Source organism: Tachypleus tridentatus, chromosome 13 (genome assembly GCF_004210375.1).
Source record: "Tachypleus tridentatus isolate NWPU-2018 chromosome 13, ASM421037v1, whole genome shotgun sequence".
NCBI lineage: Eukaryota > Metazoa > Arthropoda > Merostomata > Xiphosura > Limulidae > Tachypleus > Tachypleus tridentatus.
In genome coordinates, this window is record NC_134837.1 from 84,206,790 (window position 1) to 84,278,878 (window position 72,089).

Below are 72,089 nucleotides of genomic sequence, written 5' to 3' on the forward strand. Positions count from 1 at the left end.
TGTCGTGTTTCAATTACACAGTCTCCTTTGTGGATCAATATTAAAACTTAAAGAACTTACAACACTTAAATCTGTGGTTCGCTTCTCTGCGCTAGATAGAATGCAAATAGTATATTGTAAATCTTTGCACAAAGAAAACAGTAACATTTAACAAGGACTTGTTTTTTTTTGTTTTGGAATTTCGCACAAAGCTTCTCGAGGGCTATCTGTGCTAGCCGTCCCTAATTTAGCAGTGTAAGAGTAGAGGGAAGGCAGCTAGTCATTACCACCCACCGCCAACTCTTGGGCTACTCTTTTACCACCGAATAGTGGGATTGACCGTAACATTATAACGCCCCCAAGGCTGGGAGAGCGAGCATGTTTGGCGCGACGCGGGCGCGAACCCGCGACCCTCAGATTACGAGTCGCACGCCTTACGCGTTTGGCCATGCCAGGCCAGGACTACTGAAGGAAATTCCTAAACACAATGACTCTTAAGCACAGTAGGACGTGGTTGAACTTCAATATAGCAAAAGTGCAGCATCGCCTTTTCCAACTTTCCTCTAGATTAACTCAGTTTCACACAGTAAAAGGAAAAAGGAAGATAAACACCACGTGTTCGTTGCTGTTATCTTGCTCTACCTCGTGTAACATTCAGCAGATAGTGTAAACAAGAGACGTGCGAGAGTTAAGTAAGTTATGAATTATGTTACAAGTAAATATATAAATGTGTATATAGCTATTTATAATAACATCTATTTATAACGTATTATATACGTATACACACACATATTTATTTCGAATACAAAACATGTTTCCCTGTCTTCAAAAGACTAGTTATACAAATATTCAGTGACCAATATTTTTTACATTCATCTTTCTAGTTAACTAATCAGAGGCCATTGAATACAGGTAATAAAATAAAAACTTTATCATTTATCGCCAGAGGTTACTAGTTACCTTTTTACTTTCACACTTGAAATGTAGCCAATTCCATTACATTCTTAAAATACAGGAAATAAAGATGTTCATAGAGGCAACAAATATTGTAGAATATTTCGGTATTATGCATACACCTAAATGTGAATTTTATTTTAACAATCTCTCTACTTAAGATTCTTAATGATTTTGTGTTGTTTGTTTTATTTGTCATTGCTAATAATTTTGTGCACAGTGCTTGAGCCTCATCATAGACGGAAACTGCTTTTCTTTAGATAAACGAATAATTTGTAAAAGTTTAAAAGATCAAATCCTTTTATTTTTATAAATGGTTTGTGTGTTATGACGAACGTTAATACTTTGGATGAATAGATAGTTCTCAGCGCGTGAGTTACTACACGACAGTCCGCCATATTGTGTGTTAAGTTGTGCTGTAGTTGAAACAAGGAAATATATTTACAGTTTGGATAATGTATCTGGAGAAAGGTATACAATAAAGCTCGAAATAAGATATGGCAAGGATCTTTTCAAGATTCCACGGAAAACTGTAGTACTAACGTGAATAACTTACCGGATATATATATCTTGCCTGTGAACCATCTATTGAGTACCTAAACTCGTACACATTGCAGAATTTAAAAGCTAATAAATCTCTAAAAGCATACATTTATTACGTCTGTAGATGGATGAGACATTTTTCCATCCGGTTGGTAACAATCACAGTTTATTTTGAATTTGGCGCAAAGCTACTCGAAGACTATTTGCTCTAGTCGTTCCTAACTTAGCATTGATAGACGAGAGGGAAGAAAGCTAGTAAACAACACTCACCGCTAACTCTTGGACCACTCCTTTATCAACGAAGAGTGAAATTCACCATCACTTTATAACACCCGCACCACTGAAACTGCGAGCATGTTCAGTGACGGTGATTCGAAACTGCAGCCCGCAGATTGCGAGTCGAGCGCTATAAACACCAGAGTTTATAGTGTGGTGACTTGTGTGGTGTGATTATATTAAAAACACAAAATACTGTATATTTAATGGTATAATTTAAAAACACGCATATGTCGTGTAGATTTCTCCAGTGTGTTAATTACGTAGCTAGTTTGAAAAATTATGTAATTTTTGTTTCATTTAGACAACACATTTGACATTTTTCGAGCTTAATTTATCTACTTGTTTTTACACATTTTGCTATATGATCTTAAATCTCCTAGTTGTTAGCAACTAATAAGGCAAACAATTTTAAGTATAAGGTTTTTAAATCTTTTTTCACTTTATTTGTAATATCATTTTCAGAATTTTTATTCTTTAGATTAGTATTACGAATGGCCTACTTATTTCGAATAAAAAGTTCTACTCGTGTAATTCTGCAATATATTTTTCAAGTTAATTCCCAGAGGGCTAATTAAACTCCATTGAAGCTCTGGTTGAAACAAAATATACAAGAGTGTTGAATAGACCGTAACTGTAATGGAGGTTTAAGGTGTGTAATCATGTGGAAGAGTTTTTCGTTTCTTTCTTATAATGTATAAAAACCAGGAACTCTGAAACTATGACACAAGATAAGATATACTTGTTTCTATTCAAGAACTTGCACGGGATAGTGAAAAAAAAAAACATTTCAAAAGTGTTTACTAGTAGCTGAACAGCTCATGTGACATGATGGTTGAAATGCTACCACCTACGTCCGTTGAGTTGACTTCATTGTTTAATATTAAATAAACGTCCAAGTGTGTGGATTGAATTACAGATGAAAGCTGCTTTGAAATGTGCCAGAATAAACTGATTTAACACCGTGAAGAAATAGCGAGAAGTTTTGAAGTAACCAGAAAATATTTTAAAGGCCAACACGGCTCAACAGAAAGTAAAGAATATATCACGGATTTAGAACAGGACGGACCCGGCATGGCCAAGCGCGTTAAGGCGTGTGACTCGTAATCTGAGGGTCGCAGGTTCGCATCCCCGTCGCGCCAAACATGCTCGCCCTTTCAGCCGTGGGGCGTTATAATGTGACGGTCAATCCCACTATTCGTTGGTAAAAGCGTAGCCCAAGAGTTGGCGGTGGGTGGTGATGACTAGCTGCCTTCCCTCTAGTCTTACACTGCTAGGTTAGGGACGGCTAGCACAGATAGCCCTCGAGTAGCTTTGTGCGAAATTCAAAAACAAACAGAACAGGACGTGTGATAGATGTCCGCTTGAAACGTATCTGAAAAACTACACTGGATCATTCATTACAGAGTGTGATCAGAACATTTGCCACATTTGAACAAAGGAAAGATACCTGTAAAATGTCACAGTGTCATGAGAATTTTGAAATAAATACAAATGTGCTAACTGTAAATCTAGACTTTCCATTTGCAGGCTATAATCTGATGATGCCAAACATTGTGACTATTGTGGTGATGGAGACTTAGAAATAAGAACTTTATCGTAAGAGATATGAGAAAGTAAATGTAACTTGAGATCATATTTGAAAAGAGCTGGTGACAAAGTGCAGCTAAAAAAATTTCATGAATATTAGTTATTGGATACAGTGTGAGATATTTGTGTGTAAAACAAAAAGTTTTATAATTTTTTGCGAGCATTAAGAGTTGTTCAATGTTGTATCGGTTCTGTTAAAAAACAGTTGAAAAGTCTGGGTCTGGTCATGGTAACAGTCTTATATCAATACGTATTGTGTGACTGTAATATTGTTTGTCCGTGGAAAATTCTTCCCACAGTTTTGAAGCTCGTCGAACCAAACTTGGAGTTGGATTTGGGATAGTTCGGATAGTGTACTCATACGAACACTCGTATATTAAGGACCAAGATGTATCTGAAAGATCGTCCAGACATGATGGAGATCGAGAAGCTGATTATTATCTTTTCTGAATATTTGGCATCGTATACTGTGTTTCTGGCTCCCCATTGTGAGCCCAATGACGCCATTTTAAAATTATTCGTACACTTTAGCTCAAAAGGCATCAGGATCAAACTTTTTATAGATGCTTGGATTATTTTTTTTAGGTACAAACCCTCACCTCCATCTCTAGAGCTATCATAAAAGTGACTAGATAGTAGAATACTTTTATCACGTGGGAGCTTTTGAATCCGTGTCGTATCCTCAGTTAATTGATTTCCACGAAATTATCGGAGAGAATCGAGTAGAAATTTTACAAAATATTCTGAATCGGAAAACTGAACTTAGTTTTAAGTTATGTGAGAAACAACAAGATTGAACATGTTTGATGTTAAGTGAAAACAATCTTTAGTAGAAACACAACAATAACAAAAGGTGAGCGCACCTACTGGAAAATGGCTAGATTTTCAGCTTTTATATTCTTGAGATAAACCTCTGCGGTCTTGATGAAAGTCAAGTAGAATTCAAAGAAACCTAGGCTTCGTACTAACACGAGTAACTTCGGTTTGTTTTGTAATTGTATCACCATGTACAAGTCATTTGTCAACTGGGAGTTATGGGCATCACCTAATTGACAAACATAAAAACTGGATTTTTAACGTTGTAAACTTGCCATTGAGAGGGACGGAAAGCAACATGTAGAGAGGATAACATTTGATTCTTTTTATCAAATTTTGGTGTTGTGTTTGTTATTTAAGAGCAAAGCAACTTTGGGATATCTGCTGTGCCTATTGCAAGGAATCGAACCCCTGATTTTAGCAGGTTTACTACTGTCCCACCGGGAGACTATCAGATTTGGAATCTGCATATTATATATTTCAAAGTAACCTGTCTGTTCATATTTGTCACATATAAAGATTGCTTAAACACAAAGAACATACAACATTATAATGAAAGGAAACTACATAGTTCTGAGTTTGTTCATGTTTGTTGGTACTGTAACAGTTTTGTCCATAGCTGGTGTTAAATTACTGTCGTTTATCAAATGGTCAATTATCACAATATCCTGAACAATTGTGTATTTGATTCTTCTAAGTCAAATTCCTCTCTCTGCGGCCTGGCATGGCCAGGTTGGTTAAGGCATTCGACTCGTAATGTGAGGGTCGCGAGTTCGAATCTTTGTCGCACCAAACATGCTGGCCCTTTCAGCTGTAGGGGCGTTATATTGTGACGGTCAATCCCATTATTCGTTGGTAAAAGAGTAGCCCAAGAGTTGAAGGTGGGTGGTGATGACTAGCTGCCCTCCCTCTAGTCTTACACTGCTAAATTAGGGACGACCAGTGCAGATAGCCCTCGAGTAGCTTTACGCGAAATTCAAAAAAACAAACAGTCCTCTCTCTACATGAAACATATCCATTGGAAATTCAGTACTTGTTTGTTTTTGTCAGAGTCAAGCCACATTAGGCTATCTGGAGAACTGAACTACGGATTTTACTATGTAAGCGTATCATTGTCCAGTTAAGGGGTAAGTTATTTAATACAATTCAGTTTTCACTCACACATTCATCATTTACTCTTTCTTCCCAAGCCTTTCACAGTATTATGGTGATTATATTATGACTGAGGGGTTGAATGGTCTTCCAATAAAAAAATTAAACTCGATCAATTATTAAAACCACTCTTAGTCTGAAACTTTGTCTAAACACTAGTGACATTGCTCTGTGTAGCTACTCTTACTGTCAGATATAATGTATTTGCTAGTTTGTGTATAACATAATAACTGTATCACAACTGATCAGTAAACAGTTGTATTTGAAATGTAAAATCCGTTGGTCAGATTCTGGTTCGGGGTATTAGGCCTCAACCTCATTACAGAAATAGAAATTTATTAAAACTAGAAATGCCGCTGTCCAGTTTGTGCAATGAAAACTTAACATTAACGTTATATTACTTTTGCAGTTTTAAAATGCATACTTAATTAACTATACTGATTACCAAGTTGATTTAAGCTTCGCTCTTAATACACAGTTTGGTCTGATCGGAAGTTAATATTTAAAGCCACGTGGTTTTGTCATATGTGTAACCCTTTGGTCATTGCTTTTAAAGGTTTCTGGGGAAATTATTTTATAACTTGGGTCTTTGGGTATTCACTTTAATACATTACTCATTCAAGTTCCAATTTTTTCTCTCTCTTTCTTTTCAAAGGACTAAATATCCAGTCACTCTAGTGTATATTAAGTGGACATGTTTGACAGCAGTAATATCGCGTTAGATAACTTTAAATGTATCGTTTCATTTACTCATTTAATATCACTCGAGTAAAGAAAATATTCAAATAGTTTTCATAACAAAATGTCCCGCCGTAAGATTGTCATGTCTAAAGCACACCACTCTTTTTCGCTGCTTTCCACAAATCCATAAAGTGTATGTGGACTCCTATTTTCCGCTCTCATTTCAACTGTTTGATCGCGCAGAAGTCTACAGCCGATCCACCTGGCGATTCGATCGGTACGTCTTGGCATGGAATAGTATGAATACTAGTCACATCCGTCAGCTATTGAAATGGGTAGAAAGGGGATCTTACTGTGTTGGTTTCGTTTGCAGTGTTTTTATGTAATGCAAAAACCCCCAAAGATCACCTTCATCTTTGTACCCCTAACTTGCCACTGGCGTGGTGCCTAACGATAATCATGAATCCATTCGAAAAAGATTTACGGCATGTTCTGTACCACCTTTGATTTTTTTTCCGTACATTGATTGGTAAAAAATGTTACAAGGTTTGCTACAGTTATAAAGGTACATGTATACTTGCTCCCTAATGGTACAGCGGTATGCCTGCGGACTCACACAATAGAAACAGGATTTCGATACCGGTGGTGGGCAGAGTACAAATAGTCCATTGTGTAGCTTTGTATTTAATCCTAAACAAACATATATACTTTATCGAGATTCACCTCGTACTTTCGTTTTCCCTGGTTAGGCACCTTTCATACAATTGGTCTCCCCATCCCCCTCCGTGGATTATCGTGTCCTGGACATGTTATGTACATGTGACTTGTGTGATTTTTTCAGGTGGAGATTATTTTTGATTATGTTGCGTACTGTTGTGTAGGGACGGATTTTGTTTGTTTGTTTTTGAATTTCGCACAAAGCTACTCGAGGGTTATCTGGGATAGCCGTCCCTAATTTAGCAGTGTAAGGCTAGAGGGAAGGCATCTAGTCATCACCACCCACCACCAACTCTTGGGCTACTCTTTTACCAACGAATAGTGGAATTGACCATAACATTGTATCGCTCCCACGGCTGAAAGGGTGAACATGTTTAGTGCGACCGTGATTCGAACCCGCGACCCCCAGATTACGAGTCGAACGCCTTAACCCACCTGGCCATGCCGGGACCGGGACGGCTTTTACTATTTGTTACAAGAATCACATTTGGCTTATCATAGCTAAGGTATGGCTTGTTGCAAGTCTCTTTTTGGATGGTCTTGGTATCCCAAGTTTATCTACACCCATGTGTTTTTCCGATGTCGTCAAATATAGCAAATGTCGTTAAATTCATATCTTGGAAATTGTAAATCTTCGATCTGAACACATCTTTATGCTTTGAGCGCATAGATACTTTATATTGAAAAGAACTGTTACTTACCCTTTCCCAAATTAACCGTTTTCGGTGACGCCACAAAATCTAAGAACACAAAAAAGAAAAATTTAGTTATGACACATTACATTTCACCGCGACTTAAAATTGGGTGTGATCATCACATGAATGGTTGACTTACATATTCAACATCTCGTTAATATAAAATAATCAACTCACTATATCTTTTGAAAGTTTAGATAAAAGAGGAAACAAAACTTAGTACTTGCGGTGAAGAAAAGTCGAATCTGTTCAGGGAAAACTAAAAATACAAAAGTGTTGCTTTGAACTAACAACATTTGGTTTTTATGCTTTTACAAAAATTGTAAAGTTTGAACTCGCGTATTTTTTGTTGAATGCAGTTTTAAACTGTTTAAACATTAAATTCATGAAACTTTACATTATAATTTAAGAAACCTGAAAGATATACATTTTTAAAATACATTTTCGTTTATATAGCGGAGATACATGTACGCTACTTCACAAGTAAAATAGATTTTGTGTAGATATAGAGTGAAGCCCCATCCTTAAAGGAAAGTGGTTTCAGCTAAAGGCTCCTTTTTCTTTAATGGATTGTAAGTTGTGTGGCACATGAAAGGATGCGAAATAGATGCAAATTTAAGAGAGAAAGGACCACTCAAAACTACTGTTAATCATAGGCTTGGCGTCTTCCTTGCTTTGTGGCAGCTGTGATTTCGATCCAGGCATACATTGATTTTTGCAATATATTGAAAGTGCTATGGGATATAGAACCACCACGTGTAACGTGTGGTGAAAACTATAATACAGGGTACCCATTAAAAATTTCTGTTACATCACGCAAGTCCTTAAATCCACGTGACGACACATCTAGTTTTATGTTTCCATTTCCTTGGGAGTTGAATAGTGAGAAGCCAGTGTTTTCTAATTCAGGTATTAAAAAGTCGAAAATGATATTTGTCACTTATTTATTTGTTGATTGAAGTTTCACACTCTTATGTAAAATAAAGATGATTAAGAAATATACATCACTAGACATTGGCATTTGCCAATCTATTTAAAACTCGCTGGCTAACATAGAAAGACAGAAACGATTCTATATTGAATTGGGCAAATGAACCTTTATCTGAATCAAGGCTCCGTTGTCGCTGAAATAGCTATCACTTTCATCTTTACATAATTAGTGCAAGATACATTTTTATAGAGGTGTATTTAACATTCTAAATTTCGATTTGGTTGTGCGTATAATCAAGACATGTTAACTGGATGTCAAATGGTCGTAAACATACAGTAATATTTTTTACAGCGATAGATGTTAAATGCTGCAATTTAAGTCTCAGTCTACAGTGTACATCCTTTTGTACAAACGTTCAGTTCATTTGTTGAAACAGGCAATACAAAATATGAGTAAACTGGCTTAAGATAGTTAGAAATGGCTGCAGACTATTAGTGGAAGTATATACCCTAATAAGTTGTGGGACACGACATTAATCCTTCTGTTCTGTTACAAAAGAGGGATATACAACTCTGAGTCTTCTGTTTTGTTATGAAAGAGGGATACATCATTAATTCCATATTTCTATTATAAAAGAGGGATACAACGCAGCCTTCTGTTATAATATAAAAGATGAATACATTACTAAGCCTCCTGTTCTGTTATGAAAGAGGGATACAACACTGAGTCTTCTGTCCTATTATAAAAGGGGGATACAATACTGAGTTGTCCTATTATAAAAGAGGGATACAATACTGAGTTGTCCTATTATAAAAGAAAGATACAACATTGAGTCTTCTGCTCTGTTATAAAAGAGGAATACAACACTGAGTCTTCTTTCCTATTATAAAAGAGGGATACAACGCAGCCTTCTGTTATAATATAAAGATGAATACATTACTAAGCCTCCTGTTCTGTTATGAAAGAGGGATACAACACTGAGTCTTCTGTCCTATTATAAAAGGGGGATACAATACTGAGTTGTCCTATTATAAAAGAGGGATACAATACTGAGTTGTCCTATTATAAAAGAAAGATACAACATTGAGTCTTCTGCTCTGTTATAAAAGAGAAATACAACACTGAGTCTTCTTTCCTATTATAAAAGAGGGATACAACATTGAGTTGTCCTATTATAAAAGAGGGATACAATACTGAGTTGTCCTATTATAAAAGAAAGATACAACATTGAGTCTTCTGCTCTGTTATAAAAGAGGAATACAACACTGAGTCTTCTTTCCTATTATAAAAGAGGGATACAACATTGAGTTGTCTTATTATAAAAGAGAAATACAACACCGAGTCTTCTGCCCTATTATAAAAGAGAAATACAAGACTTAGCCTTCTTCCCTGTTATAAAAGAGAGATACAAGACTGGGTCTTCTTTCCTACTATAAAGAATAAATACAAGACTTGGTCTTCTTTCCTGTTATAAAAAAGTGATATTCACGTATTTTTGGTCTTGACTTGTTTCATGATTACTTTAGTCTTTCTCTGACGCAGATATTTGCGTATCCTTATTCAGACCCGGCAGCAAGCGAAGTCAGAATGAAAACCCTTAATTTGGCCAGTTTGATAAATACATAAATATAAGTGTGTATAAGACTGTGTTTATTTCTTCATTTGTATTGTATTTCTTTTCAATTTTATGCCAAAAGTTCAATTTATTCTCTGCTTAACGTTTCCAGAATTTAAGTTTTGAGAAAACTTTAAACCTATTTTCTGAATATCAGTGTGAATAAAACCACAGCTTAATTATTCTGTCCAATGTAAACGTACTTTCTATGCTGTTAGTTAAACTTAATTCTACAGGGTTGAATGACACGCAAAGCAACAAGGGGACTATAGGCGCTAGACATCTCTAATTTAGCAGTGCAAGACTAGAGGGAAGGCAGCTATCATCACCACCCATTGCCAATTCTTGGGCTACTCTTTTACCAACGAATAGTGGAATTGACCATAACATTGTATCGCTCCCACGGCTGAAAGGGTGAGCATGTTTGGTGTGACGGAGATTTGAACCCGCGACCCTCGGAGTCGAGTGTCTTAACCACCTGGCCATGCAGGGCTAATGTGGTTCGTACTTGGTTGTACATGTTTATCGGTGGGTTGGTTGTTATTGTAATAAAATGAAATATATTCAGAAGTTTATTTCACAGTATGACAAAAGGTGGAGTTGGACAGTGTCGACTTAGTGTGGTCTAACGATTAGTAAATAACAACGAATACTTTTTCAGTATATTTGTGTGTCTTGTTATTATCTTATTAATGGCGGAGTTTGGAGTTTTTGTTTTACTTATGTCCATTTCAATTACATGATTCGTGATAATTTAAAATATCCTCAAATCCAGATATGGATCAACTAATGTGCAATCGGTGCACTTGCACATGACTCCCAACTCAGAGGGAAAAGCCCTCCTGTGAGACACAGGTGTGTCTTCGGACTCACACTTCTGGAAACCGGGTTTCAATATCCGTGATGAACAGAGCATGGATAGCCCATTGTGTAGCTTGGTGTTTAATTCCAAACAAACATATGCTTTAAAACGATTAATTCTTTATCAGCATATCTATTAGTTCAATGAGGCAGAGTAAAATGAATTGCTTAAATAATTATACTTAATAATAAACTACTAGTGTAAGAATTTCTTTTGCATTGTCAGTGACGCTTGTATGTTTCTTGTTGAGAATTTTTTTTGAATTTCACGCAAAGGTACTCGACGGCTATCTGCGGTAGCCGTCCCTAATTTAGCAGTGTAAGACTAAAGGGAAGGCAGCTAGTCATCACCACCCACCGCCAACTCTTGGGCTACTCTTTTACTAACAAATAGTGGGATTGACTGGAACTTTATAACGCCCCATACGGCTGAAAGGGCGAGCATTTTTGGTGTGACGGGGATTCGAACCCATGATCCTCAAATTACGAGTCGAGCGCCTTAACACCTGACCATGCTGGTCCCTATTTATAGGAGGGACAACATTTCATAAGGATGGCCTAAGGCTTCTTATTTGCACTTTAATAATATTTTTTGAGTTCAACCAGACATGACTAACATGAATTTCACTTACAAGCTACTGTAACTTACGACTTAGTTATTTTTTAAATAGTAAACAGATTAATTCAATAAGATAATAATTAATAATACTTAGTGTTGAAATAAATAAATAACATAGTATTAATTCTTTTTTTTACCGTAATTCAGAATTGTTGTGACATCAATAAAATTGATGAAAAAGTACATTTCATCTACTTAATTTAGTTCATTCTTTAACAGTTAGGTGTCAAACGGTTTACTAATATCCGAGCTAACTCGAAGAGTGCTGATAATGAGCGAAAAACCTTGTCGACACTGGATATGGCAGATGTACTTGTAGTTTATACATTAATATACCATCTTCTTTACTTTTTCTCTGAGGTTCTTATTAATAAATGTAAAATAATTTAGCTTAAAGACAAATATTTCTAACGGAACAGATGATACACTCGAACTTATATAATCATTCTTTTGGTTGAATTTAATCTTCAACTAATTAAATTTGTACTCAACAGTAGCCTAGAGCTTTGAGAATAATGTCTCTATTCTAAAGCTACCAATGATGAAACGCCCTGTTCAATGTCGTAGAAATACTTTTTGCCCTCTAATTGCCAGCTAGTAAACACAAGAACCATTCCTTAACTTGCATTGCCTGAGGATATTGCTGAGTTCCTGATGCCACTTAACAATGTAATCACTTGAGCACGTCTAATTACTGTCTCTCATATATCAACCTTGTAGCTTTCTGTAGATGGCCAAAAAGAAGATCTATCCACGATTAAAGAAACATACTTTTCTTTGGCCATGTTGAAGGCAGGAACTAGCCAAATTTTCAATTAGCAAAGACAAAAATCAGAAATTACAAAATCAAAATGACAGCTTTTAACAATGGTTACGTGATACGTGCTTAAGGAAAATGAGTTACACTTTGTCATAACTTTTGATTAAATTCAAAGTAATAATTGCATTACCCTGTCTAGGTTCAGTGTTATATAAAATATTTAGAAGAAGGTATAGTTAGAACTAGCTAACCAAAACCATATTATGTTTAAAATCAATTATATTCAAAAAATTAATGAATCCCTAGTTTTACAGTGTAGAGATCTTTGAGTAAACAGTCATTGCAAATGTAATTTCTATCTTACAAATAGAAATTGTAGTAGAGATCGTGATGAAACAAAATTGCGACCATAAAAATTGTCCATTTAAAATCACCTTTGAAAAATCTGAATATTAACAATGTTTCACAATACTGGCTGAGTGAAACTAAATTTTACTGTACTTATGAAGCCTGGGCCCGGCATGGCCTGCTGGGTTAAGACGTTCGACTCGTAATCTGAGGGTTGCAGGTTCGAATCCCCGTCGCACCAAACATGCTCGCCCTTTCAGCCGTAAGAGCGTTATAATGTGACGGTTAATCCCATTATTCGTTGGTGAAAGGGTAGCCCAAGCGTTGGCGGTGGGTGGTAATGACTACCTGCCTTCCCTCTAGTCTCACACTGTTAAATTAGGGACAGCTAGCGCAGATAGTCCTCGAGTAGCTTTGCACGAAATTTAAAAAAACAAACAAACAAACTTGTGAAGCCGCCTAAATCACTATATTTGTGTTTACAGAGTGAATCAAAATTTCACTTTTTCAACGAATTTTCATCTAAATAAGTAAGTGACTTTTAGAAACAAGTGTACAGAAAAAAAGACGAACCTTATCTTTCTCATTCTTTCACAGAACTCTTCGGTCTGGGATCCTAATAATTCTCTTTCTGTATCAAATAGGATACTAGTATGTATATATATATAAAATGGACGATGCACTATTTTGGACACATAATTAGATTTGAGAGTAGTTTGGCAAAGATCTTGAAATAAAATCGAATCGGGTATGCGCACGCCCCACTCTTGGTATTGCTAGCGCACAAGAATATAGGTAATAAAAACGAAAGAAACAAGTATAATAAAAAAATTAACATTTTACAGAGACAAGTAGGCATTGATATATATATAACCCAACTAGCTATTGTAAGTCGGGATACTTTAATGCAATAAAAATTATTGAAACAAGAAAGTAAAAACTATTGATACAAAAGCTGAATTACGTAAAATTGAAAAACAAATTATTTCTGCTTTGGCACATCACTGTAATCATGTTAGTTTGGGACAAATTAGGAATGAAAAATGTTTAAAAGACAAGTTTTGTCTTTCTTCGTTCAATGCTTTGTGTAGCATTAACAATATTCTGTATTATCATAGGTAACTAGATTGCTTATATATCGATCTCTACTAGTCTCTATAAAATAAAACAAAAAACTTGTTAATTGTAATCAGTATTAATATCATACTATTCTATAGTAGTTGTGAGCGTAGAAACGTGGTCAGCATGTGACCGGATTGTGAATCTGATGATTTTTAATTCGTGAATCGTCACTTCCAAAACTTTTTTCCTAATTTTTTGGAACCAAGGGTGCGCTATAAGAATGATGATCAAATTATACTATTCGGTCAAGCAAGAGTGGCTCAAAAGGTGTCGGTGGGTGCTGTTAATTGTTTATTTGGTTTGTTTTCAATTTCGCGCAAAGCTACTCGAGGGGTATCTGCGCTAGCCGTCTCTAATTTAGAAGTGTAAGACTAAGAGGGAAGGCAGCAAATCGTCACCAACCACCTCTAACTCTTGAGCTACTCTTTTACCACCAAATAGTGGATTTACCTTCCCTTTATAACGCCCCCACGGCTAAAAGGACCAGCATGTGTGATGGAGATTGAAACCCATGACCCTCAGATTACGAGTCGAGTGCCCTAACCGCCTTACCATACCGGGACACATTTGTCTGAACATACGATGAAATAGCTTATCAGTATTGGTGGTGGAGAGCCCCTCGTGTATTCTGTGTATTTTTCATATATTTCGTAACTTAAACAAGATTTACAGAAGAGAAAACATTGAGACTGCTATTGATAAGTAAATCAAACATTATTTTGAAAACATCAGAGTTAATCCATTCACACAGTTTTATTAACTGATCTAATTTCCTCTTTTAACAATTATAGAAATCCAATTCATTGTAACAAACTGTAACTTATTTATAAGAGAGCAATTAATAAAAACGGTTCTGTTTACTCTGTTGTCTATGAGATAACACTACTTATACCATTAAAACTCTCTGTATTCATTGACACATAGTTAATTTTCTATCGTCAGACATCCATAAATCAACGCAACTCAATTAGACAAACATCTTTAGTAAAATGCCTGACTTGAATACTTCTTACTTTTCAGTCTATGCTTGTAATTACAAATATCAAAGAAAATTATTGCTAAGCTTATATGTAATTAAATTACAAGACACGCAATATGTTATAGTTCCGTATTGCATTTTCGAAGTGACTTGAGAACCAAGACTGATCACGCCGATAGTGCTCAAGCCGTGCACGATGTCGTTCCTATCAGACTGTGCAAAAGCTTTGTCGAAAAATCACTGTAGTACTTTTATGAAAATAAAATATTTTAAATTTTGTAGCCAGTCACATTGGTTCTTGTTTGAAAATTTCACGCAAAGTTATAAATACGTACCGTACATAACCGTCTCTAATTTTGCACTGATAGACTTGTACACTACGACAAATTAACAGCACCTCGCCCGGCATGGCCAGGCGGTTAGGGCACTCGACTCGTAATCTGAGGGTCATGGGTTTGAATCTCCATCAACCGAACATGCTGGTTCTTTCAGCCGTGGGGGCGTTATAAAGGGAAGGTCAATCCACTATTTGTTGGTAAAAGAGTAACCCAAGAGTTAGAGGTAGGTGGTGATGACTAGATGCCTTTCCTCCAGTTTATTGCTGCTAAATTAGTGATGGATAGCGCAGATAGCCCTCTTGTAGCTTTGCGCGAAATTCAAAACAAACCAAGTAAACCAAGAGTTAGAGGTAGGTGGTGATGACTAGATGCCTTTCCTCCAGTTTATCGCTGCTAAATTAGTGATGGATAGCGCAGACAGCCCTCTTGTAGCTTTGCGCGAAATTCAAAACAAACCAAGTAAACCAGACATATGCGAATTAAACAAAAATTATAGTTCTTATCAAAAAACCGATTGTTATAAACACGATCTTCTAAACTAAAAGAAGACCTGGCATGGCCATGTTTTTAGGGCGCTTGACTAATAATCTTAGGGTCGCGGGTTCGAATCACCGTCTCCCCAAACATGTTCACGTTGATAAAAGAGTAGTCTAGTTCCTTGCTAAATAAGGGACGGCTAGCACAGGCATCTCTGGTGAAGTTTTGTGCGAAATTCAAATTGAAATAAAGGATCTAATACTCCAAGGAAGAGCTTGATAATAAAAACATTAACGGAAATGTATTTTAAAACACATCGTCTTTACACTTTTGCAGAAACGTTAAGTTTCCATTGTTAATAATAAAACAAATTATTGAACTTAGATACTTGTGAACGTAGATTCGTTGGTTTCTAAGATTTTAACAACTCGATGTGTTACAAATGATGTATAAATTTTATGTTGTTTAACAAGTTAATAGGTTATGATACCCACTAAACCGTTAACAATGTTTATAGAACGCACAGCGATATTTTACAGAGACTGAAAATGAAAAGTGTGTTCAGTTATAACGGGTAAAGTAAACAAAATATTATTGCAATATAATAGGATTAGATGTTAGCCACGTATGATAAAAGTAAGTTTGAATTCATCTGAGCTTGAAAAACTGTATGCTATCACATATGAAGCACTTTGTATTATATAAAACATAAAGTAAACAAACCAAACTTTGTATTATATAAAACATAAAGTAAACAAACCAAACTTTGTATTATATAAAACATAATGTAAACAAATAAAAGTTTGATGAGCACGCATAAAAGGTATGTGAATATTCAAATATACACACATAGAAATATAGGTTAATGTGGCGGCGTTTGGTAAATTTGAGTATTATAAATAGGTAATAAGTGCAAAAATAAATTTTATTTGTAAGCATTTGTCATCACTATGTCAAGAATGAAGTTAGCAACAAAGTATTAATGGAGTAATAGCGGACTAGATTTTAAACAGGGTTTCTAAGCTTGTAATGAACATAAGACTGAAGTAACTTGTATTACATGGACAATAGACTTGGCGATAGATAAAATAAAGGTTGTAAAGAAACGTTATAACGAATTAGGTGAAATATTGTTCCTAAAATACCGATTCCTTGCCTTTCTAGGAATTGGATCTGCAATCACTTCCAGTCAACCTAATATCTTTTTAACCAATAATTCAATCCTCACTGTTTAGACCAACTATGAAGTTGGATCAACCGCTCGACATACTTACAGAATTTATATTATATTAGTTTTAAGCAGGCATGAAATTCTGAACGATTCATCGCAAACTCAGTGTTGGGTGTGTCTGAAATTTGAAATGGAATAGCGATTTTTTATTTGCAAATCGATACCGAGTTTCTTTTATTTTTAATATCTTGCTAGTTCGGTTTCAATAGTGAATGAAGATATACTGTTAACTTGCAAAAACCTGATACTCCATTCGTAGAAAAAATATAGAAGTATGATTTATTCAGAAGTTAATTGTAGCTTTTTGTTATTAAATTGATAATGCATAGAAGACAAGATGAATAGCAAAATTCTAATTACTTTCATACGCAATACGAGAGGCACTAGATTGAAGTTACTAAAGTACCAGTATTACATTATAAGTTTAGGTCAAGTTAACCAGGTCTTCTACAACAGTATCTCATATGTCAAATTTTCTAACGCACTAATAGTTCTAGTAATCAAATACCAATTCCAAGAAAGAAGCTCATGGATTTTACTCACTGAAATAATATATATATATATTTATATGTAGTGTTAATGTAATAATGAAACGTACCAGTTTGTTTGCACAAATACTCGCTTAAAAAAAAAGTATAGTTCATAAATTCATGAGGGTTCAATCCAGGGATAATTCGTAAGTTTTGTGATACAAAATTTATCGTTTGTATTGTAAAACATAAAACTATATTAAATGTTCAAGTTAGGGCTTATTTTCAGATTTAATTTATATACCCTTTTTCGCTCTGAAGAGTTATGAGCTATTCCCAACCACCAATAAAAGAAAATGTATTTTTAACCATTGATTTTAGCACTGACATGTCTTACAGCCTTACATATAAATAGAAACAGTATAACTATTTTAATTTAATCATGCGCCATCTTCTGGTTTAGTTTGATCAGTGTTTGTAGTACTAGTGGATTACATAAATTATTAAACCCTCTTCTTTGAGCTCCAGTTACTTCGTACTACAATCAATATGAAAAAACAACAACACATACATACTTGCGTCAGTATCTGTCGTTTGTAATCGAGGCAGACGTTCTTTAGTAGGTACTGTATTCGATCTGTAAGCTCGAGGATTAATGATTCGTGTCCCGTTGTCTCAAAAAATACGCGCCGCATTTAGGGATATTAAATGCGCTATAAGAGTGCTGGTCAACTCCTGCTATTTGATCAGAAAAGAGTAGCCCGAAAGTAGGCTAGGGGTGTTGCGTGCCTTTAATCTGCTGTCTACTATCTAAGATACTGACTGCTATGTGTAAAGATATCTTGTGTTGTTTGCGTGAAAATTAAAAACAAACTGAAATCATCTCTAACTGAGCTACTGAAATGATCACATGTGCACGGTAAAATGAGACTCCCGATAGGATAATTGTAAATCGGCAAGTTTACAACGCTATAATCAGGGATCGATTCCCCTGGGTAAACACAGTGGCTAGTTTGATGTGGCTTTGCTATAAAACACACACGCAGTAAACTAAAAAGTCCAGTTTAACTATATGTTATGTCTAAACACTACACTTGAGGTACAAACCTTTTTCAAAGTAGAAAATATTCCTAGATGATCGTATTTTCTAACTTAAATCTGTTATGTACGTAGTTGTTTAACAAAAGAATAACCACAGCAGACAGAGTTTAAGTAGTGTATGTATTTGTTTAACAAACGATTAACCATAGCAGGTTGAGTTTGAGTAGTGTATATAGTTGTTAAACACACGACTAACCACAACATGTTGAGTTTGAGTAGTGTTTATAGTTGTTAAACACACGAATAACCACAGCAGGTTGAGTTTGAGTAGTGTATATAGTTGTTGTATATCATAGCGATGGGCGCAGCTTTCTACGAGTAGTAGAGGTAGTAACTTACTATATATAGTCTGTATTTAATCTTTGAATGCATAGTTAGTTTGCTGTGTATAATACGCAATGAAAATCCACATGACTTATTTTTCTATTGATTTAGAATATTATGTACTGCAAGTTTTGCTTTGTTATATGTAAGTGTTAACCAATAATAAGGCACAATATTGTGAACTTCCTGTTTAGATGCATACTCACGCAACATTCTAACCGTAGAACAAATTACTTCGCTGACTCCTTTTGGAACGTACCTGAGAAGACAAATATGAATGTCAAATTGGATTTTCAAGAAGTTAAAACAGTCTATAATACTGTGTGAACGGCTCATTTTATAGCTATTTTTAGACTGGTTAGTTATCCTGATGAAAGAACACAAACGGACTATTAACTCGTCAATAATTTGTTGTTAATACGATGAGCTCACACTTTATGATTTCACTTTAAAGCTTTAAATATTTTTACAGCTGGCTTTTATATCATAACATTTCATGGAATTGTATAGCTGCTTTCAGCGTCGGAACACGCCTAAGTGTGTTCATCCTTCACTTTTTGAAAACATTTAACATCCAATCACCACACCATATATAAAGTACATAAGTGAATATATACTTAACCCAAGTGTTAATATAAAAAACAAATATAAATATACACATATATTATTAATAGATAAATACTTTATGAACTTTATGTTGCACGAGAATGTCAAATGCTTCCCTTTCGACTTTATAAATATTCAAATAGAGAATTAGTCCAGTATTTATGGAAACTGTTCTGGGAGTTTGAATTCAACAAAATGAATTAAATGCGTACATATTCATAAAACGATCAGATTTATATATATATTTATACATATTTTCCTCATTGAATGATGTTCTAAAAATAATATTTTTTTATTTGTTCATCTTTCTGAATAATTGAAACTTTCAACCTAAATTGTGAATATCGAGAACTAATTATGATAAAAATGTATTTTTTTTATGGAAATATAGATAATACACTCTGTAACCTTTTATAATTTCATTCGTTATCTGCAAGCAGTGTAATACTTTAAGAGTTATTCGATTGTCCAGACAATTTTTAGCTGTATCAGCAATTGTAAACTACTAGTAGGATTTATCTTTTTAAAACTATAAATTTATATCTCTTTATTCAAGTATTTCTATGTAAATGTTTCTTTTTTTTTACGCACTCTGCAGTTTGTTTTGATCAGGATAGGAATAGGCCTAAACTTTCAGTAATAGTCGTTCGAAAACGAGCTTAGATACCACAGTGGCCATTCCATTGAGCTTATACGTGATTGTCCAAGTTTCTGTGTTCACACTCCACTTGACTGTTTGCCACGCTTAACTGGACGTGATGTGTAAAGGTTAATATGAGCTGGAAGTTAAATTTAATCTATTCGTGAGTATGCAAATGATGTAATCAAGTTATAACTGTAGGTCTGACATAACAGCATGGTAGACTCACAATCTTGAAATCCCTTGTCCAGAGTTCTGTATTCTCAAGACGGCTGGTATGGATATTAGCATAACAAAGTTGTACAGAACAACGTTTCGACTTCTTAGGTCATCTTCAGGTTAACAAAGAGAGAGTTTGTGACTGACTGTTGCTGGGCATAGCTGCAAACTTTCTCTTTGTTAACCTGAAGATGACCTAAGAAGGTCGAAACATTATTTTGCACTTTATTTTAATTAAAGTGCTTATATGGGTTTCTCGTCATCATGAATGTCCAGAGTTTAATAACTACAACATGGAAGATGACTCAGTATGATGGTAGAGACCATAGCATAGCTTTGGTTTGGATGGTTTTAGTGTAAGGAACAAAATATATTTACTCAAGTATTTAAATTTCCACTTGACTGTACATGCTCATTTTATTACTTAGAAAGCAGTAAATATGGATATCACAATACGTGGTACACATTTTGGAGAAATACTTTGCAATACAGTATTTTAAAGGTACAATTTTACATGAATATGTCGGATATTTGTAGTTTCGAACAACTTTAACAAGTTATGGAAACAATAAATAACTAAAAACATATTTAATTAAGTTGTCTCTTTTGTTAACTTTAATAGCTCTTTTTTATTGAACTTTATATTATGTTTCTTTTCTAATGACTTTGTAAACAAACAACGAAACTGGTAATACAATTCTTGACTTAAGCATCTTAATCTAACTAATGCCATATTGAAGTCTTGGGCTCTGTACCCGATGGACACTTTGTCTTCTTCATTAAAACGAACAAAGCATGTGGCGTACAGCCTGTAAATATCAAAATGTCTCCATATATAATTATTAATAAGTTAATGCCAGTTAGTTAAGAAAGACACTCGACTCGTAATCTGAGGGTTGGGTTTGAATCCCTGCCACACCAAATATACTCGCTCTTTTATCCATGGAGCGTTATAATGTGACGGTCAATATCACTATTCGTTGGTAAAAGAGTAGCTCAAGAGTTGGCAGTGGGTGGGGATGACTAGTTGCCTTCCCTCTGGTCTCACACTGCTAAATTAGTGACGGCTAGCGCAGATAGCCCTCGTGTAGTTTTGCGCGAAATTAAAAAACAAACAAACAAATTAATTTAATAATCAGATTGAGAAGTAAATCTTTCACAGCGGAAACCCACAAACACTGTGAAAATATTTTGTATGTTTTTTTTTACCATAATATAATAAAATTAAATGTAATTAAATAAAAAAATTACCCCCGGTTGAAGTATTTTTTTAGCTTTTGGAAGCATCACAACGTAAGTAGCGTGTGTGTGTAAGTAGTTTGATAAATGTTCTGGTATGAAAAATCGTATACCAAAGTTATTTTAGGTGGAAAAATTCATCAGCCCTGAAGAATTGATGTTAGTCGTGAATTTGATATGATAAAAGTCACTTCTCTTAATTTGAAGGTAATGATGAAATGTGGGTGTGGCAACTGATCGATTGAAACCCTGATTGTGTTACATCAACTTTTACAGATGGAATGTTATAAAATATTATGCGGGATTAAAAAGACGTTTCTGACTCAAACTGGGATTAAGGAAGAGAACACAGAAAATTCAATGAAATCTTCATTGAAAGCCGTATAGAAGACAAGTGCACAAGACAACACTTTTCTACAAAAAAAGATAGTTTTAAAAATCAAAAGTTTTGAAGGAAGCTCTGTCTTAAACTGAGAGATCTCAGCTCTATTAGTTGTACGAAAAGAGAATAGAGGTTGAAGTTGTTACGTTAAAACGATTTTGGTCATGTTCTTGATAATAACCTTACAACGTAATGTATTTGTAAGAGGTTCCATTTTAAGGCTATTATATTGAAATTAAACAACGCCTTATTGTTGTTTTCAGTAATCCATCTAATGTATTAGTAAGACGGTTTCCTAATTTTCATTTCAACAGTCTGATTACACATAAAATCAAAGGCTCTGAGTTCGGAGACTTAGTCGTTAATCCTGTAAGGAATAGCATAAATATTCATTTCATTTTCAAGTTGCCATAGCTACACAACGGCTTAGGATCCAAGGATCAGTGAGAAAAGAAAGCTGTCCGTTTGCCACAGACTACAGTATGCAGCAATGTCTATAGGAATCTTCATCTGGTTTATGTGTTCGGGAATTCTCATTTGTTACAAGACCACACACTTATTTTACTGTGACTAGAATGTTTGTTGCAGGTCTCTTTCTGTGGAGACCCAAGTTAATTTGTTCCTTTGATTTCCAATTCTATTAAGTTAAACTGATATCATCGTCTTGGAAATGCCAAGTTCCTAATTTTAACACATTCTTATGATATGAGTGTATCTATATTTCGCATCAGGTAGAGCTGTTTTATACCCTTCTCAAAAGCGATCAGTCTTTAGTGGCATCACACTACCGACAAAAATGTCAGTCAAAAGGTATTTCTGATACATTCCATTATACCGTGATGTTATATCAGGTGTTATTGTTGTGTGACTTATTAATTAGCACATTCAAATTATTTTAATATAACGTACTCGAACCACTGTAGTTGTTGATAATTTTATGAAGATTATAAGCTAAACTTTACAGTCGCCTACTAGCACGCAGAATCCAGTTTTTCCTAGTATTGTCATATTTTTTGTTATTATCCGCTATTTTACTTAAGTAGCGTTCTTACATTTTAGCTTTATTTAGTGTTTATAAATAACTTACGGAAGAAGTACATCAGATATTTATTTAGATATTATATATTTTGTGGGACATTTTGTTTATTCTGTGTTCTGTTTTCTTCATTTTGGTACATTTGATTGTTCAAAGTTAACGTTGCTTCTCTCTTTAATAGGGTTAAAATCTTGTTTGTTTTTAATAATAAAATCTGAGCAGCAGGCAAAAGCTTTCTATGCTTTACCTTCATTGTAATGTTGTTTTTGGTTTTTAGTGCACAAGGGTTTATTTGGACTTCCACCACGGAAAATCTAATCCCGGATTTTTGCATTGTAAGTCCATAAATCGCTTATTCGCATGGAAGTATATTATAATGGTTGAAATTATCGCTGTGACATAGTTTGGTAGTGTAATTCATATATTTATAGCCTGTTCTGAGTTGAAATAATGTAACAATAATGTGGCTTGGACCTCAAGTTTCCACCAACGAATGTTAGAAAAAATTACAGCAGTGATTAACTGTAAAACTGGGGAAAAAAATTAACATGGTACTTTTAGGACCGACATTTTAGATACAGAATTTATCTTTTTTTTTTTGTCTGAATATCTAGCTCTGTTAAATCTGATAAAAAGATGTTTTAACAAGTATACTTGAAAAAACAAACAGCACCAGCTCGGCACCAGTGTATAATTATTGTAAAGATATTTGTCTGTCAAATTTAATAGGTGGAGAACATTCTTACATAAGAATTTGTAGTTTGAATTATAAACGCATACACTAACAATAATAGTCTAAGATTACATTATTGACAACTACTTATTAAGCAGGCAAATACGGTCTAGACAGAATAGATCTCTAGATTTTTTTATCTAATATAAAAACATCTGATCTAAATTATTCATTGCCACTTAACAGCATCGAAACTCGATGTTTAGCGTGTGAACCATCAAATGTACCTCTGAACTACTAGAGAGCATAGCAGGAATGGTGGTTGTCAAAACTTCAGGATCCGGTATGGCCAGATGGTTAAGGCACTTGACTCGTAATCTCTGAGGGTCGCGGGTTCGATTCCTCGTCATACCAAACATGCTCTCCCTTTCAGCCGTGGGAGCGTCATGAAGTGACGGTCAATTCTATCCCGCTATTCGTTGGTAAAAGAGTAGCCCAACAGTTGGCGGTGGGTGGTCCTACACTCTATATGTTTATACTAAAATTTATTTTGTTCCAACCTTGTATACTCTGTATATATTTCGTGTGCTGTACAGTTAGTATATTTTTGCCATTACCTTAAATTGTACTTTATCTAACTCTTTGGATTTCCAAATAACTACGTTGTTACACATATTTCATCTTGACATTGCAGTCTATGTCATGACATTTATTTGTGTAAATATACATGATGTTCTTAACGTTATTTCAACCTCATTTCGTAATTGGATAACAACAACGTAAAGAAAATTGCAACGATTATTCACTATGGAAGGAACTCCACATAGCTAAAAGTGGTACGCTATAACATAAGGTATGATTATTTTACTTGATATAGATCTTAGAATGCTAAGGCGACTGTGTCTTTTTGATAAATAACGTTCAGCTGTACATAATATTATCTAAGCAAAGTAACGCACGCCAGTAAAATACGCTCATTTTGCTAAAGGCCTCTTTGGTATCAAAGATTGAGTGTGGAAGGACTTTAGATAGGATTAGCAAAACCGATTAGCTAGAAGACTTAAACAATAAAAGACATTTTAAATTAGTTCAAAAATGATATAAAATAAACGTAACGAAAACCCTAGCATTAGACAGTAGATTTAATAAGGTATATATCTTGTTTCAACTTGGCGTGTAATGAATTATCCACACCGTTTCAGCTTTCCAAGCAATATATGCTGAATAGAAGAGTTATACATCTCTGTAGTGGAGAATGATATTTAGTAGATGAACATTTCTATAGCATCATAGAGAGAGAAAAACCAATCACGATTAGATATCCATTATTAAATAGCAAGGGTAATATAAATGATATATTAAAAAATTCAGTTATTGCTTTTCTAAATTAAGCTTTCTTTTCCCTTCTGATCATAATTTGCATAGACTGTCGTAACTGTTACATGAAAAGGAAATAATTTAATACTAGAGTTGTTATAATTGTCGAATTTCTTTTTTTATGTGAAAAGAAAACCTTTTATATTTTAGATACGTTACCTATTAACTTGTTTATGAAATGAAAGCGAAACCTATTGCTAATGTATTTGTTTAATGATATAAAAACTATGATTCCTGCATTTGATTAATGAAAAAAACAAAAAACATAATTCTTGTATTTTATTTAATGAAATAAGCATTCATAACTGTTTTATTTGTTACATGAAAGAAAAACCTGTAATTGTTTTAATTATTGTTTGTTTGGAATTTCGTGCAAAGCTACACGAGGACTATCTGCGCTAGCCGTCCCTAATTTTGCAGTGTAAGACTAGTTTGTTTTGGAATTTTGCACAAAGCTACTCGAGGGCTATCTGTGCTAGCCGTCCCTAATTTAGCAGTGTAAGATTAGAGGGAAGGCAGCTAGTCATCACCACCCACCGCCAACTCTCGGGCTACTCTTTTACCAACGAATAGTGGAATTGACCGTCACATTATAACGCTCCCACGGCTGGGAGGGCGAGCATGTTTAGCGCGACGGGGATGCGAACTCGCGACCCTCAGATTACGATTCGCACGCCTTAAGACGCTTGGCCATGCCAGGCCTTGTAAGACTAGAGGGAACGCAACTAGTCATCACCACCCACCATCAACTTTTGGGATACTTCTTTACCAACGAATAGTGGTAATAGTGGGATTAACCGTCACATTATACGCCCCCACGGGTGAAAGGGCGAGCATGTTTAGTGCGAAGGGGATTCGAACTCGCGACCCTCAGATTACGAGTCGAGTGCCTTAACCACCTGGTCAAGCCGGGCCTTGTTTTCTTTATTACATGAAGAGAATTGCAAGATTTTGTATATGTTGAATATGAAAGAATCCATTCGTTTGTGCAACTGATTTTAGCCTTGTTTAGTGAAACAGAAAATCCAGTTTTTGCCTCTGTATAGTTATGTTAACAGTTATTTTGAAAAAAAAAGAATTGTTTATTTTTCTGAAACTAATATTTACAAAAACAAGCATAACATACGCTATGCACGTTCTTTATATTTGTATAGCAATTTTATACATATATACATATAAATTAGTTTTAAAAATATTTATATTGTGTGAAATTGTAAGCAAGTGGAGTGTTTTACAGATTTATAACGCTGGAATTCTCAGTTACAGCAAGAATGTATATATGTATATAACTGAAAAATAGGAGTATGAAAGAGGTAGGCTTAACAAACTGCGCATATTCAGTAATGTATTTGCTCAACAATAAGAAACATAAATTATTTGATTCAGTTATTTTGGTAACTGTATTTATAATTTTAAAATATGTCGTTATGCACACGTAAACATTAATCACGTGTTTTAGGTTTCTTTGCATTACTGTTCTTTTGTAGCAGAACTTTAACCTAAAACTAATCACTTCGTCTCTTATTCATACGCAGTAAATATAGAGATATTTATCATGGTCGAAAGAGTCATTTTTTAAAGTATGTGGGGAGAGAGAGGACGTGCAGAAAGACAATTGTCTCATATCGTTGTTATTGATAGATGGCTTTTGTGCATTAAATTGTTGTCTGAATCTGATCAAAAACTTACTTTTAGTTGTTCTTCTCATCAATTATGAATATTCACAGATGGCGACAGGTTTCTTTAGTACTATCACTTATGAGAGAGGTAGTTGTTAAAATGCTACTCCTTTTCGAATATCCATGTTTAAAGTTGAGCTAGCATCGAATTTTAGAAATTCAACTAAAAAACTTTGAGGTAGAATGACTATTTACCCTAACAAATAAACGTATTTTTTTTTACAATAAGTCAATAATTTATAAGTATTAGTATTTTTATTTTCAATGTAAACATCACTACGGTTCAGGTATAGATATGCATAAAATAAAACAAATCAGCGGCGCTCACCGCATATTACCGACATTACCTTTGACACCAATCTAGTTATTAGAATGACCAGTAAGCGACCTTCTATTTAGTAACAATATTGCAAACTGAATTGGAAATAACTTGACATTGTTGTAAAGTGCCACTAACACTCCAACCACATCTTTATACGTATACTGCCTGTAAAATGCATGGAGTTTAAGTTATGGAGAACTTATTCCTCTGAACACTATTCATTATCATATGGCTCCAACTCCCACTCTTGTCAGATTACGTTTTTGTACCGTGAGGGATTTTGTTTTAATTAGAATTTCTATGGCTATAAAATAGCAGATTATTGGTATGGGTTTGGTCGGTGCACCGTGTTTTATTAGCACGTTGCTGCATTGGTTCCCACTGCAGTTCCGACTTTTAGTCCATAACCTCTTGTAGCAGGTTAACACCGTCCGAACTTTTACAACGGTAATGACTATGACTACTATTACTACTGCATGGGAATTAAAACTGATCAGGCGTTGCCCAATAGCGAGTATGTTCGTACTGCAAACCTGATGGTTCACGGATCGTGACATTTGCCGTTAGAACGCGCTCCGTATTTTGGAACAGTGAGCTCTCTATACTAGAGACCTCATCCAATTGTTCGCCCGGACAAGAACTAACCGTGTGTGATGTTGACTAGCTTTCACTTCTCCAGCCCATTAATCCAATATTAAGAACGGCTGTGCGCATATAACATCTATTGTGCAGCTTTTGAAACAAACGAGTAAACAAGTCAACGTAAAACTTGTTGTTTGTTTTATTTTACAATCATGTTTCACTTAGATCCTGTTACTACGTCCACGATGAGACAGCGGTAAGTTTACAAACTTAGAAAACTAAGATCCGAAGTTCGATTCTTCGCGGTCAACACAGCAGATAGCCCAATGTGACTTTATTATAAAATACTGATTTTAATAAATAAAATAAACAAACATAAACCGACAGAATATTCACACGTAAGTTGTAATGTTTTTTTGTTGTACTTGCATTTTAGCAGTCCTGATATCAGAAAGGTTGAAAGACGTTGATCCGGATGATTTATCATGATATTATACATCATGTACCAAATATTTTACAGAGAAGAAACCGCCTTGATGATATTGTGTCTTTATGTTTTTGTAATAGACTGACTAAGGACAATAATGAGGAAAACAATACTCGTCTCTAATTTACTGAATGAAGCTGTTTCGCTTCTGTTTCAGGCTTAAGATAGTCAATAATTTATGAATAACTGTCTCTATAAACTAACACCTCCCAGTGGCACAGGTGTGTGTCTGCGGACTTACAACGCTCGAATTTAGTTTTTTTTATTTGGTCTGGAACTGAATATTTTAGCGACAGTCCACGTCCACGACGAGCAAATTTGTTCCGAGTTGATATTATTACACCTTGACTGGCCTCACGCCGCGTACAAGCTGACTTTTTGCCGTCGAAGGTATTTAATGTCCTCGAAGAAATACTAACGTCCGAAGTTAATTCACTGAAATTTAACGGTTTGTAATGTTCGAACTCTATAAACGTTCCTGGTCAAATTGTATAATTTTTTTATTAATAAGCGTTAACCATAATTACAGCTTTTAAGGCTCATAGTATACTGACTGTAACGACTTTTACTGCCTGTTGTCTAGCTTTTATACCAAGTAGGCGAGATATTCGAATGTTTAACAACATTCGAAGACACCCTAGTGTTTTTCTAAACCACATATTGTTGATTCTTGCTCTCGAGAATTTTTTACAAATTTAGAGAACAAACGAGACTTGTGCAGCACACGTGCAACAATATATGACACATGCGCCAAACTGAAACCAATGTAAGTATTAAAATAAATTTATATCAATAAATCCATAACACCCCTCAGATTGCGATTCAAGGTCCAGACAATTATTATTTAATATGCAATTCACTTTGAGTGTCAGGCCCATTTTAAATAATGAATGCAAACTTTGTGGTGTAAATTAAATTTAGTAAATTTTTTACTAAACAGAGATAAAGAGTAAATGTAACAATGTACAGTTTTTCCATTTTGTAATTTACTCGCCTACTGCAATTCTTTTATTTTTATGTATAAAAGTCATACCACGCTTAAAGATTACAATGAGTTGAACTTCTCTATGTAATTTATATTTTAATTTGTGATAACGATACTGTACAATTGGTGAAATATATAGTCTTTTAATTTTGGCTATCGAACAAATAAAATGCTTATTGTTATTTTAAACGTTGTGCCCATTTTTAATTTAAGTTAATGTGCACTTTTTATCCTGATTGAATTTTAAAGGTAGGTGGTGTCATTTCTCCAGACGAAGAACTGGAAACGAATCGTTTTGTTTCCATTTTCTGTTATAAATGATAAAAATGTTTACAATTTTGAAGTCGTTATCAACGTTATCTTTTTCCGGAGCGATATGAGATGTAATAAATATAGAACGCGGGAATATAAGCATTATTTAACTTCTTGTTTTACAGTTTTCCATACAGCAATAGAATATCTCGAGTTGATCGAAACACCAACGTAACGGAAGTTTCCGTAACTGATAAATATCGAAGGTTGGTTTTGTTGGAAAGGTGAACATTTCCTGTTCAAAGAAACTTTCAAAATTTGTATATAAGTGTTTAGTTCATGTATTGCGTTCAAAACTGGTTATGGAATATTTCGCCACTATTATCGCGCGAATCACATTTATAACTCATCGAAGGTGTAAGTCCAAAACGCGTTCATCAGCATATCATGGGCTCAAACCTTGGACCATAAGCCACTATGATAACCACTAGATCATAATTATAGAGTTATTAAAAGTTTTAATACGTAACTCATACATTGCTAATGATCTATATCTATTAATTTATCCTAAGTGACTGGAGAATAAGGAGGATGTGAAAGTTTTTCCCAGTCTAGCTCTTCAATCTTTACAGATGTGATCCTTGCTGTATGAGGCCGTGCATTATCCTGGTGTAACACAACACCTTTACGATTGATCAAAGCAGGTCTTTTTTTCTTTCAGTGCAACATTCAAGTGGTCTAACTGGTGACAATAGAAGTCTGATGTAATTGTTACATTGAGTGGCAGCAACATGAAGTGAATCAAACGCTTAACAAGACTTTCCTAGGGTGGAGGTCCATCTTGGGTCGTTCTGTAATCAGTTTACCTGCACTGAGCCATTGTCTGCGGCTTTTAAAATTTTTATAATATATCAATTTTTCATCTCCACTCACTAACCTGATCAAAAAAGGTGAGTTACGTTCACGAGAGTGCAGAGAAGTGCAAATGTCCACTTTTGCTTTAAGGTTGGCTTCTTTCAAATCATGGGGGACCCATTATCCAAGTTTTGACACCTTTCCAAGATGTTGCAGATGACTGTGAATTGTTGAATGGGTTGAATTAAGCTTCTGTGTTAGTTCTTAAATTGTTACACCACAGTCTTCATCAAGTGTAGTCACCAGCAAGTCATCATTAAACTTAACAGGACGACATGAACGTAGCACATCACTTAAGCTGTAGTCACCTGATGTGAACCCATCTTTGACATTTTCTTTCATTGAGAAACTCTGCATCATAAACATCTTGAATGTTTCATGTGGTTTCTGCTACACTATTGCCTTTTTTAAACTCATAAAGCATTATATGCCTAACGTGCTCCTCAGACACATCCATCTTCGTTATTTGATTAATGATCTAAAAATAGTGAAGTTGGTTTAGTTTCTTTTATTTGTCCAAACATTTTTATACACATCCTACAACATATTTTAATCATTAAAGCCTTCTAAAAAGACAAAAATGATGATGCATTTTCTGTATTAGATTTTCGAACATTATTTATGGGATGACCTGATAATATACATTGAGATCGACATGAGCAGGAGAGATTTTTTAACACTGGGCCGAGCGTGGCCTAGTCGTTAGCATGCCTGACTGTAGATCTGCTTGTCTATTGTTTTTGTCCCGTTACCATAAAAAAAACGCGCTCCACATTTTAAGGACTGTAAATGCGTTATAAGGGTAAAGGTCAAAAACCCATTATTCGATCAAACAAGAGTTGACAATGGGTCGTATTGAGAACTGTCTTTCTTATATTCTATCAAGTTAAAAATTAAGCTGTGGGTAGCGCACAAAGATCTTGAGTAGCTTGGCGCGAATATTCACAAATAAAACTAACACTCCTTAAGTACCTCAGACTTAAAACCGTAGTTATTTTATAAAACCTATTGATCTTACTTAGTACGTAACGTTTTATGAAAACAGTATGAGAATGATTCATTTTGTGAGAACAGAACGAGGTGTTTGTTGTAACCGCTGCCATCTTTCAATAATCTTCTTCTTCTTCAAGAATTCATCATCATTTAGCCAGTATTCATCGTACAACGTATTATTTTTAATTATGAAAAGACGTGATCTTACGTGGTTCTGATAACGATAACCTTTGTGGGAAGAGCACAGATATTCCATTGTGTAACTCTGTGCTTGATTTCATACAAACAAACTGTTTGTAGTTTTGTCCACTTGAAACATGGACCGAATGAGTGGAAAACTTAAGATATATATAAATACCCACTGAACAGGATGAATAAAAATGATAGAAAGAATGTAAAAGAAATTAACAAAAAGCTTCATGTCTTCCTTTGAGTTGTTTACATCGGTCAGTATATGTTATACTCATCTTTAATATGCATAATTAGAAAGAATTTTAAACCTATAGTGAAGGGTTTTAATCATTTTGTGTAACGGTGCATTCGACTCAGAGAAACAAATTTTTTAACCCTAAATTCATAAAAAATTGAACTACATTTTCTCAACTCTGTGCTCAGCTTCAGTTTTCTGTTTCGTACACATGAGTCATTTTCTGTTCATGCAAAGATCCTAGAACATAGACTTTGTCACCAAAGAATTTGTATTTTTTTACTCTTTAAAATTATAGACAAAGAATTAGAATAAAGATACTTGTAGGTATCTCTTTAGTGGGGAATACAAATTTCTTGTAAAGCTAAAAAAGTTCTTTACATAACTGATGGCTCATGAGTATATATTTACTGTTAAGTGGATAAATTGCTAATGAGTCTGTCGTTTGAATGAAAAATATTATAAAATACATGAAGTACCTTTATCAGATATACATCTGTATCACCTGATTGAAAAGAAAGATATTATTATACTGACTCTCGGCTGGGTGAGTTTAAGTTATCAAAGATACCTATCTTGTTTATAAGTTTATACAACTCCTAAGCCCTCTTTCGGCACTTCTCTTACGTCTTTATGATATCTAGTTTTTCTTATATAAGACACATTCGAGTCTTTCTCCTCCTTCAAATCTTTGCTACCGCTGAACGCAAACAGCGCATTAACGCCTACAAGTTGTCCGTATCCCTTATTTCAGAATGTCAATACATGGACAGTTTTCGATTTTTCCTGAAGATTATCGTCGGTGCTTTTCCAAACATGTTATCGAATTCTGTATTTTATGCATTGCCTGTAGGCTTTAAAAATCGTTATACCCATATATTGACGAGGGCAAGGAGCTGTTTTAATGACTTTTTCTTCGGTGCATGAGTAGACATAGCTGGCATCAGAAAGTCTTACAAACCAGTTATAAAGAAAAACACCACAAAACTCTATTGATCCATAGCAAACCGGAGTAGAAACTTCAGCTCAGAGAAGTTAACAAAAAACGAGAGAGAGAGAAATTTCGCGAACCTCTTTAATAGAACTAATAACATTTACGATAAGAATAATTTGTCATTGTTTCCATTCACTTTGAACTTATAATTTAGTACAGTCATTTTCGATGTCACTCTATTTAGTCTACTGATTGACTAATTTGTTATCGTGGAACAATATCTGTGGAAAGACGTTTGAGGGAAGAGTGAAGAGACAGGGGTTGAGCTATTCTATTCCTATTGTCTTTGGCTCTAATTTATGTATCTGTTTCTGTCTTCATGAGAAAAACAAGAAAACTGTAATGAAACATTATTTTTTCTGTTTACGAATAAAAACCTTAAAACGACAACACGAAGGCTAGTACTAACATATTCAAAGAAATGTTAATATTATATTTACATGTGTACACAATATATAATTAAGATGCTAGAAAAGCTTGAAGATCAAGCTTTTTGATATCCAGTTATTTTAGACCAGTTTCATTAGAACTTAATGTAGTATTGGAGAGCTGCAACAGACAAGTCTCTTGATATCCAGTTGTTTTAGACCAGTTTCATCAGAAATTAATGTAGTATTGGAGAGCTGCAACAGACAAGTCTCTTGATACCCAGTTGTTTTAGACCAGTTTCACGAGAAATTAATGTAGTATTGAAAAGCTGCAACAGACAAGTCTGTTGATATCCGGTTGTTTTAGACGAGTTTCATTAGAAAGTAGTGTATTATTGGAGAACCGCAACAGACAAGTTTCTTGATATCCAGCTGTTTTAGACCACTTCTCCTATAAAATAGTGTAACATTGGATAGCTGTAGCAGATAAGTCTCCGTATTTCCAGTTTCCTAAATAACTTTTCAAGAAATTAGTATAAAAATGGCTTAAAAAATAAAAATAAATCAACAGCAGAAATATTCCGCGCCATTGCATTAGTTAATTACTCTAGTAAACATTGTTGTTCTAGAGCAAGTTCTCTATATTGTGAGGTAGCAGATATGTTGTCAGGTTATCATTCTGTCGAAATGTTTGCATAATAACATTCTGTAACCTATTGGTTTTTCGAACTACGTATTCATCGTGAAAATCCTGTAATGTCATGCGTATATTATTATTGTGCCTTTTGTTAACTAGTTAAAATATATTGTGTTCTTCAATACAAAGAAATTATAACAAGAAATGCCCATGTTTAATTTTAAGAAGAAGATGTTGGAACTTATTTTACCACTTATTGAATATTAACCATGTCTGTAATACTCTTAAACAATCGTTTCAGTCGAATATTATTTCGAATTATAATTTATATAAGATTTCACACGTGGGCTAAACGACCATTCAGAGACACATCAAATTCGGGTGCAACCAATCCAGTTTTGAACTACCGACCCGAAAGAGAATGATAGGTTTGTTTGTTTGTTTGGGAATTTCGCACAAAGCTACTCGAGGGCTATCTGTGCTAGCCGTCCCTAATTTAGCAGTGTAAGACTAGAGGGAAGGCAGCTAGTCATCACCACCCACCGCCAACTCTTGGGCTACTCTTTTACCAACGAATAGTGGGATTGACCGTCACATTATACACCCCCACGGCTGGGAGGACGAGCATGTTTAGCGCGACGCGGGCGCGAACCCGCGACCCTCGGATTACGAGTCTCACGCCTTACGCGTTAGGCCATGCCGGGCCAAGAGAATGATAGGAAACCCAGTAGTATCCTTTAAGGCACTGCCTCCGTCCGACTCTCTGAACTGAAGAACGTGATTGGCTGTCATTTTTGTACCGTACTCACCGATGAAAGCGCGTTATTTGTACAATATTGTCCATGTTCTGTCCGAAATAGAAACGACTCAGCTTCAACTCAATTCGTCAGTTTAGAGTTTATTTGTCTGTTTGAAGTTAAGTATAAAGTATCACAGTGGGCTATCTGTGTTCTGCCTATCACGAGTATCAAAACCTGGATTCGAGCGTTGCAAGTCTGCAGACACACAGCTGTGCCACTGGGGATGTTAGTTTAGAGACAATTATTCATAAATTATTGTCCATCTTAAGCCTGAAACAGAAGAGAAACAGCTTCATCTCCAACATGAATTGGAAACAAGTATTGTTGTCTTCATTATTGTCCCCAGTCAGTCTATAACAAAAACATAAAGACACAAAATCATCAAGACAGTTTCCTCTCTGTATAATATGTGGTACATAATGTATAATATCATGATAAATCATCCGGATCAACGCCTCTCAACCTTTATGATACCACGGACCGGCTGGCTGTCTCCCTGGACTACCGCGGACTGCTAAAATGCAAGTACAACGAAAAACCATTACGACTCACGTGTAAATATTTTGTCGGTTTATGTTTGTTTATTCGTGCGTTTTCCTAAAATCTCACGGACCAGTCCATGCAGCGTAGGTTTAAAACACCCATTTAGATATTTTTCAAAGCAAAAAGTGTTTATAAATGTTGTCGAATTTGATTTTGAATTTAGCTGAAAATTTTGAAACTCGTGATATTATACATCTTTTTTTCTAACAAAAAACAAAACATCATAACTTAATAACTAAGGGAAAAGAAACTCAGTATAAAATAAACGTTAAAGGTTATAAATACCTATTATTTGACATCTAATGCAGGACCGTCAGCTATAATTGCCGTTAAAATCTATTATTATTTAGTGTGTTTTTACTTTTGTATAAATGAAAACATTGCTTTGGGTATATACTGTTGTCACTAATTTTGAACTATTTACCTGGCCAGGCATGGACAGGTGGTTAAGGTGCTCGACTTGTAATACGAGGGTCGCGGGCTTGAAATCCTATCACGCCAAACATGCTCGCCCTTTCAGCCGTGGTGGTCTTATAATGGGATGGTCAATTCCACTATTCGTTGGGAAAAGAATAGCCCAAGAGTTGGCGGTGGGTGGTGATGACTAGCTGCCTTCTCTCTAGTCTTACACTACTAAATTAGGGACGGCTAATGCAGATAGCCATCGTGTAGCTTTACGCGAAATTTGAAAACAAACAAACAAGCTACTTACCAGAGGAAAGGCAGCTACGTTAGGGTATTTACTGTTACTCTAATATCTCATCCAAGCTTAAAGTGCGGAAATTATGTATGTTTCATGGTTCACTCGGATCACAACTGTGTTCACCAAGTCCAATGTCCAGTGCATAGAGCCAACCTATGCTGTCGTGTTTCTGTTGGTGATGTGAGTATCTTTCCATAAAGGTGAATAGATAACAGAATTTCATAGCTACACTTGATTTTCCTGGTTTAATAAAGATAGTGTTTCATTTAACTCTAGAATTTTCTTAACCAAAACCAGCCGTTTTTACATATATATTTCTCTACGAGTGGGTTTTCTCGTCATCACTGGAGGACGACAATGTTTGAGATGCAGCAATCCTTACAATCGAATATAAGCTGGTACGATAACATTTAAAAATAAAACACAGGTTTATCAAACTTAAACGTATATGATGATGTTTATGGCAGAGAACAGTCTTACGAAACATAACGCCCCCTATCAGTGACACAGTGATATGTCTGTGGACTCACGTTGCGAGGATCCGAATTTCGATATCCATGGTGAGAAGAGCACAGATAGCCCATTGTGTAGTTTTGTGCTTAATTACGAACAAACATACGAAATGTAAATTGGTATGATGAAATTTAGGGTAGAGAACAGTTTCACTAAACACAAACTGGTGTGATGGTGTCTGAGGTATAAAACAATCTCACTAAACCTAAACACATTGGTCCACCATATACATTAGTTATAGTCTGGACATGACATAGCATCTGCTGCACTGGAGTGTTGAAGATATTTGTTTTAACTTATAAACTTTCCTAGTTTAATCAGTGTCGTCTTCATTCTAGTTAGAACTCATAATAAGATATTATGTCTTCAATCTAAATAGAGTTGACGGTAATGAACTGTCTCTTTTAATGGAGTGTGTCTCCAATTCTGGTAAAGCTATAGGTAGTGGACTATGGTTCCAATCCAAATGTTGTTTATGGGAGTGGAATATACCTCCAGTCCAGATGGAGTTGCCGGTAATGGATTATTTGTCATGGCAGCTTAAATCCTAAAATATCCCATAGATTCTAGATGGGATTGAGATCATGGTATATGTGCAGACCATGGCATATGTTGTAAGTCTGTATTGTATTCAATGGATCAATTATGAACGTATTTAGCTCTTAGACCAGCGGTTTTATCATTCTGGAGTAACCACCCCCGTTTGGGTAAAAATAGAACATTACAGGATATACTTGGTTAACTAGGGTGGTCGAATAACCATTAGATCTTGCCTCTACCACGTAAACGAGTCTCCACACTATTTCACTGTTTTCAAAAATCTGTAAAATGCAGAATGTGCAAAAATAATCCGTGATTTAATTGGATTGTTACCACACTCTAATCTTATCATCATTTAAGAACTTTGTGAAACGGAATTTATTTGATTATATCACACACTTCAAAATTTTAAAAAGCGCTGTCTTATTAATTTTAAACTGGTATCAAAACGTTTAGAAACAGCACGATCTTTACTAATTTTAAAATGGTATCAGAAGGTTTAAAAAAGAATAGTTTTAGTCATTTCAAACTGGCAATGTTTCTTCCTAAGGGGCAGGCCTACCCTTCGAAAAATTTTGAGTTGTAAGGTTCCTTATTTTTTCTTTAATTATTTTTTGAACCTACATGTTTTCCTTACAGTTAACCAAATCAGAAATAATGAACAGTAAAATTAAGAGCTTATTAACATAATTAATAAATAATTATACTAAACAATATGTGTAACGTAGCTTGAAGTCGACGTTTAGTCAATTATAAAACTAATTAACCGATCAATTAATAAGCTACATTTGAAAATAATGGAAGTTTTCATTTGTTCTTCAGATTCTCTTTAGGAATAATGAACACTAGACAAACACCCATGTTAAACCTGCATCTAGATTAATACACTGGCAAAATCAACCCTAAAAGAATACTTTCAAAATAATGACATATAACATGCATATGTATAATATCCTGATCTTTTAGCTGCAAAAACACAAGAAACTTGATTTTCCAACTTTTCCTTTATTATATTTTATTTTAATACCAATTTTCTGATACCAATGTTCGGAAATGAGTGGATAACCATAGATGGTAGTTGACGAAACTAGATCTAAATTATTTTTATTAATATATATTTAAACTACCTGAAAACTGCAATACTACTATACTGTATACAACCACTGCGATTTAAATTTATACTGTCTTACAGGTAATCTACCCATTACGACTTTATTTTATGTTCGAATTATCTTTCCTGTGTAAGTCTTAATCTCGATACCATACTATTTTTCAGTATATTTCTCATAATGTTTTCCGTTCACCACAAACGTATGGCGGTGGAGACTTTCAGAGCTCAGGTGTTTAAAGACTTTCGAAGTGGAACTTATAATCACTTCTCTGTTTTTAGTGATGAATTATTTTGCGACGACTCTTAGTAAGTGAGCCGCGAGCTACGTTTTTCGAGAAATAAATTTTGTCTTGTGTTAATGTATCTACACTGGGGGACCGGAAATTGAGTGAAAAGAAATTTGAGTTTGTGAGAAATGAGAAACGCTTCTGAATGTAGCAAAAACAAAACTTTTTTTTCTTACGATGAATGATTTATTTTGTTTTCCCTCTTGCTACTTTCATCAAGTTTTTTCAATCGGTTTTTATTTCATTAGTAGATATATTTTAATTATACACTAATTAGGAACGTTTATTTGAGCATAATCAACCTTAAAATTACAAGCAACGCCCATTTGGCTAACAACATTTTGTTTGTTTATTATATGACTTGGATTTGGTTTGTTTGGTTTGATTCCGAATTCCATGCAAAGCTACACGAGCGCTATTGGTGCTAGCCGACCCTAATTTACCGGTTTAAGACTAGAGGGAAGGCGAGTAGTTATCACCGCCTACCGCTAACTGTTAGGCTACTCTCTTACTAACAAATAGTGAGATTGACCGTAATATTATAACGCCCTCACGGCTGAAAGGGCAAGCATGTTTGGTGTGAAGGGTATTCGAACCCGCGACCCAATCATATTGAAAGAAAGTTTTTTATGACTTAAAGTTATATTAATGTAAACATTTTTAAACTATTTATTTTATAACTTCTATTTATTGTTAAATATATACACCCTATTAACTGGTACTTAACCTAAAGTCACTGAATGATATTATAGCATTTATAGAAAGGGGTGGCACTGCCTTTATAGAGATAGCTCGAATATTTCATCGAAATGTTATTTTAAATATCTGCTTAATAGGTCATTAGAATTGTACAATACTATAGAGTGTCCCCTTTGATAACAATATCTATCTAATGACTGAGTCACGTGCTCTGGGAATGTCTGTAAAAAACTTGATTTTTTGTTGTTTTTTTTTCTCCTTTTTTATTACATGATAATTCAAAACCAAAAAGATGGTTTCAAAGAAATGCAATGAAGTGACGTAGTTTTAAACGGAGTATGGACTTTTATAATTATTATTAATAACTAGTAGTAATTTTAAAAATCATAATTCCAGTACAAGAAATTTATCATTACCCCTTGAAGCTAGCTTTTTTATATAAATTTGGTCTTTCTTTAAAAGGAAAGAAATTGAATTGTTGGAAACAGTCCAGATGAGGGTAACATAAAATGGTACCTAGGATAGAGGAATTATCATATGAGGAGAGATTGAAATCCTTAAAATTGTTTTTTTTTTTTAAAGAATAAAAGTTAGAGAGGATTTGATTGAATTAATTAAAATTGTAAAAGGAATAGATAAGTTGATGCATCAGCAGTTTTCGTACTTAACAGCGAGAATCATAGAACGAGGGGACACAAATATAGATTTAGGCGAGGTAGAAGCCGTCTTCAGCTAAAAGAATAGCCCATGAGTTGGCAGTGATGACTAGCTGCCTTCCCTCTAGTCTTACACTGCTAAATCAAGGACTGCTAGCGCAGATAACCATCGTATAGCTTTGGGCAACATTCTAAACAAACAAAACCAATCAATATGATTGGTAAGAATCTGTGGGATAAAACCTATAGAACGTTATCAAATTGTAAAACTAACTGAAAAGACAAGAACGGAAACATTAACTAGTCCAGTTATCTTGTAACAGTTCGGGCAATATATGACGTTTTAAAATTAACTGAATTTCTGTCATTAAAGAAACTACGACTCTATAACATACTAAAATCCAAAAATACATTAGTAAAGAAACATAAAGACATAATCGTTCATACTTTCACTACAGCAAAGACTACAATTTTTGTTAATCTTCCATTCTAGATTCATCTTTTAAATTCCCACACATTTGACACATAAAAAGTGGACATAAACTTTATCCCATCATGAAACAGTGACGATGATCGTAAGTTTAGTTCTTTTCTCTTGCTATCTTATGGATGTATTTGCATTTGAATGGCTCATGATATTATGTAATCGTGAAAGCAGATGCATGTGACGTTATTTATTTCGATTGGAACTGTTGGTTTTGTGGCAAGTGCAGGACTTCAATGAACGTAGATTTACAGCAAAGGACGTAAAATGGTTAAAATCAGAGGAACGTGAAAGAGAACGAGAGCAGATTCTCATGATTGAATATTTACACAACAAAAAAATACATTAGGTATCATGGTAACTTAGAATAAATAAATTAGGAAGAAAATCAACCATTTCTTAACGTTTTTATCACTGATCAGAGTACGTACAGGATTAATATTTTAAATCAAACCAGGTATCCAGTTAGTCCGTACTGAAGCTGAGTACAACGGTAAGTCTGTGAATTTGTAATGCTAAAATCAGTGGTTCGATTCCTCTCGGTGGACTCAGCAGATAACCCGATGTAGCTTTGCTATAAGAAAACACACACACACACAAATGCACCGTTACACAAAATGATTAAAACCCTTCACTATAGGTTTAAAATTCTTTCTAATTATGCATATTAAAGATTAGTATAACATATACTAACCGATGTAAACAACTCAAAGGAAGACATGAAGCTTTTTGTTAATTTCTTTTACATTCTTTCTATCATTTTTATTAATCCTGTTCAGTGGGTATTTATATATATCTTAAGTTTTCCACTCATTTGGTCCATGTTTCAAGTGGACAAAACTACAAACAGTTTGTTTGTATGAAACCAAGCACAGAGTTACACAATGGAATATCTGTGCTCTTCCCACAAAGGTTATCGTTATCAAAACCACGTAAGATCACGTCTTTTCATAATTAAAAATAATACGTTGTACGATGAATACTGGCTAAATGATGATGAATTCTTGAAGAAGAAGAAGATTATTGAAAGATGGCAGCGGTTACAACAAACACCTCGTTCTGTTCTCACAAAATGAATCATTCTCATACTGTTTTCATAAAACGTTACGTACTAAGTAAGATCAATAGGTTTTATAAAATAACTACGGTTTTAAGTCTGAGGTACTTAAGGAGTGTTAGTTTTATTTGTGAATATTCGCGCCAAGCTACTCAAGATCTTTGTGCGCTACCCACAGCTTAATTTTTAACTTGATAGGATATAAGAAAGACAGTTCTCAATACGACCCATTGTCAACTCTTGTTTGATCGAATAATGGGTTTTTGACCTTTACCCTTATAACGCATTTATAGTCCTTAAAATGTGGAGCGCGTTTTTTTTATGGTAACGGGACACAAACAATAGACAAGCAGATCTACAGTCAGTCATGCTAACCACTAGGCCACGCTCGGCCCAGTGTTAAAGTCCTTTCCTGCCCAAATCGATCTCAATGTATATTGTATTCAATTTATTCTGGAAATAGAATACCTTACTGGTTAATGACAATGGAAGGTTTGACAGAGATATTTAAAGATATCGCGTTGACAGTTGACAGTGGAAAGAGCCTAGAGTGCATCTTTGTTTAAAACACAAATACATACATTAGTCAATGTGACATTAGCAATATATTTTTAAAACTCTAAATTTAACTTGTAAGACTTGTAATTATAAACACATACGGCCATACGTTACGAGTTCATGTGATTGTAAGACTTGTAATTATAAACACATAGGGCCATACGTTACAAGTTCATATGATTCGAGCATTACTTTCCAAAAACAAACGAAATCACACGGTGTTTATAATAAATTATCAATAAATCGCTTTCTCATCGATTGAAGCTCAAAACACTGATTTTAATTTGTTGGTTTAGCTGCCTTTCCGTAAAACGTGAGAACTTTTCAAGCGATTGTGTGTGGGGGGTCAGATGGGCGATTCTTCAACACTGTTTGTTCAAAACGCTAACTAAAAATGGGTCAGATTGAATTAAACATCTATTCCAACAAACCGTGATCAGGTTGAAGTGAACGTCAAGGGAACTTAACCATAAACGACTTTATTATTTCTTGTTTTGCTGTTATATTATTTTTATACTGTAAGCAGCTGTGAACGTAGTCGAGCAGTCTGTTTACTGCTTTCATTTAAACACAGATATTTCATTGATGCTTAACTTTAGGAGGAGGCTGTGTGCCTGGACTGTAAATCCGATGATCCATGGTTGGCAACCTGTTGCTACTTAAATTCTTTTTGTGGGTGAGCTCTAAGAACAATAGGCAAATCCTATTGTTCAATCATACAAGAGTAAATAAAAAACCGGTGGCTGGTGTTGTTGACTGGTTGCATCCCATTTGATATATCGCCTAAAAATTAATAATAACTATGTGCATAAAGAACGGTATAATATATATTGTTTTATATTAATATTTTGCCTTTTATGCCTCACATGTATAAAGAGTTTATGTCTAATTTAGAATAATGTTTATGTACAGTAAGAAATCCGAATTAAAGTTAATCTGTCTCATAGCTCGGATGGTCCATCAGTATGAATGAAGATTATAATGTAAAGATTTAGTGATATTAAAAATGTGAAAAAATAATATTATTTTACGATTTCCTTATAATCACTATTATTTGCATATTATTGTGTTTAACCTCAGTGCATTATTGTATTACAGCCATAAATTATGCTGGGAATAATAAATATTCTTTAAACCTTAAATTTGCTGTGGTGAATTATAATGTATGTGCAACTACGGACAGTTATTTAATTTTTAATTTATATTTTTAATGTAAGTCTGTGCTGTGTCATAACGTGTTTCATAAGTTATTAAACATTCAAAACTGAAGAAGGGACAGCTAATTTGTTGTTAAGAAAAGCAAGTGTTAAATAATGAATATTGTTTCTGTCACACATACATAAATTTTGCACAAATTTAAAGCTTTGTTAATTTAATTTTTTTTTTTTTTTTTTTTTGCGCAGGGAAGGGATATCAAGATGTGTGAGATCTTATATCCATTATCTAAAGGTTCCATCCTGGGAACCTTTATTCTAATAAATAGAATTAGTAGTTTTTAGCATTAAAATAATTATTCGGCTTTTAAGCTTTGTACCATTCTCATGTAAATTCCGGTCTACTGAAGCGTAGAATGATTGGAATGCGTTAATTCATTAGTTGGGTACTTTTGGTATTATTCGTATTTAAGAAACACCTGCCAAGGCTGTCTGCCGTTGTCCCAAATTTTGAAATACTGACAGCTTTACCTCAAACGTGTATGGTTTACTTAGCGGTATCACACGGATTCGAAAAAGACGTGTCACAGGTTCAGCCCGTGTCTCAGTTTGAGTATTAAGTAAGTACATTTTTGACCACTATGTCAATAATATCCTACGAGGAGAGCCACTTTTGGAGGTTTTAGCTAGTCGTAAATCCACATGCGAAGTAACAGTGTATAAAGTGTCATAATAATAAAATTAGAATATTAATAGAATATGAGTATTTGAATTTAATTTAAATATCAAAACAAGTAACATTAGCTTGTTTTTAGACATACAGCAATATAATGGGCTATCTCTACTCTGCGTTACAATACCTCAGACTTGCGCTGAGTCACTCGGGCAATAGCATCAGTAAAACTAAATTTAAAAATAAATTGCAAAAAACTGTATTTTCAAGACGACTGGTATGGACATTAAAACTTTAATTAAAATAGAGTACAAAACAGCGTTTCGTCCTTCTTAGGTCATCTTCAGGTCACCAATGAGAGTTTGCAATTGACTGTTACCGGGCGCATGTCTTAGGGATGAGAATATGAACGGAGATACGATATTGTAGGGAGCGTTGAAGTTATGTGTTAGGTTATTAACTGGTATAAGTATAAAGTTGTTTCTTTATATTGGTTCAATTTTCCCATAATCTATATAGACCAAATCGGTAACCTACCAACTCATAGAAACAGGCTAACAGAAATATCATACAAATATTATTTAAAAGCAGAACACAGAAATCAACTAACTGCATGATTATGTAAATTAGCCAGTGCACATACAAAATACATTTCACTATATAACATATTTCAACAATCACAAATCACTCAACAAGAAACGTAATTACAGACAAGGTAGATTCATGTTAATGTGTATTTCTTTTTCAGATTCGGGCACAGGACAGGTAAAACTTTCGGCGCATATCCTGTGAAAGTGGGTTTTCTCGGGACACTCCCGTCCCCCCCCCCCCTCATCCAAATCTCAGGCATTGGATCTTCAGATCCCAGCCAAGGTAACAATATTGCCGAGCCCTGAATCGGGTCGTTTTGCGTTGACTTTATATTGACGTCTGCTTGTCTGACTCTGGCCTGGCTCACTTCATCGGTGCCGCCTTTGTTTCGCTCTTTCTCTCCCGATAATTTTATAATGTCCCATCTTCACTTTATACCTCAAACAAGTAAAAAATTAAATACAGGCAAAGTTTCAAGTTCACTTAAACAACATCCCACGTGAAGGGACGAAGAGGAAGCACAAAGTTCCTGACCACCCCAGTTGGAGAGAGAATTCTTCAGTTTTCTCTCTCTCTAAACTAAACCCCTTCCACGTTCGTTTGCGTTTGGTTCTAGTATAAGTATTTGCTTCCCTACTTAGCATGTTGGTGTTTTCTATGGTTATGTTGTGCTTATTTGAGTTGCAGTGTTAAAAAACGGTTGACGTGCTCTCCGTTTTAAGACCAGTCACTAATATGTGGGTCCGGCATGACCAGGTGGTTAGTGCGCTCAACTTGCAATATGAGGGTTGCAGGTTCGAATCCCCGTTCCACCAAACATGTTCGTCCTTTCAACCATAGGGGCGTTGTAAATGTGATGATCAATCCAACTATTTAATGATAAAAGTATAGGCCATGAGTGGACAGTAAGTGGTGATGACCAGCTGCCTTCCCTCTAGTCTGACACTGCAAAATCAGGGACGGCTAGCGCAGTTAGCCTTCGTGTAGCTTAGCGTGAAATTCAAAACAAACCAAAACGAACCCTCTAGTCTTTTACTTCTAACTTAGGAACAGCTAGTATGAGATAGCCCTCGTGTAGCTTTGGGCATAATTCAAACAAACACTAATATACTATGTTGTGTATAATTCTTTCTGTGTCCTCTGAAATGCTCATTTTTGTAAAGGAAAACAAATCTTTCGTATTTCTGTTTTGTTCTAATATGTCTCACTGGAACTTAATCCACTTGAATGTATTTCCTATTTTCCTTCCGTACTACTTTCATTTTTTTCTTTAAGAGTTTATTCTTGTTTAAACATCTCTATGAAAATCTGTCTTTATATTGTTATTTGTTTCTTCTGTTTATCAGCGATAAACACAGCTCCATTAACTACGCATTTTTCTAATCCCAGTGTATCGGTTTATACCCTTTTCAGTGGCTCACAACTGTTTCGATTGTTTTATATCTATATTGACATTTCTAAGAAAAAGTAAAAATCAATAAAAAATATCGTCTGTAGTTTTTCTTTGCACGTTGTGCTATTGAAAAAGTTAAAGAAATCAGTTTGTTTTAGAATAAAGCCTCATTGGGCTGTCTGTTGAGTCTATTGCGGGAAATCGCACACCGAATTTTAGTGTTGTAAGGCAGTGAGATAATAGCTGTCCCACCTGAAGATCGAATTAGTCATGACCAGGTAGTTAGGGCGATCGACTCGTAATCCGAGGGTCGCGGGTTCGAATCCTCGTCACACCACACATGCTCACCCTTTCAGTCGTGACGGTCAATTCCACTATGCGTTGGTAAAAGAGTAGCTAAAGGGTTGGCGGAGGTAGTAAAGACTAACTGACTTCCCCCTAATCTTAAACCGCTAAATTAGAGACTGCTAACGCAGATGGCTCATGTTTACCTTTGTGCGAAAAACAAACAAACTTGTGTTCTTAAATAATTGGAACAGACCTTCAGAATGTAACAGAATTTTTTAAGGAGAACGAAATGCTGTTGTGTCAAAAGATTTTCGTGAAATAAAGCGTTTAGTTTTGTAGATGGATCAGGCCTAGGAATACAACATGTGGGACTATGATTCATGTAAGTTTTATATATTATGTTATATCAAAATTAAATAGCCGATAGGAAACCGAGAAACGTCTTTGTCTGCCAAAATACAAAACAAACAAACATTATGAACATACAGCTAGTAAAATAACACAACCATCTCTCTCTATTTTTTGCATATTTAACTGTTTGTTCAACACTTTTACTAATGGGTGTTGTATATTTATATACCAATACATTGAAAGCTAGCTGATATGTAACTGTACTCGCTGGGTTTTCAGCGATACATCTGAGAAATATGGTGTAATTACTGTCAAACTATGTGGAATAGCTGAGAAAAAATTATGGTTACTGGTTTGTTTATTTGTAATTAAGCAAAAAACTATACAATGGACACTCTGTACTCTGCTCACCACGGGTATCGAAGCCCGGATTCTAGTGTCGTAAGACCACAGGCATACTGCTATGCCACTGGGGGGGGCCTCAGTGATGAAAAGTCACTTAGGATAAATTAATAGATATAGATGATTAGCAATGTATGAGTTACGTGTTAAAACTTTTAATAACTCTATAATTATCATCTAATGATTATCATAGCAGCTTATGGTCCAAGGTTTGAGCCCATGATATGCTGATGAACGCGTTTTGGACTTACACCTTTGAGTTATAAATGTGATTCGCGCGATAATAGTGGCGAAATATTCCATAACCAGTTTTAAACGCAATACATGAACTAAACACTTATATACAAATTTTGAAAGTTTCTTTGAACAGGAAATGTTCACCTTTCCAACAAAACCAACCTTCGATATTTATCAGTTACGGAAACTTCCGTTATGTTGGTGTTTCGATCAACTCGAGATATTCTATTGCTGTATGGAAAACTGTAAAACAAGAAGTTAAATAATGCTTATATTCCCGCGTTCTATATTTATTACATCTCATATCGCTCCGGAAAAAGATAACGTTGATAACGACTCCAAAATTGTAAACATTTTTATAATTTATAACAGAAAATGAAAACAAAACGATTCGTTTCCAGTTCTTCGTCTGGAGAAATGACACCACCTACCTTTAAAATTCAATCAGGATAAAAAGTGCACATTAACTTAAATTAAAAATGGGCACAACGTTTAAAATAACAATAAGCATTTTATTTGTTCGACAGTCAAAATTAAAAGACTATATATTTCACCAATTGTACAGAATCGTTATCACGAATTAAAATATAAATTACATAGAGAAGTTCAACTCATTGTAATCTTTAAGCGTGGTATGACTTTTATACATAAAAATAAAAGAATTGCAGTAGGCGAGGAAACTACAAAATGGAAAAATTTAATAATGCTGAAAATTCACCAAACTAAAAAAAACAACGTTTCATATAAGAGTCATTCATCAATAAAAGTATTTTAATACGGTGAATTTTCTGCCATTATAGTATTTTATGTTTGACATCTCATATATATGAAATTAAAATTTATTCTCAGAATTGTACATTATAGCAATTAATCTTTATTAATTAAAGAATTACTTAATTTACACCTTACAATTTGCATTTATTATTTAAAATGGGCCTGACACTCTAGGTGAATTGCATATTAAATACTAAATGTCTGGCCTTCGAATCGTAATCTAAGCAGTGTAATAGATTTATTGTTATAAATTTATTTTAATGCTTACATTGGTTTCAATTTGGTGCATGTGATGTATATTATTGGATGTGTGTTGCGCAAGTCCTGCCTATTCGCTAAATTTGTAAAGGATTCTCGAGAGCAAGAAGCAACAATATATGATTTACGAAAACACTAGCGTGTCTTCGAATGTTGTTAAACGTTCGAATATCTCGCTTACTTGGCATAAAAGCTAGACAAGAGACAGTAAAAGTCGTTACAGTCAGTATACTATAAGCCTTAAAAGCTGTAATTACGGTTAACGCTTATTAACAAAAAACTATGCAATTTGACCAGAAACGTTTACAGATTTCGAACATTACAAACCGTTCAACTTCAGTGAATTAACTTCGAACGTTAGTGTTTTTTCGAGGGCATTAAATATCTTCGACGGCAAAAAGTCAGCTTGTAAGCGGCGTGAGGCAAACCAAGTTAGCTAGCTTATGTGAGGTGTAGCAATATCAACTCAGAACTAATTTGCTCATCGTGGATCTGAACCGTCTATAAAATATTCAGTTCTAGATCAGATAAAAGACTCAGTATAGTTTATAAGTTTGTAAAACTGTTGTATATAAACCAATATTATTAATAACTATTTATATGAGGTTGTCCCGAAATAAATGTCGAAATTCTCCCAATGACATTTAGAAACTGAATATTGAGGAACTTATCGTTGGTTGGTTGGTTGGGTAGTTTAATCTAACGTTTGTCGCTTACAAGGTGTCTTAATTGTCTGCTGTTTAAACTCTAATCAGAGTAAGTTTTGCGACCCTCAAGGAAGCATGGACAAGAAGGACTTTCATTTGGTTTTACAACTTCAAACTTGGACGAAAAGCTACCGAAACTACACGGAACACCAACCAGGAAACTGGCCATGGATCTGTTACTGAACGTACAGTTAAGGTTGGTTCCAAAGGTTTCGACATAGATATGAAATTCTCTAGGACCATGAAGGTCGTGGAAGATGAAAAAACATTAAGGAAAGCAATTGAGACAGACCCTCGCACAACAGTACTTGTAGAACAGTTTGTAGAAAAGGTAGACACAAGCAAATCAAGCATTGCCAACCAACTTGTGCGATTGGAAAGATAAAAAAGTTGGATAAGTGGGTTCCTCATGTGCTGACTGAAGATCAACAAAATCGGCGTTACGAGACCTGTTAAAGATGACACTCCAAAAATTGAACACATTTGGAATCGAGTTTTTGTCTCATCCACCTTATTCCCCAGACCTCTTACGTACAGATTTTAATGTTTTTAACAATAAATGATTTCCAAATCAAGAAGCTGCAGAAGAAGCTTTCAGAAAGTTCATTGACCATAGAAATTTTGATTTCTACAGCAGGGGCATAAACAGTATCATTACACGTTGACAAAAGTGTGTTGAAGCAAATGGTGCTTACTTTGATTAAAGCATGTTTTACAACACTAGTTTATACTTTTCGAAACTTCGCAGTTCAAAAACGACATTTATTTCTGGACAACCTAATAATAAACATTATTATAAATTATATTGTTGTTTGTATTAAAATTTATTTGTGTGAAGAAGGAAAGATGTGTGTAACAATCTTGTTATAAGAAGTTTGATACAAATTAGCATTAAATTAATTTCCAAATTCAAATTCAAGTTTCTGGTTATTTGAAATCTTAATACGTCGTGTACGTAACAAAATAAATAGAAGACTCATCCGGGATAAATCTCATTGTTCGTTATTAAAAGAATTACCCAAGAGTTGGCGGTGAGTAGTGATTCTAGCTGCCTTCTCTCTAGTATTTCACTTCTAAATTAGGAAGTTAGAGCAGGCACTCCTTGTGTATCTTTGCACGAAATTCAAACCAATCATCTGGAATTTGTTTCATTTTGCCCCCCGCTACTACAGCGGTATGTCTCCGGATTTACAACGCTAAAATCAGGGGTTCGATTCCCCTCGGTGGGCTGAGCAGGTAGCCCTATGTGGCTTTGCTATAAGAAAAACACACTTGTTTCATTTCACAGTGTCGAATAACCGGTTTCAGCAGCGTACACCCAGTGGCACAGCGGTATGTCCGCGGACTCTCACGCTAGTAACCGGCTTTCGATACCCCTCGTGAACAGAGCGAGCACTTATAGCCAATAGTGCAGCTTTGTACTTAATTCTAAATAAACAAACAAGTCAACAGTGTGTTCACTAGATGGAGACTAGCATATATATAACCTTCATATCTGTGAAGACGATATTTCAAATTGCGTTTAGTTTGATTAAGATATATTTTTATTGCATTCGCACCTAATTTTCTATGTTCCTTTTTATCAAAACTATCTTCTATTTTCTTTAGTACTAGGAAATATTGTTTTAATTTTGTTAATTGGTTTAAAATTGGAAATAAAACTATGCTGAACACACTGATGAAGAAGCTAGTTATACCTTATTATTACTTTATTGTTAATTTAATTATCATAGACGCTGTTTAATTGCCCTTCAGTATCATAAAGTATGTCAGTGGACCTACAATCTAGAATCGGCGTTTTTATACCCATGGTGGGCAGAGCACAGTTAGCCCATTGCGGAGCATTACTCTTAATTTCAAAACAAATAAGTATTGCTTAATATAGTACATTGCTCAATAAGAATGGAATTGTTTGATTTGTTTGTGTATTATACATTCAATTACGTCAATATTATAACTTCTTTTATTAGTAAATGCTTTTTTTGTAATACAACTTGCTTTACAAATTAATTGTATTAGAAAATATTTTAAATGCTTTATCTACACAGGTACGAAAAGCTGCTAGTTTTGGAAAAAATGGGAGACTTGGTCTTTCATGTGAAAGCATTAAGACTAAATACGGTTTCCAATAAAGAGTTGTAGAAATAATTACAATAGTTATATATTTTTTAAGAAATATATTATAAAAGGGTAAACAATTATCTTCTTCAATCTCAAATGTAGCTTAATAGATTTAGAAGGTTCGAAACTGTTTATATAATCAGCAAACGTTTTTAACTCAGTATCTTAATGTAGCCAACTCAAGAATGTGTCATCCATGAACCTAATCTAACAGTTAGGCTTAAAAGCAACATTATCAGAAGCAAACCGTTCGGAATTATCCACGTGAATGTCAAATAGAATTGGAGAAAACGGGAAGACTATATTTGATCGAATATTCTGCTCATGATTATTTTGATTAACTTTGAGAAAAGAATCTTCAACAGACATTCTAGTTAAACTAAATATGTCAACTGAAGAAATGGAAGCTTGGACTAATCCGAAAACAGTTTATAGCAGTTTCCACTGATACTTTAGTAAACCACATAAAACGACAACAACTCATCATAAGGATGACGTTTAATGCTTTAGGTTTCTCAAAAAAATTAAACATTAATTTCTACTACTCAAATAGGAAAATGGTTGAGCCAAGCACTTTGCAACAATATGAAATGAAATGTCTATACTGGATACAATACATACAAAACTATTGTTTACCTTATTAATCTTAGGTTAAAACATGAAAGTGGGGTGGGCAAAAAATTGGAAGGAATTAGATCCTTTTTGATCAGGTAATAAAGTTATAAATTGATCAACGTTTTTCTTATCAGCTTTTGAAGTCTTATTGTTGAGAAACGTACGAACCATCATTAAATACCATTATACGCCTTTCTTTATCAACTCGTGTAGCAGCAATATCAGTGCTATTCTTTAAGGACTGTAAAACTATTCTCCTCTGTTCGTCAGATTACTATATATTTTAAAATATTATTTCATCATTATATCTTCGCATCGTTATCTAAACATAGGTTTAAATTTACTGTCTTGAATTCGTTCAATGTTATATTCAGTATTGGTTACTAGATCTTCAATACGGGTAAAATTTGTGAAGTTACTGTAAAATTCAAACCTAAACCTAATACATTAACTTGCATGCCAATAATTTTGTCATCAGAATCATTAATGTATTTCAGGTTACAGATCAATAATTAATATCCAACTGCTTACTCCACTTTTAGTTTGTTTGTCAATTCTACTCCAGCAGTAATTCTCATGCAAAGATTGCCGAAATGCTCACCAAATTCAGGATATTCTTCTATCGTACAGAAGATGACTTCTGCAAATAGTAGCTACGATGTTTGTAATATTAACTTTAAAGGCAATTATTTCAGTTGCATAAACAAGCGCGCAAGATAATATATCAAGTTATTTTTTTAAACTTTCTGTGGTTCATAAATAAGGCAATATCATTGCCCTCAATAGATATTAATACAGGCACCTAAAAATCTACAATCAGGCCTAAAGCATAAAAACACTTTTACGATACCACAAGTTCGATTCATTTTCATTTCTATACTCTACAGGTGAGAAATTACAGAAAGAAACTTTTCTACTGTTTTTGGCATTAAGCACAAAGCTACATAAAGGGCTGTGTGTACTCTGTCTACCACGGATATTGAAACCCAGTTTCTAGCAGTGTAAGTCCGCAGACACTCCGCTGGGCCACTGAAGGGGGTGTGTGAAAAAAAAATAATTACTGGTTTCAAATGATATGCAAACGCGATTTAGACACGTATACACACAAAAAAATTACAAAAACACATGACAACGGCTGTTTTTTACACTTCTTCATATCTTGATGTAAAAAAATAAACAAACTATTTTACAACTATTATTAGTATCCAATTGTCTCAATACAGGTGGCTGGAAAATATGAATTAGGTATAAAGCTACTGGTGGTAGTGGCCCAGATGCTTTGTTAATACGTTTGAGAGGAGTCAAATAGAGTTATTCCATTATGTAAAGAAAAGGAAAAAAACAAGTGAAATAGTAACAAACGAAAACGGTTCATTTTTACACTTTTTGATACCATAATTTTTAAAATTTTATATTTCATAACTCTTTTAAAACATCGTTTTGTCAAAAGTTCGATCAAGAAAAAAAAAAGTCAAAATCTCAGTTAAAGACGGCGATTATTTACAAAGACAGTTTACAGTCACTTTCCGTTTTTACACTTCTTTACGTTAAATCTAAGAACACAAAATTCCATATTCTGCTTAGTAGGTTTTGGTTTCATTTATTTCCAGTAATAACCTGTAACAATAACATAATTTAAAGGACTTATAATGCTGCGAAAAACGCCCTTAGGATTTGGCTCATATGATACAGCACACATCTCGTATGTGGATAGCTGAAGATTTAATTCAGTTTTAATTTTTTTAATAAACAACTTTTCAATAACCAGATAGTGTTAGTAGTTAAGTCATACTCAACAGATAGCCCGATGTGGCTTTGTTATAAGAAAAATAAACAAACAAATAACCCTTAAAGATTGCAAAGAATTAGACATTTTCCCTTTTAATCTATCCGTTCTTCATGGAGGTTTTTACGTCTAATGACGTATTGTCTTTTAATTTAGATCATCAGTTAAATATTTATTGTGCATTTTAAATGTTGGCCTATGTTTGAAACTTAAACCACCTCTTTTGTTTAGGTGGTTTAAAGTAAAATTAAGTATTATTCAAATAATACATTACGCTATGAAGGTACTGAAAAATGCATACGTTACAGTTGTATGATTTTAATATAATATTTATAACAATATTTATAAACTTTTAGTTTGAGAGAAAAATAAGTGAGGCATTCCATATATTACAAGTGTTATACATATTTTAGTTGGGCTAAAAAGTGTTTTATCACCACGCAGCGACATAACAAATTTTTTCGATCAAAAGTCAAACGTGTTTGCAGGTGTCGGTTATTTATAATAAACTCCTTTGGATGATATTTAACACTAGATTTACTCGACCTATCAAAAACGTTTTATAAAAAATAACTTGGAGATTCTCGCACTTCCTTCAACGAACTTAGTTCACAAATTCACGTTCTTATAAAAGCAAAAAGAAATACATGTTGAGAAAATAAAAGCAATTTTCAAATTGACAACTGGCTTTTATGTATCTTAGATTTTAATTTGAAAAAAAAATAGTAGTATCACAAAGTTATGTTTGTCTGTTTTGAAGTTCGCGCAAAGCTACTCGAGGGCTATCTGCGCTAGCCGTCCCTAATTTAGCAGTGTAAAACAAAAGGGAAGGTAGCTAGTCATCACCACCCATCGCCAACTCTTGGGCTACTCTTTTACCAACGAATACTGGGATGGACTGTGACATTATAATGCCCCCACGCCTGAAAGAGCGCTCATATTTGGTACGACCGGGATTCCAACCCGCGACCCTCGAATTACGAGTCAAACTCCTTAACACGCTTGGACATGCCGGGCCATCAAAGTTCTTTGTGTTTAAATAAACATATAAAAATCACACCAAACTCTTTTTTTTTAAGTTATTATAATTTTTAGTTTTCGGTTTATTATCCTCATCATGACTATATCCAGATTTGCATATCATTTCTACTTTTAAACGATGTTTTAAAGGAAATTGGAAATGATTTTGTTTGGTTTGTTTTTGAATTTTGCGCAAAGCTACAACGAGAGCTATCTGCGCTAGCCGTCCCTAATTTAGCAGTGTAAAACTAAAGGGAAGGCAGCTAGTCAATACCACCCACCGCCAACTCTTGGGCTACAGGAAAAAACAACAAAAAAGTGCCTAAACCTTTTGCAGTGAAAATGGAATTAAAAATAATGAAGGGCGAGCATGTTTGGTGCGACGAGGATTTAAACCTGCGATCCTCAGATTACGAATAGAGTGCCTTAACCACGTGGCCATACCGGATCCAACTGAAGAGAGGTTTTAGTATTTTAATCATTGATGCATACTAAAACGTCTTTAATATTTTTTAGCATTCGTGTTTTATTCCATCCAGGATAATAATAAACAACAAGAATCCACGGTCTCACTGACATAATCTTATCGATCAAACCTCGTGACCCACAACGTCCCAACAGAAATTGTTGGCGTATACCCGATTAATCTATTTTATTAAGTTGTCTTACTAAAATGTCTCTGTGGTAAGTTGAAGATTTCACAAAAACATCGATATTTTACATGAACCAGAAGTACTTTTCTGATTAAGTCATACAATCTTAAAATCACTGTTTTAACGGCCCGGCATGGCCAGATGGGTTAAGGCGTGCGACTTGTAATCTGCGGGTCGCGGGTTCGAATCCCGTCGCACCAAACATGCTCGCCATTCAGCCGTGGGGGCGTTATAATGTGACGGTCGATCCCACTATTCGTTGGTTAAAGAGTGGCCCACGAGTTGACGGTGGAGTGATGACTAGCTGCCTTTCCTCTAGTCTTACACTATTAAATTAAGGACGGTTAGCGCAGAAAGCCCTCAAGTAGCTTTGCGCGATATTCAAAATACAAACAAAGTGTTTGAACGTCGAAAAAAAATGAAACACGTTAAACCAACAGACCCAAGGTTTATTATAAAAATTCTATCAGCATCACAAAATTTAAACCTAAAAGTTAGTTTTAATTACAGTGAATTGGAAACATTTTGCATTTTGTTGCCGCTTGAGTTTGCAATCAGGAAATTTTCAAATGAAAGTAAGAAAGCTGAAAAAACGCTGATATTGTGTTAGTAAGATTTTCAAACAAAAATTAGAATATTCTCAACTGCATAAGTATTCAACTCCCTTGCTCTGCCTCTATGTTATCAAAGTGGTTAAACTGACTTCAGAGTAAATGCATCTGTTCAAGATACAACTTACGCAGTGATAGTACAAGTCAACTATAAAAACCAAGAACTTTCCAAACAAGTCAAGGATAAAGTGTTAGATGAGCATAGATCAGAGAAAGGTTACAAGAAAATTTCAAAGTTGCTGACTAACCCTTTGACTGTGGTGAAGTCCATCATTAAGAATGTTCTTTATACCATCCAGTCACTACCCAGATCAGGTTATCCTTTCAAGGTAAATAGCCGTGCAAGCAGGACTCTGTTTAGGGATACCACAGTAAAGTCAATAGTGACTTTCAAAAATTTTCAAAGTTACGTGTCTGAGATGAGAGTCAATGTTCATACCTGGACAGTATCCTAATCCCTACACGAAGCTGGCCTATATGAGCGAGTGGCAAGAAAGAAGCCATTACTGAAAAAGAATCATGTTAAATCTCGTGTGAAGTTTACAACAAAGTACGTAAATGATACTGTAGACATGTAGCAGAAAGTTTTGTGATCAGACGAGACGGAAATTGATCGCATTAATCTAAATTCAAAGCGTTATGTCTGGCACGAGCCCCACGCAGCACATCACCTTAGTTAACACCATTCTACCTGTCAAGCATGGTGATGGAAACATCATGTTATGGGAATGTTTCTCATCAGCAGGGTCTGGAAAGCTCATCAGGATTGAGGATGTTACAAAGTATAAGGAAATATAAGAGAAAAACCTGCTTGAATCAGCCACGAATCTAACAATAGGTCGAAAATTTGCATTTCAGCAGGATAATGACCTGAAGCACAAGTCAAAATCCACGCTAGAGTTGTTTGAAAAGAATAAAATGAGTGTCTTAGAGTAGCCTACTGAGAGTTCTGGCTTGAATCTACTGTAAAATTGGTGGCAAGACTTTAAGGTTACAGTTCATCAATGATTCATTACAGTCCATCAATGATTCATTATAGTCCATCAATGATTCTCACTGAACTTGTCAGAATTGGTATAATTTTGCCAAAAAGAATGAGAAAACCTTTGTGTAAAGTTGGTAGAGACCTGTATAGAAAATATGACAGCAGTAGTTGCTGCCAAGGGTGCGTCTACCAAGTACTAATTTAGGGGGAGTGAAACAATCAGCAAATTTCAGTTTACCTATTTTCTTCATAGGTTTTACTGACATTCAGTTTTCTTCACACATAATAGTGTTAAGTATTATTATTAGAGTTTTGAATAAAAATAAGTTAATTAAAACTGTTGTTTACGTTATTTGTATTTCATCAAAATGTAACATTCTTGTAAGTAGGCGAATACTTTTGAATGACCCTGTACCATCATAAGGACTAAAGAGTATATGTTTGAGGAAAAAAAAAGAAATTCTAGGTAAAAAACAAACAATAATAAATCTAAAATCTTCACGAAAACCTGGTGAAAACGTACGGGTCGCGGTCACTAACTTCTAACTTAGATGTTTTTAGAATTTGCCAAGAAATTCGAAGTGTTTACCTCAATCTATCTGGCTAAACTGAAACGTAAGACGATCTAAAAAAAGTAGAATTCAAGCCAGCCCTCGTGAACATTTGAAGTATCATATACACATATAAGAAAATAATATCAGCATGTAGTTTTTGTGCTAAGCGACACGGACGACACGTCTTTTTTTATTAGTGTCAATGTGAAGCGTGTCTTTATACCAGTTGTGTTCAAAATGTGTGTCGCTGCACACTAATGTGTCAGTGTAAGGTTTTAGGAATGTCGTGAGAGTGTCATGAAACGAGAAATATTTAAGAACATAAGAAACTATAACAATATTATATCTCGCAGCAGGGTCGTCGTGCAAATCAACGTAAGTGGACCAGGATTTCGGCAGTGGAAAAAGTTTGGGAATCATTGTTTCTTGCTCTTTTCATGATGTGAAGCATAGTGTTTTATATCAGTTTTACGAGTGAAATATACGCCATCTTTGCATTGTTTTTAAACACATTATAATAAAATATTTTCTTTTTTAGTATTTAAAATTAGATTACTATGAGTACTGATATGTTGAAGGTTTCTTTTGTTTTTGTTGTTCAAGAATAATCAGTATTAATGATTTTGTATAATTCAAAACGAAACGTTTTCATTATGATTTTCGCAATGCTTTTTTACGTAAAACAATGAAATATTGTAAAGTTTTGAGTTTATACGATTGTGATCATAGGCGTCGTTAGGTATTGGCGAACGTGGCCTATGCTCCTATTAAACAATGCATTAAATCCCCAGTTGGTGTTATGAAAATTCAGAATAGAAAACTGAGCTCCGAAACTTTTAACACCTAGCAATATCTCTTACTTCAACCTGTTTACTGATTTACAGCATATCAAGGAATTAGAGGTTAGGAATATTAAGAAATTCAGTGTGGAAATAAGATCCACAAATTTTGATGCGAAAATACTGTTTTTGAATAGGCTTATGTATGAGACTTACGTACATAATCCTAAGTCTTCCCACTTTTGGAGGAGATACGTATTTCTCATTTTCGTGACGAATTAACTGTTATTTTTTAGCCTTATTAAAATATAATTTATCCGATAAACCCATCTACTACCCTCAAAATATATGTTTTATTCCTTGATATTTCACCTTTCGGTTGGTTTTTCACCCTATTGGTTATTAGTGTATCTATAGGACAAGGAGCTCCTAAAGAAGCTATAATGCAAAGTATTGAGTATCAAAATTATAAATGGTAGATAGGGCAGTATATGAATTTATTTTATAAATTATTTCCAGTAAAAACTACCAGTTGGGGTTATTAAAAAATTAATAATATGTTTGTTTATAACATAACATAAATGAGTGAATGAACTTTCTGTATGATTAGGATATTATAATAAGCCATTTTTGTTCCAAACGCATGTTCTCTCACACAAACGTAAGATGTGTTAATTGTTTGTTTGTTTTGAATTTCACGCAAAGCTACTCGAGGGCTATCTGCGCTAACCGTCCCTAATTTAGTAGTGTAAGACTAGAGGAAAGGCAGCTAGTCATCACCACCCACCGCCAACTCTTGGGCTACTCTTTTACCAACGAATAATGGGATGAACATTATAACGCCCCCACGGTTAAAAGGGCGAGCATGTTTGGTGCGAGCAGGATTCGAACCCGCGACCGTCGGATTACCAGTCGAACGCCTTAACCCAGCTGGCCATGCTGGGCCAAGATGTGTTAAAAGCAACAACAATGTAATTAACAATGTCTCAGGCCTAGCATGGGCAGGTGTGTTAAGGTGTTCAACTCGTAATAACAATTTTACTGATATAGCAGAGAACAACCTAAGTTCAAAATGTTGTTCTTCGACGTATTTTTACTTCAAGGGAGTTATCGTCATCACGAAATATACGATTGTTAACAGAGGGTGACATTTCAGGCCTCTTACAAAATGTAACTTTTTGTAATATCTCTATTTGTTCTTCACTAACAGCAAAAAAAAAATATTTCTTTAAAATATAAACTCAAGTCATCTCTATGTAAAGCAAATGTTTATAGCAGAACAAGCTGATTTTGTTATTATATGAGTGACAAAATTGCTTCTGGCTTAAAATGAATACATTGAGCACAAAGACTGGAACTTCATGGGTCGAAAAAAAGTACCATAATGACACAAAGCAGTTTCACACTTTTAGTACTATGCCATTTTTCCAGAATACATTTTCTCTCTTCCTATATACATATATATAATTTCTGTAGTAATTTCTCTCTAGTCCGTATTAGATAAATCTGGTTCATGACTGTTGTATTCTATTCTAGGTAGTTAAAGTTACTATCGGTATTTAAGTGGTATTTTTAATACTGAAAACTGTAATGAAGTTTTATGTTTCTTTCTGGCTTTTACGACTCTGTTAAAAACACATATTATCCGAACTCCAATCACTCAGCGTAAGCTGGATAACTTATAAGTCCAAAAATCATGCCTCGAACTTTACGATGGACTGGTAGAACATGTATAACACATTATACAGCTTTGTGCTTAGCAATAAATAAAATTAAAAACATTCAGCCCTTACATGATTAAATATAGTATATACTTTTATTTGGACTGCTTTATTCATGTATATGTTTCAACTTCATGTATATTCATGTATATGTTTCTACTTCCTCATTTTTACATAATCTTTTCTTTACACGTTTTTTAAAAATATAATTATTAATTTTCCAATAACGAAGACGCTTATCCTATTTAGCTCGATGCTATTTTTCATATTCTTTGAACCATAATTCGTAGATATTTCTCATTCTTCACCTTTTCTAATGTATATTTATCTGAATGCACTTCACTCCAGTTGTGTTATGCTTGGTTAGTTATTCGTAAAAATTCACACAAGGACTTTCCATACAAAGCCGTCACTAATTTTGAACTGATAAATATAAATGGAAAGAAGCTAGTAAGCATTCACCGCAAACCCTACACTTGGTGAAGAATTAAAGTTTATCGTCATTCTTATAACACACAGTCCCAAAGGAGGACCATGAGTTTGTGGCAAATGGAGCCATGAACCCTTAGTAGTAAGTTCTGAATTATCATATCTGAAGAATTCATCTCACGCTGATTGGTTGCCTCAGGAGAGAGATGAGGGAAGAGTTGATGATGTCATCAAATATGAGAAGGTCATGGTTCCAAAAGTTTCAGTGACATATGTTTATGGTTGCAAAGTTTTATGTGGTATGATTTAAAATGAATAATCTATAAAAAATGACAAGAGCTACTATTTTAAATATTAAAAACCTCATTCATTGTTTAAATATAATATGTAACAATCCCCTAAAATAGTGACAATCTATTCTTTCTGAACATTGATGACATTATTACGATAATACTTATTGACGTTATAAATTGCTTTGTGAAGTCAAATTAATAAAAGTATAAGTTTTCATCATTGCATGTTACATTATGTTACAATAAATAATATTTCATATCATTGAAAATACTTGATTGATTACGTTTGAATTAATGTATCTTCTTTTTAATTATAATTGTATTAGTTAACTGATAATTTAGTTCTGAAAATCCTTAAACAAAAGTCCCCCACTGGGACAGCTCTATGTCTACGGCTTTATAACCCTAAAATCAGCGGGTCAATTCCCGTCGGTGGACAAAACCGCTATTCTGATGTGGCTTTGTTATAAGAAAATCCCACAAGCTTGAAACAAAATGTTATTGTATTATCCTTTTTAGAATGAATTAAGTATCCTTTTTAGTGACGAAATAAATATAAATGATTTAATTAAATAATTATAAATTATTTAATTAACTAGTGAGAAGCGTCTCCTTTAAGGCATGGCCTAGCGCGTTAAGGCGTGCGCTTCGTAATCTGAGGGTCGCGGCTTCGCGCCCGAGTCGCACCAAACATGCTCGCCCTCCCAGCCGTGCGGGCGTTATAATGTACGGTCAATCCCACTATTCGTTGGTAAAAGAGTAGCCCAAGAGTTGGCGATGGGTGGTGATGACTAGCTGCCTTCCCTCTAGTCTTACACTGCTAAATTAGGGACGGCTAGCACAGATAGCCCTCGAGTAGCTTTGTGCGAAAGTCCAAAACAAACAAACAAACAATCTTTAAGACAATTCATTATAAATGACTTAATTAACGAATTATAAATTATTTAATTAATTAGGTTTAAGAAACCGTTTTAGGACGAATTAATCACAAAATGTTTAGTGTTAAGCATAATTTTCATGACGATTTAATTAATTAATTATATTCTTGTTCAGCCATGCATTGTATGAGTCATAACATCCTAAAACACATCTCTACTTTATTACGTAATCATCTATCATTACGCCTGTGATGGCGGCATATCAGTGCGTCACTGACGACGCGCTCTGGTGGCAACCTTTGGAGCCATGACCTCGTCATCTTTGATTATATACCCTTTCTTCCCTCCTCCCCCCTTTATATTCCATAATTTCAGATTTACTACTATCCTTTACCTACAGTCTGTTAGCCGCTAGGTCACGCCCCACTTACTTCACTAAAAAATTATGTATTTCTTTAAATTTCTTTGCAATTAGGATGAGAATGTTAAAGATATATCACCTCTATATTTTTATATTTAAGTACTAGAAGATAACGTTATAGAATATATAAGTTCACAAAGATTTCTGGGTTTCATGGCTTTCAAACCACTAGACCACAGCAACTGCATAATTGCCTCCCGCTAGTACAGCGGTAAGTCTACGAATTTACAACGCTAAAATCAGGGATCCGATTCCTCTCGGTGGGCTCAGCAGATAGCCTGATGTGGCTTTGCTATAAGAAAAACACACACATAAGCTGCATAATTAGTAGCAAATTATATCTAAACATAAATTAGGCTTATGGAATGAATTGCTTTATTATAGAAATAAAATAAGTAAAAGGAAAAATTCGATCTTTGTTCAGAATAAACACAATCCGGTAAAGTACCACGTGTGACTTTTTCAAACAATTCCTACTTTATATAATTACAGAGAGTGAGAAACAGAAAGATACCGAAATTAAAAGTGTCAATATGTTGATTTTTAAACCTAGTTATTAAAATTGGTATATATGGATGTAAAGTATGTATATAGATAAGTAACAGAAATATGGATAAACAGGTAAACCAAATAACCTATAGATAAATAAACAGATACAGTAAAATTTAACAAATAATTAACATTTGAAACGAAACTTCAAAAAAAAAAAGCTACTCCCAGTGGCTCAAAGGTAAGTTTTAGGGGCTACAGGGTTAAAAATGGAGTATTGATACTAGCGGTTGACAGAGGACAGACAGTCTAGTGTGTAGTTTAATGTATATAAACAACCAATATTAAAAAAAAGATAATTTACAAATACTGACAGTTCATTCCTCATGACATTATAATATTAAAATAAGAACAATCTTTACATTGAAATTCAATTATCTTCATACGTAAGACAACGTTTCATTTTGAAGTTCACTTTGGATATTTTCTTGGTTGTCAAATGCAAAGACCAGCTAATAAATCGTTAGTTCAAACTAAACAACGCTTAGGGTGTGGCCTGTTTAAAAAACAACTTTGATTATATAGTCGTTTTCTACACTTTGAGCAATTAGTTTATTTGTTTAAAGCGCAAAGCTGCACAATGAGCTGTTAGCGCTTTGCTCATAAACGGATTGAATCCCAGGTTTTAGCGTAAGATATCAAGCTAATTGCTGATATAATTGAGCTGTCAATCCAATTCACTTTTTTGAGTGACATGGTTTTTAATTGATGAAAATAAAACTAAACATTTTCAATACCCTCAACACATATCTTTTTAGTTACGTAACTTTAAACCTTAGATCCTATTAAAACGCAATATGTTCATTAATGACTAATAAAGTAGATAAAGTAGATTATGATGATTATTATTTTACTTATTTTTTACATACTTTCACGTTACATATAACGTAGGTCCAGTAAACCACAAGCATTCATTTCTATCTTTTCACGTTATGTAACCTCTACAACAAAATTCACGCAGAACAATAAAAAAAAACAACTAATGCCAAAGCTTACTTTGAGTATTTGAGACAAGTCTAAAACTCAAGTCTTATCCCCAATGTGAGTAAATATTTTGTTGTTTGTTTCAAAAATTCAAACAAATGCTATCTTCGCAAAAAACGCCTAATTTTGAACTGATAGACTAAAAAAAAGGTAACTTTGTCAAGAGCTTTCATGGCCAGTAGTTGGCTTTTATTTTCGTATCTCACCTCCGGTTACTCTAATCGAACAGTAGACTTTACTATCGCTTTTGTAACAAAGCTTTGGCTCTAAAGTACGGAGCTCGTTGTTTAGCTACCATGATCCGCTAGCCTGGAATGTTAAATTTCGAATATCGGGCACACCCATCTCTTAGCCACGCCCGTTCAGCAATGTCAATTTAAACCAATAGTTAAGGAGGTCCTTTGTGACTTCGGAATTCAGTTAAATTGCATTGTAATCCATTGCACACATGAATAAAATATTCAGGGATCACTAGAAGCTTTGTTCATGATCAGCCAATTTGTATGATTTTCACATTTGAGGCGTCACAAAAGTAGTTTTAAAAGTTCTAACATCAACCATACTTAACGTTTAATAAATTTTACCAATGTACAGGTTTGATATCAAGATTTTTGACGTTTATACTTTTAATATTTTTATTCCGTTTATATGAACTCCTTAAGCCTACAACACAGTCTACCAGTTCGGCTTTAATTGACCAACCTTTAGATTTGAAGTGAAAGAAGTTAGAATTAAGAAAAATTAATGTAAAAGTAAAGAATACGAGCTGTTTTGAGGTTTTGTAATTTGTTGTAATATTACGTTAAATGTAATTACGGACTTCAAAATTTTGTTTTTATCTAACTGTATTTGCGTGTAGATGGTACATATGTCGTCTTCTTTAAATTTTACATTGCTAATCATCGGAAGAATCACATACTTTTATAATGTATCAAAAATATGGATCTTTCTTTGTATACTTTGGTCAATTCTTCAAGACTTCCACAGACGGAAAGAAACAGTCTGTTTCTTGGACTACGCGTAAAGCTACACGAGGGCTATCTGCGATAGAAGTCCCTAATTTTGAAAGAGAAAAGACAGTTTGTCAGTAACGTCTACCATGAACTCTTAGCTGTTTCCTTCAAACTGAAAAATAATATTCGACTGTCACTCTTATAATATGACTTCAAAGTTCGGAGGGCAACTTTTTTGGCTGTATATATATATATATATATATATTATCATAATTTTATAAATGTATATATATATATATATTATCTGAAATAATTTTATAAATGTATATATACATATTGTCAGAAATAATTTTATAAATGTATATATACATATTGTCAGAAATAATTTCAATTATTTGTCGTAAGATAATCTCGATTCCTTTCAATTTTATTCCAAGAACAAAATTATCATGTTTCTGTGGAGCTGAGGTTTTTTTTATTCCTGTTTCTTTACAGCCAAAAAAGTTGCCCTCCAAATTTTGAAGTCATATTATAAGAGTGATAAATGTGATACATTTATAAAATTATTTCTGATAATATATATATATATATATTTATATTGTTTTTTGTGACATATGAAATATAAACCTTTGTCCACTTTTGATGTTTGCATAACAGAAAAGCTTCATTCTTTGATAATTTCTCTATCTAAAACCAACAAGAACAACAAAGTAATGTACAATAGATTTCAGTGATTAATGTTTGTGACTCAGCATCAATGACACTTGCTTTCATGTTGGGTTTGAAGAGATGTTAAACATAGATACACTTGGTATATTTTAACAATATTCGCACTAATATCCATAGACAATAGCTTGTTTAAAAGAATTTATTTTTCTGTTTGTAACATAACAAAACGTTTACAAATTACTGTGCTACCTCCTCATGGCTTATGAAATCGTGATTACGTAAATTACTTCCCTATAGCAGTGTTTAAATACATTGCTGCATTTAGGACGTAAATATTCGTTTGATACCTTTTAATCATAAATTACAAGCTCTAGTTGACAGGAGTCATTATTTTGTTTGACCAAGATAGTAAGTATCCTTGTTAGAGTTTTCTTGATTTTAACAATATTTCTCTAGAGTACAAAGAAATCGACATTGTTAAGCTATAATAACAAGCTTGTAGGCTTGGTCTGGACTTTAGAAAGTTCTGAAATAAGAGTTTGATCAAAATTAGTTAGGGCTTAAGATAATGTAAAGAGTTACACGAGTCTGGATTAGATTCGACTGTTTGTGTATTTTTAGCAAGAGTACGTCTAGTTTAGAATCACGACTATTGTTCATGATATTAATAAATCTTAATAAATAGTAGAAAATAAAAATTGATCCATATTTCTGTAGAACATAAAATTTCTTGTACTAGTGAGTAAAAAAATATTTGAAGCTCTGTAATTTTTGAAATAAACTGTCAACTATAAGTTCAAACACGATGTTTAAGAATAGTTCCAAGAACTCACGAGAGAAAGCAAATAATAAATGTCAATCATACTATTGCTCTTTTAATGCCTGCCTAGCACGTTTCTGATTGTTTGTTTGTTTGTTTTTGAATTTCGCGCAAGGCTACACAAGGGCTATTTTTGTGCTAGCCGTCCCTAATTCTGCAGTGTAAGACTAGAGGTAAGGCAGCTAGTCATCACCACGCGCCGCCAACTCTTGGATTACTCTTTTACTAACGAATAGTGAGTGGGATTGATCGTCACTTTATAACGCCCCCTCGGCTAAAAGGGCGAGCATTTTTGGTATGAAGGGGATTCGAGCGCCCGAACCACTTGACCATGCCGGGCCTTATGATTGTTATTACGTATAAATTAAAATGAAATATGCATTTTAAGTTTGTATTAAATATTATAAGAATGTCTTTTTGTATTATAAATTTGATTTCAATTGGAAACAGTTATTCGCCCCACCTTTTAAAGAAAAAATCCGTACTAAAATATAATCAGAAGGTAAACAGACATCATATGCATTATAATATACAATCTAAAATTGAAGAAAATAATTTTCTGGGGTGCAGCTAGCTCCTTGGTACAACTATGGATTTTAGAGCTGGCGAACCTGGTCTGAATATTTGTGATACCACAAATTATTTCCCGCTGTTTGAGCTGTGGGTGCGTTATAAGAGAAACAACCAATTCTTAAGCTTGGATGGTAGATGTTCTTTTTTTCTGGTTTGTTGAACCAGATACAACGGCAGACAGGCTTAGTAGCTTTGCCATAAATTCAAACACGAGGAATTATGTGTTATTTTTCTTGAACAAGTGGTGTTTTGTTGGTCAAAATGTATATTAAGGGTGAAACAAACATATTATATGTGTAATAGAACGAAGAAATAAATTCTGAACGGACAGAATGAGCTTAGACAACTTGTGCAAACTTCAAACCATCCAGACGAGAAATACTTAGAATTTAATTAAATTTGCATTGAAAACAATGTATATAAAAAATTGTTATCCGTCTTAAAAAGGTCATTAAATCAGTATCTGAGAGCCGTCTGTACACAAGAAAACAACAATACAAGACGTTACATTGCAATGACAAGCCACAAATGTTTAGCATAAATGACTTTAAATTACGTAGGAGAACATACATTTTTTTTGCTAGACTTATGAAGCCCACGATGTCCCCTATTCGGTTGTCTATGACATTTTCTTTGTATTAAAACATCACTAATGAACTTGAGACTATTTCAGTATTTGTATCGTAAAATGAATGAGATATATAATGACGTGATAGCTGACCCAAGAACTCTGTTTTGTTTCTTCCATTAATTTCACGAAACTTTAATGAAATTTAGAAAAATTGGCTAGAAAAGCCCCAATTCAGGATCTTATTTTTAAGAAAATAACAAAACAGATACATGAAGTAGATATCTCAGTTTAGGGGCCTTAGTATCTAAAAAAATCTTATATTTATTCGGCTGTATTCTGTTGAGCTAAAGTATTTTAATGATATTGTTATCAAAGAAACGTAATAACGAGTTACCAGTACAGGTCCCTCCTAAGATAAACTGCAATGTAACAATATAAATTGGTTTGGTTCGAATTTCGCGCAAAGCCACACGAGGGCTATCTGCACTAGCCGTTCCTAATTTAGCAGTGTAAGACAAGAGGGAAGGCAGCTAGTTATCACCACCCACCGCCAACTTTTGGGCTACTCTTTTACCAATGAATAGGGGGATTGATCATCACATTATAACGCCCCAACGGCTGAAAGGGCGAGCATTTTGGGTGTAACGGGAATTTGAACCCCCGACCCTCAGATTACGAGTCGAACTCCTTAACCACGTGGCCATGCTGCACCTACTAATAAATAGTTGTGACTTTTGTTACAATGGTAAGTATAGAAGATCGGCATAATTGAAAGAAGGAATCAGTTACCTATCCTAAGGCAAAACGAAAAATAAAATTATAAAGATTCATACTGAATCGTGACTGCGTGTGGTTAGAATTAATGAACCAGAACGATGCTGGAGTCCAAAGCAATAGATCCAATTTAAACGACAACAAGAAAAACGTCAACTATGAAAAATTAAAATTGAAAGACGAAAACATCTTACTCCAACATTTTTATATTAATACAACTATTAATTTTCCTGCGGTCATTTGAAATAAACGAACCATCCACCAAAGCTTTAAGAGATTAATTATTTCGTTCCTCAACTGAAAACGCCAGTCTAATCAATTCCAAACCCATCGGAATTACATGATGAACTGATGCAAATATATTGAAAGAGGAGTTCGTCATTTTTTTTAAATTCAACTTTCACATATATTTGAAAGTATATTTGCGTAAATATTTTTAATGATCGGTTTGTTTTGAATTTCGCGCAAAGCTACACAAGGGCTATCTGCAGTAGCCATTCTTAATTTTGCGGTGTAAGACTAGAAGGAAGACAGTTAGTCATCTTCACCTACCGTCAACTCTTGGGCTATTCTTTTTTCTTTTACCAACGAATAATGGGATTCATTATAACGTCACATTATAACGTTCCCACGGCTGAAAGTGTGGTAATGTTTGGTGCGACGGAGATTCGAACCCGTGATCCTCAGATTACGAGTCGTGTTCCTTCACCATCTGGCCATACCGGGCCTGTTTTTAAAGAAACGTCTTACGAACAAAAAATAATATCAATTTTTATCGCATAAACAATATCGATCTTTAAGGTAAATTTTACATAAGAAAGAAAACTTTGCAGTCAAAAGAACTACTCATACTAATTAATTTTGCAGGCTTACATTTTTAGTAAAAAAGTATGTGCTAATAAATGAAACATAGAATTTGGTGCAGAAAGAGCCCTTTCCGAGTGGTAATCCGAACGTTTTAGTTTTTACGTTTTCCGCTAGGAAGAGTACTGTGACGTAACAGTTGCCAAACAAACCGCCAACGCCAGCGCGTTGAATGTAAATAAACATGGCCAGTGCATACGGAGAAACAGAGGAAGAGTCTGTTTTGACTTTGTGTTCTGAACAGTAGTGCCATATAAATTCAAATCTACTCTGAACGAACCTAGAACAGTTACTTTTGACCTGACAAGTTCTAGTGATGAAGACAGTTCCACGAGCGAGAGTAACGGAACTGTGAGTGATACTGATAGCGCCCAAGCCGGTTGCGAGTCGGTCGTACCTTCAGTGGAAGAATGGTAAGCCTAAGTCATGACAACAAATATGATCTGTATTATTTAACGTTCAATTTTAAGCATCTCGAAACCTGTCTCGTGTTTATAAGTTATTGGTATCACAGGTTGGGTTTTATTTGTTTATACTTTGCCGACTATGGTAACTAATACTCGGCCTTTCCACAATCATTGTACCGGGAATTTATGACTCGTAACAAAATGAATTTCAATCACACGTCATAATTCTGTCTATAAAATCAAATTAGATGTAGCAGTCTGAATAGTTAATTTATCTTGAAATGTTAAATTTGAAAAATGGAATTCTTTAAACTTTTCCATTATTTAAAAATGATACAAAAAACATCTACAGCTTTTAAACTTGGAATATACTCTATTTGGGATAGATTTGTCCACTGTCTAGACTAGAAAATCAAGGCTTCACTGACTTTCAGGTGCCACAAACGCTTGTTTGTTTGTGAATTTCGCACAAAGCTACTCGAGGGCTATCTGTGCTAGCCGTCCCTAATTTAGCAGTGTAAGCCTAGAGGGAAGGCAGCTAGTCATCACCACCCACCGCCAACTCTTGGGCTACTCATTTACCAACGAATAGTGGGACTGACCGTCACATTATAACGCCCCCACGGCTGGGAAGGCGAGCATGTTCGGCGCGACGGGGATGCGAGCCCGCGACTCTCAGATTACGAGTCGCACGCCTTAATACGCTTGGCCATGCCGGGCCTCCACAAATGCAAAACACGCTCATGAATGTGAAATGTGTATGTCTAGTTACATTCTTCAAAAACTTGTGCTTTTTAAATTATTATATTATACTAGTTATTGTTTATCGCTTTATACTGCACACATACCTTTAAGTTTGCTCTTTTCATTATGGCAAAGGATGACTTCAGAGGGGTGGAACCTGTTCGCTGCAGGCTGAGATCAGTCCTCAGCTCTACACGAGGAAAGATGGTGAGGACGATCCTGTTTACTGCCGATGGTTTTTTCAGTCTCAACCTGCCTGGCTTGAAATCAACGGAATACAAAACAGTGGGATCCGACACAAAGTACGAGCGTTCAAAGTGATCTTGACAAAGCTTTGCATGGTGTAAAGAAGTTCAGTTCTTCCTATTGACCATCCGTACCCACTGTCGCCCGGTTCCTTCTCCCTGCACGGAAACGAAAAGAAGCTTTTGCCCTATGCCGAACCGTTTTTACAACCTATAGCAACACAATAAACCATATTATTATAAAACAAACATAAAGTAGCAATATCAAGACAAAAAATAGTCTCACAAAGTACGTAATCCGAAAAAAACCACCGATAGATTTACATAAAACACCAGCACTGAAAGGAACACAATGGTCGGCGCGCAACGAAGCGTGTTTGGCAACTATTGCGTCATAGTTGTGAAACGTCACGGAAACAGCCGAACGACCGAAAGGAACTTGAGTTCGAGGATTCGCATATTTTGTTTCATTTTTTACTCAAAAACTAAAGTGTTTAAAAATATGGCAACCACACAGGAATTATACCTAACCAAAGTATAGTTTCTAAGGCAATTATTAAATTTGTTGAAAATTCACCTTTAAGAATAAAAGAAAACGACATAAGATAGTAAAATTTGCATCCTGCATAACTTCTTAAATATGCAAGATGCAACTTACACTATTTCACTAACTTATGAAATAAAAAAGCTATGTCTCTGACATATTATTGCAACATTAAAATTGTACTATGAACCAAAAACAATTGCCTTTAACACAGTTTTACTCAGAAGTTGTATAAACTTTGTCTTCAGTAGGGGGCTAGCATCACAATGGTATGTCTGTGGACTTACGCACTAAAAACCGGTTTTCAATACCCGTGGTGGGCAGAGCACAGATAGCCCATTGTGTAGCTTTGTACTTCGTTCTAAACCAACAAAAGCATGATGCTAGAAATATTCTACTGTTTAAAACTTGAAGAAATATTTTAGGAACTTTATTTTTATTTCAAAAATAGTTAAAATTGTACACATTATTTGCCTTTGTTTTATTCAAGAAAAAAGCGCGTTTTGAAACCGTTTTGTTTTATTTCTATGAAAGACAATAATAAACAGTTGTTTCGATTTCCGAATGTGATACAGCTAAAGTGTAGTTAAAGTGGCAATGGATTTGAATAAAAATTGTAACAAAGAAAATAACAATCGATCAATAATATAAATAATTTTTTATGAAATTTATTGAGTCAAAAGTTGCGTTTTTGGAACTGGTAACGGCCGTAATAAGTCGAAGGAAAATAAATCATTTCCAAATACTACACATATTTTTCATGCATGTTACAGCTTGTATACAGTATATGCAGACGATATTCATTTGAAAACTGAGTCAAAATTGAGGGTGACGGGGGTTTGCCTCCACCTTTGTGTATTTGTCACCAATAATTCTCCCAAATGACTGAATAGCTTTGAACAAATGTAGTTATACTTTTGGACTATAACCGAAATGAAAAGTGATTAGTTTGAGATGTTCAATGTCAAAGTCACTGCAAAGGTCATGAATATCCAAAGAAACCCCTATCTGTTAACACAAGAACTTATTTTTAACACTAATTTTGCTCTGTAACTCAGTCAAAGTGATTGTATTTTGATGCAACTGGATAAAAATGTGTAACTGTTATTCTTCAATGTGCTGCCAAAAACGGTCTATGTCCATTATAATGATAGACATACAGACACATATTTGTGTTTTTCGAGAGCTTTATATGGTCAACACTGCGTGGTGGAAGTATACGATCTATTGAGTTTCCCTCTAGATTACATTGATTTCTGAATGTGTCTATCATCATAATATACATTGCTTACATTCTAAGTGTCTGTCATCATGATATACATTGCCTACATTCTAAGTGTCTATTATCATATAACATGCATATTTAGTAACGGTAAAACTTATTAGTAGCAGAGGTTCCAGGCTTTTTCTTTCTGAAACAGAAATAAATCATTTTGTTAACATAATTTCCAGAAATTCTACACTACGTAAAATTAAACTAGGTACGCGTACACAACGTAAATAAAATATCTATTTCATTGAATTCCGCATAAAGTATACTGTGCTATACAAACTGTAAAAAGAAAGAAAAAAGGAATAATAATTATAAAACAGGTAAAAGTGCATAATATAAGTTAGGCCAAGTTTTACCCACAATATAAAGATAAACAACGTTCTTAACACTAAAGCAGGAAGTAGATCTTTCGATACATCAGGAAGTGATCTCATAAAAGCGGTATTTCTTGAATTAAAACATGAGCACCGATATTCAAACTAATTAAGCATATAAAAAAAGCAAAATATGTGTTTGCTTAATGATTCATCTGATACTAACATATTAATGGGGCGCAGATAACTTAGCTGCTTTACGCTTTAAAACGCCAAATTAACCACCAACAACCAACCATATTAATATACTTTCTTCACCAATGCTGTGAAGTATAAAATTTGGGTTTTTAATGACTTACTTAAAACACGTGCATTTATCTAAGTGGATTGTGTGTTTACGGTTTTCAACGTACATTTTTATTGTGTAAGTGCGAATATCAGTGTTTATTTTAATTGTGTGTATATATATATATATAATTGTTTCAGAAAAATAAGTTTACTCCATGAATATAATTACATTTAATTGTGTATATATACGAGTATACAAATGTTTTTTGTAACATGACTCCAAGGGTTACGTTTCGTAACATAACAGTGCTATATTGTATAGAATGGGAATTACAATGACTTATTGTTTTATGACTGCTGAGAAAAGTAGGCTCCATAAAACACCAAACATCCTTTCAGTATCATCTTTAATGTTTTCAGCTACTTCTAACAAACTGTCAGTGTCTTATTAGTTTTATTCTGCTGTTTTTATAATGGTAC